The following is a 70,924-nucleotide window of genomic DNA, read 5'->3' as shown; positions in this document are numbered from 1 at the left end:
TGATTACCTACATATTCTGGGATGTAAGGCGAATGATACGAAGCAGTGTGCATGACCTGCTTCGGCTGACCCTATTGTGTTGCAGCTTCGGCTATCTCCTTTTGCTTTTGGATGGTAACATGACACATCCTGGTTGTATGGCCCTTGTTTTCTCCACAAAACAAACAAAATATTCTCCTGGGTTGATCCCCAAATCTTCCGCCGAAGCCCCTGGCGCCTCTGCCTCTTGGAGCTGGCGGTCGGAAGGAGCTTTGCTGTTGCCCCGAAGCCTGTGAGGAGTACTGTGGCCTTTGCTACTGACTCCCCTTATCATCATTTTGAGTAGAGTTGTGAATTGACCTGACATGCCTTGGATAGAATCTTCCTCCGAAGCCCCTGGTCATTTCAGAAAACCTGAAAGCCTCCACCCTTCTTTGACGAAAATCATTGTCAGCTCGAATGTATTCGTCCATCTTCTGGAGCAGCTTCTCCAGCGTTTGTGGTGGCTTCCTGGCAAAATACTGCGCTGATGGCCCCGGCCGAAGCCCCTTGATCATGGCCTCAATGACAATCTCATTGGGCACTGTCGGCGCCTGTGCCCTCAGACGCAGAAACCTTCGGACATACGCCTGAAGGTACTCTTCATGGTCTTGGGTACACTGGAAGAGAGCCTGAGCGGTGACCGGCTTCGTCTGAAACCCTTGAAAGCTAGTTATCAGCATATCCTTCAATTTCTGCCAAGAAGTGATTGTCCTTGGCCGAAGAGAAGAGTACCAAGTCTGAGCAACACTCCTGACGGCCATGACAAAGGATTTTGCCATGACTGTCGTATTGCCACCGTACGAAGATATAGTTGCTTCATAGCTCATTAGGAATTGCTTAGGGTCTTAGTGACCGTCATATATGGGAAGCTGAGGTGGCTTGTAAGTCTGTGGCCAAGGTGTAGCCTGCAATTCTGTTGAGAGAGGAGAAGCATCATCAAAAGCAAAGTTTCCATGATGGAAATCTTCATACCAGTCATCCTCATTGTGGAAGCCTTCCTGATGAAGCTCTCTGCGTGGAGGTCTTCGGCTTTGATCATCTTGAACAAGATGACGAACCTCTTTAGAAGCTTCATCTATCTGTCTCTGAAGATCAGCTAGACGAGCCATCTTCTCCTTCTTGCGTTGGACCTGCTGCTGAAGGATCTCCAGATTTTGAATTTCCTGATCTAGATCATCCTCCGGAGGTGTTGGACTGACAGCCTTCCTCTTCTGGCTTCGAGCCTCTCTAAGAGAAAGGACGTCTTGATTGGGGTCCAGCGGCTGCAGCGTGCCAGCCCCTGTTGCTGAAGCTTTTTTCGGCGGCATGACGAAGGTGATGCTTGCCGAAGGTGTTCAAAGCTCAAGAAATGGAAGTGAGTTCACCGGAGGTGGGCGCCAATGTTGGTGACTTGTTCTCAAATACTATGAATTAAGAACAAGGCAACACAAGATGTTAAATGTTAATACCCTTCGTCCTTCGAAGCATTATTTCCCTTAGGACATAATGATCTTCAGACGAAGGTCATGAAAGACATACCTTCATCATCGTAGTATATGTTAAATAAAAGAAGAAGCATATGAAATATGGAATATGAAGTAAAATGTAGGCAATTATATGTTGTTATCAATTCATTTCTGTATTATTATTATTGAAGAATAAAAACGACATCAAGTTACAGATGTACCTTCAGCTTGGAAGGAAGTAAAAGTACAAGCGTGACGCAAAAAGCAAATGCCAAGTCAGCGTGAACAGTACGGGGGTACTGTTCACCTATTTATAGGCACGGAACACAACCCATATAAAATTACATCCATGCCCTTTACATTTGGTAGTAGTTCTATAGTAATCCACCGAGGTTTAAATAGCCTTTTCATCTTTAAGTCGGTTTCCTTTTCTGCAGTCACGCCGAAGCTTTCCTGCTCACTCCTTCGGCGCTGTATCAACCTTCGTATTCTTTGAGCTTCTCCCAATGTGGTACCGATTCGGGTCCAAAGATACCTGTTCACACATTATACTCCAGAAACACTGTTAAATCCTGTTTTTGAGGACCTTCGGAGCCGAAGGCCCCCAACAGGTACGGGTTTGGGACGGCAAAACCCAGCGGGTTTGTACCCGTTGCCATCTCTACTCTTGAAAATGATTTGTTCGTATGCCAAATTTATGTTGATGATATTATATTTGGGTCTACTAACGAATCTACATGTGAAGAATTTAGTAGGATCATGACACAGAAATTCGAGATGTTAATGATGGGGGAGTTGAAGTACTTCTTGGGATTTCAAGTGAAGCAACTCCAAGAAGGCACCTTCATTAGCCAAACGAAGTATATTCAAGACATTCTAAACAAGTTTGGGATGAAGGATGCCAAACCCATCAAGACACCCATGGGAACCAATGGGCATCTCGACCTCGACACGGGAGGTAAATCCGTAGATCAAAAGGTATATCGGTCGATGATAGGCTCTTTGCTATATCTATGTGCATCTCGACCGGATATAATGCTTTCTGTATGCATGTGTGCAAGATTCCAAGCCGACCCTAAGGAAGCTCACCTTACGACCGTAAAACGAATCTTGAGATATTTAGTTCATACTCCTAAGTTTGGGCTCTGGTATCCTAGGGGATCCACATTTGATTTAATTGGTTATTCGGATGCCGATTGGGCGGGGTGTAAGATTAATAGAAAGAGCACATCGGGGACTTGCCAGTTCTTGGGAAGATCCTTGGTGTCTTGGGCTTCAAAGAAGCAAAATTCCGTAGCTCTTTCTACCGCCGAAGCCGAGTATATTGCCACAGGTCATTGTTGCGCACAACTACTTTGGATGAGGGAAACCCTTAGGGACTATGGTTACAAATTAACCAAAGTTCCTCTTCTATGTGATAATGAGAGTGCAATCTGCATGGCGGATAATCCCGTTGAGCATAGCCGCACTAAACACATAGCCATTCGGTATCATTTCTTAAGGGATCACCAACAAAAGGGAGATATCGAGATTGCATATATTAACACCAAGGAACAATTAGCCGATATCTTTACCAAGCCACTAGATGAACAAACCTTTAATAAACTTAGGCATGAGCTAAATATTCTTGATTCTCGGAATTTCTTTTGATGTTTTTGCACACACAGCTCATGAATATACCTTTGATCATGTCTCTTTTATATGCTATGACTAATGTGTTTTTCAAGTGAATTTCAAAACAAGTCATAGGTGTATTGAAAGGGAATTGGAGTCTTCGGCGAAGACAAAGGCTTCCACTCCACTCCATAACTCATCCTTCGCCGTCACTCCGAGCAACTCTCCGTCTTCGGTATAATCTTCACTCATATTTTATTTTGCCAAAGGGGAGAAAGTAGTTAGGAAAGGGCTTATATTTCACTCAAAGTATCTGTTTTTGGCGATTCATGCCAAAGGGGGAGAAAGTATTAGCCCAAAGCAAAAGGACCGCACCACCACCAATTTTCAAAAATTTAAAAGGTCTTGAAATGATGAATTTTTTAATCGGTATCTTATTTTCTCAATTGGTATCTTATTTTCGAGAAAATAGCACCTTCAAAAATTGGTATCTTAAAACCCTCTTGAATACTAAGAGGAGAATTTATTGAGGGGGAGTTTTGTTTAAGTCAAAGGAAAAGCATTTGAAACAGGGGGAGAAAATTTCAAATATTGAAAATGCTTCTCAAAATCCTATTCATTTACCTTTGACTATTGGCAAAAGAACTTTGAAAAGAATTTACAAAAGAATTTACAAAAACAAAACATGTGGTGCAAGCGTGGTCCAAAATGTTAAAAATAAAGAAACAATCCAAGCATATCTTATGAGTATTTATATTGGCTCAATTCTAAGTAACCTTTGCACTTACAATTATGCAAAATAGTTCAATTATGCACTTCTATACTTGCTTTGGTTTGTGTTGGCATCAATCACCAAAAAAGGGGAGATTGAAAGGGAATTAGGCTTACACCTATTTCCTAATTGATTTTGGTGGTTGAATTGCCCAACACAAATAATTGGACTAACTAGTTTGCTCTAGTCTATAAGTTCTACAGGTGCCAAAGGTTCACACTGAGCCAATAAAAAGACCAAGAAAAGGTTCAAACAAAGAGAGCAAAAGACAACCCAAAGGCAGCCCTGGTCTGGCGCACCGGACTGTCTGGTGCACCACCGGACAGTGTCCGGTGCACCAGGGCACTCGACGCTGAACTTGCTACCTTCGGGAATTTCCAAGGGCGCTCCGCTATAATTCACCGGACTGTCCGGTGAGTCACCGGACAGTGTCCGGTGCACACCGCACTGTCCAGTGTGCCAACGGAGCAACGACTACTTCGTGCGCAACGGTCGACTGCAACGCATTAAATGCGCGCCTGCGCGCGCAGAGGTCAGAGGACGCACAGTTGGCGCACCGGACAGTCTACAGGACCTGTCCAGTGCACCACCGGACAGCCCAGAGGCCCCACAAGTCAGAGCTCCAACAGTCGAACCCCAACGGTCTGCTGACGTGGCTGGCGCACCGGACAGTGTCCGGTGGCGCACCGGACTGTCCGGTGCGCCATGCGACAGAACACTTCCAACGGTCATTTTTGGTGGTTGGGGCTATAAATACCCCCAACCACCCCACATTCAATGGCATCCAAGTTTCTACACTTCTACACCTTACAAGAGCTCTAGCATTCAATTCAAGACACACCAAAGAGATCAAATCCTCTCCCAACTCCACACAAAGCTTTAGTGATTAGAGAGAGTGATTTGTTGTGTTCATTTGAGCTCTTGCGCTTGGATTGCTTCTTTTCTTTCTCATTCTTATTGCGATCAACTCAATTGTAACAGAGGCAAGAGACACCAATTGTGTGGTGGTCCTTGCGGGAACTTAGTGTTCCGTTTGATTGAGAAGAGAAGCTCACTCGGTCCAAGGGACCATTTGAGAGAGGGAAAGGGTTGAAAGAGACCCGGTCTTTGTGACCACCTCAACGGGGAGTAGGTTTGCAAGAACCGAACCTCGGTAAAACAAATCATTGTGTCTCACTCTTTATTCGCTCACGATTTGTTTTGCGCCCTCTCTCTCGGACTCGTTTATATTTCTAATGCTAACCCGGCTTGTAGTTGTGCTTAAGTTTGTAAATTTCAGATTCGCCCTATTCACCCCCCTCTAGGCGACTTTCAGAGATGAAGCCCTGGGGTAAAGAGCAGTATCACAACAACTTTGGCTGCTACAGCTTCGTTGCCCGCTCTGGGTCAAGCTGCCCTGTGCCGACCTTCCGGAAACGATGGCCTGGGGATTGGATGAAGGAATGGTTCTATGTTAAAAATGATTTAAAGGCACGAGAGGATATTAAGGAGAATATCATGCGCCATATCTGGCAACGCTTCGGCCTCCGAAAACTGAAGGTGGAAATTGATGAAGCAGCCGAATAATGCCGAAAGGCCTTCGGCATAGTTTGCTCCTTCATCGGGACAAGGGACCTAGTTCAAGAGCATGTGGCCTACAGGATATGGCTATTGGTAGCCAACTGGGAGATGCCAAAGGAAACTATCAACAATCACCACGAAGGTGGTTTGGTTCGAGTAAAATACACCTTCAGATTTGGTGACCAGTTTGACGAGCCAGACGATGATTGGCTGAAGAGTGTCGAAGCTACAAGTGATGAATTGCTTGGGTCGTACTCCAAAACAGACGATAATGCACTATCAGCGACCTTCAGAAGCCGGAAAAAGAAGAGACTCAACAGAGTTTTCGATGTTATTGGGTTCATGTACCCTGACTACCGCTACCCATTACGGGGGCAAAAAAGAAAAGGTGCAACTTCCGGTAAAGATGATGCTTCAGCTGCTCCAAGCGAGCCTGCGCCAAAGAGGAAAAAGGTGAAGGTCCTTACTCACCGACCGCGCTTTATTGAACCGGCCATAGTGCCCAAGTTTGTCGGTGAGACCTCTTCGGCCACTGAAGCCAAAGAACCTACGCTTGCGCAGAAAACTGAAGAGCTGACTGCAACGCCGAAGGTTGAAAAAATTGAAGAGCCGAGAGCTGAAGAGACAAGAACATCAGAAATTTTAAGTCCTTCGGCAGGAGTTGAAGTGCCAAAAACCCAGAAAGGTCTAGCAGTGACCCCCAAAAGAAAAAGGATGGTTAATGTTCTAGATGTATTGGAAACAATAAAGTCTTCAAGCTCTACTCCGAGGAAAATTGTCGAAGCTCCAAAAACGCAAATTGAGACAACAGCCTCTGAAGCCGAAGCTACAAAGCGCCAGGCTGAGACCGAAGCTGGGCCTTCAGAGCCTGCCAAGGAGAAATCCTTGGAAACCAGAGAAAAAGAAACAGAAGCAGCAGAGCAAATATTGGCTGAAAAAAACTGCCACTACCACCCCCGAAGCATTTTCTGAAGCTGTCAATTATATTTTACGACATGCTTCGGGGAAAAAATTGACTGAAAAAGAAAAGCGAGAAGCTCAGTTCTATGCCCAAAAATTGAAATATCCAAAGGGGGCATTGATTTTCAATGGCAGCGAAGAAGAAGACTTTTTGTATTGTCTCCCAGACAGCAAGGAGATTTCTGTCTGCCGGGAGATGAGCAAAAGCTTCGGATTCCCGACACTAGAGGACGGGCTCTCGGTGCTATCAAAAGATGAATTGGCCGACAGCTTAGCATACAATAGCTTAAAGGTGAGAAAATGAATTTTATTGAAAAGCAAGATTTTTCCATTTTGCTTATACTTAATACCGTATTTGTTTTTCAGGGCCTTATTCTTAGCAATGCCCTCAGGGCGCAAAAAAGCGCTGAAGACGAGGGATGTACCATGACCTTGAACAATCTTCATTCCGAAGTAATCGAAGTAAGGAACGAAGGTCTTGAGAAAGATAAAATATTAAACTCATTGCTAAATAAAATAAAAGAAGACGAAGCTACTTCCAAAGCCCAAGCTGAAGCCCAGAAGTGCAAAATTGAAGATCTTCAGAAACAGCTAGCTGAAGCGAAGCTAAAGTGTGCAATTGCCGAAGCTAACCGAGACGCCAGTAACTATTGGAAAAATTATTGGGAGAAGACAGTTGTAGAACTTCGGTCTTCAAAAGAGAAATGCTACGAAAAATCCATAGAATGTGTGCAAAAGATAAAATCTAGCTTCGCCAAAGTTGGCGCATTCTCTAGCGAGGACAACTTCGTAAGGGGTGATCCTGAAGGCCCAATTGATTGGATCAGCAACAAAGTTGAAGCCTTTGAAGAAGTTTTGAGTGGTCGCGGGGATGTCTGCGCCTTCTCAGGTGCCAGGGGAATCGTGGCTATTTTGGAGAAATTAGGCTGTGATCACGTGAAAGCTTTGGCCCAAACCGAAGCTACCTTATCTATTGAAGATACAAAAGACCCCTCGGCCGAAGCAAGCTTAGTTGGCGGGAAATTCTTTACTAACATCTGGGAGAATGGCGGCCGAGAGATGGCGCACGAGATAATAAAAAAGAGTGAAAAAGATTCTCATGATGCAAAAGAAGCGACGAAGGCAGCTGAGAAAGCTGCGAAACTTGAAAGGCGGATAGGTATTACTTAATTACTTTTGACTTTGTGTTTTATTTCTGTGACTTCGAACTTATTTATGTTTTGTATCACAGCTGAACTATATCCTCCCCCGGAGCCTTTCGAGGCAACGGCCGACCCAGAAGCAAAGAGAGGAAGAAATCACTAAAATGGCCAAAGCTATTTTGGATGAAGCTGTTTCTCGACTGTTAAACGAAGCTGCGGAAGCAGTTTTAAAAGAAGAATAGCTATTATTGTAAAAACATTTGGAATGTAATATTTGCTGAACAAAGTGTGTAGTATTTTTATAATTTTGAATGTAATATATAAGGTGCTTGTAACTCAATTCTTTACGATGCATGAAACTTTACATACGTACCGTTTTTGAGCCTTCGGCGAAAAAACACCTTCACTTCTTTTCATGCTTCGTGAAGGATATCCATATTTCGTAAAAACATCCAATCTCCGTAAAAACATTATGCTTCGTAAGCAATAGATCTCCTTTTCATATTAGAGTTGACGAAGCGGTAATTCTTCAAAACTTATTTTGTGCCTTGGCACTGCTTCTTCGAAACAATCTCCGAAGATCAACATTGTATCCCCTTCTTGTGCCATCGATGCAATATGATGTATGATGTTATGCCATGCAAATGATGTGATGATGTTATGCTATGCAAAATGATATTTGTACCGAAGATACACACACATTCCCACAGTAGAGCACACAATCTTTTTGACGTTTATTTTTCGGTTTCATCGCTTATTTTTCGGTGTATCAGCGCTGACTTTTCGCTGTAAGCCTCCCTTAGGAGCTTCTTCGCCTTTTACTTCGGCGGTATTCGCGTTGACTTTTCGCGCTTCGCCTTACACTTCGGCGGAATCTGCGTTTATTTTTCGCTTTAAGCTCTGCATTCCCTTTGCAACGACTTTTGAGCAGAAAACTTACGCTGCGCTCCCTTAGGAACGACTTTTGTAACTTCAGCAAACTTACGCTGCGTTCCGTAGAACGACTTTTTTTGTAGCTTCGGAGATACTTTCTGTAGCCACGAGCTCTTAAGAACGAGTTTTCATGCTTCAGCAACTTTTTGGATTCCGTAAGTCTGTGTATAAGATATATTTTCACTATGGCAAGAACGAAGCTGTTCAAGAAATTGAAAGCGACAAGAAAAACTTAGGTTTTCAATGATTGTTCCTTACTAAAAAGAAAAATGATAACAAATACAAGAACTATTTCAGCAGTAGGATATCTTCTAGTAGATGTGCTTCGACTCTGGTACAGTACTGTTAACTGTGCGAGCTTCAGACTCCTCTCTGAAGTCTCGTTGCTGATAGGTGTGCTGGCTCCCTTTTGGCTGCTGGCCTCGTTGTATTGGTGGTGGAGGTGGAAGTTGTTGCCAAGATGCCTAAGATTGGCTTGCCGAAGCAACAGAAGCTGCAGAATGGTTACCCACATACTCTGGAATGTACGGTGAGTGATACGAAGCAGTATGCATAACTTGCTTCGGCTGGCTCTGTTGGGCTGCAGCTTCTGCTATCTCTTTCTGTTTCTAGATGGTGACATGGCACATCCTGGTAGTATGGCCCTTGTCCTCACCGCAGAATAGACAATAAATTTTCCTGGGCTGATCTCCAAACCTTCCTCTAAAGCCCCTGGCGCCTCTGCCCCTTGGAGCTGGGGGCCGGGGATAGCTCTGTTGCTGCCCTGAAGCCTGAGAAGAATATTGCAGCCTCTGTAGCTGACTTCCCCTGTCGTCATTCTGAGTGGAATGAATTGATCTGACGTGCCTAGGGTGGACTCTCCCTCCGAAGCCCCTGGTCATTTCGGAGAACCTGTAAGCTTCCTCCTTTCTTTGACGAAAGTCATTATCAGCGCGGATGTATTCATCCATCTTCTGAAGCAATTTTTCCAAGGTCTGAGGGGGTTTCCTGGCGAAGTATTGGGTCGAAGGTTCTGGCCGAAGCCCCTTGATCATGGCCTCAATGACAATCTCATTGGGCACTGTTGGCGCTTGTGCCCTCAAACGCAAGAACCTTCGGACATATGCCTGAAGGTATTCCTCGTGATCCTGCGTGCACTGGAACAAAGCTTAAGCAGTAACCGGCTTCGTATGAAACCCTTGGAAACTAGTGATCAGCATGTCCTTCAGCTTCTGCCATGATGTGATTGTTCCTGGCCGAAGAGAGGAGTACCAGGTTTGTGCAACATTTTTGACTGCCATGACGAAGGATTTCGCCATGACTGCAGTATTGCCACCATATGAAGATATGGTTGCTTCGTAGCTCATCAGAAATTACTTCGGATCTGAGTGTCCATCATACATGGGGAGCTTAGGTGGTTTGTAAGACGGGGGCCAAGGTGTAGCCTGCAGTTCTGCTGACAGAGGAGAAGCATCATCAAAGGCAAAATTTCCATGATGGAAATCCTCATACGAGTCATCTTTGTTGACGAGGCCCTCTTGGTGAAGCTCTCTGTGCTGGGGCCTTCGGTTTTGCTCATCTTGAGCAAGATGACGAACTTCTTCAGAGGCTTTGTCTATCTGCCTTTGCAGGTCAGCTAGCCGAGCCATCTTTTCCTTCTTCCTTTGCACTTGCTGATGAAGCATCTCCATATTCCTGATCTCTTGGTCCAAGTCGTTCTCCTGAGGCGTTGGACTGGTGGCTTTCCTCTTCTGGCTTCGGGCCTCCCGAAGAGAAAGGGTCTCCTGGTTTGGGTCCAGCGGCTACAGAGCGGCAACCCCTATTGCTGAAGCTTTCTTTGGCGGCATGACAAAGGTTGATGCTTGCCGAAAGTGGTCGAAAAGGGTTCACCGGAGGTGGGCGCCAAAGTTGGGGACTTGTTCTCAAATGCTATGAGTCAAGAACAAGGCAACACAGAGAATGTTAAACGTTAAAGTCCTTCGTCCTTCGAAGCATTATTTCCCTTGAGACATAATGATTTTCGGACGAAGGTTGTGAAGGACGTACCTTCGTCAAAGCAACATATAAACAAGGAAAGAAACATATGAAATATAAGAGATAATACAAACAACTATTTATTATCATCAACTCATTTCTACTTTATTATTAAGGAAAAATATAAATGAAAACAAGTTACAAAAGTACCTTCGGCTTGAAAGAAGGTAAAAGTACAAGCGTAACGCAAAAGCAAATGCCAAGTCAGCGTGAACAGTACAAGAGCATTGTTCATCTATTTATAGGCACGAGACGCAGCCCATGTAAAATTACACCCATGCCCTTTACATTCACTAATAACTCTATAATAATCCATCGGGGTCTAAACAACCTTTTCCCCTTTAAGTCGGTTCCATTTTCTGTTATCACGCCGAAGCTCCCCTGCGCATAGCTTCGGCTCTGCGCCATCCTTTGTATTCTTTTGTGCTTCTTCACACTGTAGTTTTGACCTAAGTCTGAAGGTACCTGTTCATGTATCATACTCCAGAAACATTGTTAAATCATATTTTTGAGGATCTTCGGAAGCCGAAGGCCCCCAACATCGGGCAAACTAGTTAGTCCAATATTTGTGTTAGGCATTCAACCACCAAAATTATTTATAGGAAAAGGTTAAACCCTATTTCCCTTTCAATCTTCCATATGAGGCTAAGGTCGGTGGTCCTGTTCAGTACAGGTGGATGTTTCATATAGAAAGAGCATTAAAGAAGCTTAGAGCAATGGTGGGCAATAAGGCAAGAGTTGAAGGATGTATTGTGGAACAATTTAAACTGAAGGAGGTAGCACACATCACAAGTTGTTACTTTGCAGAAGGACATAATGTATTTGCTCTAAAGAAGAGCTACCATGATGATGAACGAGAGATGCCTCCGTGTAGTGATCTTTCGATTTTTAGACAAACGGCAAAGTCGTTGGTCCACCCAAGGCCTATCACCTCACTATGGAAGAACAGAAGTCTGTGTTTACTGTACATGTTCACGAATATGCCTAAGGTGGAGAAATACTTTGTGTAAGATTTATTACCTTAAATTGTTCATATGTGAATTAGTTTATGTTATCAAATATCTAATGTCATACAATAATATTTGACAACGAGTTTGATGAACAAAACATGAGGTGTCTCGGTAGGCCAACAACGAGAGACATAGACAAATTGCGACGTGATGGAATGCATGAGCGACCTAATTTCATTATGTGGCATCGGGACCCTATAAGTCTCAATTATGTGGCTCCGAGACCTAATTTTAGTTAAATAATATTACAGATTTTGCTAATGCTTTGTGGCATACTTGACAGTTTGGGGGAGGAAATGAATTTGAATGATGACTTACGTCAGTTATCTATTAAAAGCGTAACTGCCAAAAGCTATGGACGTTACGACGTCAATGGATATCGCTTTCGTTCAAGCATTTTCGAATCTAGTCATCCTATGGCTGCCACTCAAAATAGTGGAGTCGTCACTAGGGCAACCGACATGGAAGGACACGAAGCCTGCTATTACGGGAAAATCAAAAATATAATTGAGATTACATTTGCTGGAAATAAGCCTTTAGCGCTAGTTTTCTTTGAGTGTAAATGGTATGACACGAAGTATTATAGGACCGAATTTGGGATGGCACAGATCCAACCTGAAAAATTGCTTCAAGGACACGACACGTATATCCTTGCCCATCAAGCAGACCAAGTTTATTTCTCGACATATCCATGCAAAAAGTTGTCTACATGGAGGGTTATGTACAATGTAAATCCCCACGAACGTCTATACACTCCTCGTGAGGATGAATATCAATTTGGTCACCTTGAGCAGGTTGATGAGGTGTTTCAAGAAGAAGAGTTGCCAACTAATTTTCATATTGATCCTGCACCGGCATTAGATTCACTAGTTGCAGACGTTAACGACTTAACTTCTCCCGAGAGACGGAGAAGACAAGCTGTTAGGAGAAAAGTTACATGGCGACCTCTGCATAGAAGAGAACAAATAGATCCTGATTTTGATGATATTTAACAGGTAAAGTTATTTTGTTCTTTCATTTGTTTTGAATTATTTTGATACTTAACAAGTAAATTATTTTGTTCTTTAATTTGTTTCTAATTTTAAGGATTATGTCATTTTTGATGCACTAATGAATAATTTCTTATTTTTGATGCAGGATGCTGCTAAAGTCAAAGAAGTCAGCGAAGGGACTGTTCAAGGGCCTGGGCCTATTTTAGGGTAGTTCTTCGAGCAGCAGCAGACGTCGAGAGCTGTTGAGCGTTGTACATGGAGATGAGGTAACATATCTTGTACAAATAAATTTGTTTACATATTTACCTGTATCTAAGTCTTGAGTTGTATGTACCAGGATGAGCAGCACATTGAGGAGCAGCACAATGAGGACGAGCAGCGCAAAGAGGATGAGCAGCATAATGAGGAGGTGCAGCACAATGAGGAGATGCAGCACATGACATGGGACCAGGCCGCGCAGCAACACCAGCCATGGGACCAGTGGGACCACTAGAGAGTAGCAACAGGTGTGGGACCAGTGGGGCCAACAGGCACAACCGATTGACAACCCGATGGATGATGGCTCAGGAGGCTCTTCAGCGACACGCACACGTCGCTCAAGGAAAAGCCACTCGATAAAGCCTCGTCACACGATAGAACGAGAGGCTGATAGGATCTTAATCATGCGTCATGGAGATCGGTGAGTGTAATATATTAACTTGTCTCATATAACTATTATGTGTATTGTTAATGTTTTTGTGTAATGCAGGAATTGGGAGGATCTGTCCTTTGACGGCAAGGGACACCACACTCAGATTAACCTTACGTTGGGTTCTCTTTGCCGCCTTCACTACCCTGGTATAGTGAAGGTGTCAGACGAAGATAGCGTCGATGAGGTGCTCGTCAGTACCTGGGATGAGTACAAGTTAAAAAAGGAACGAAACCACACCGACAGACAGGGACTTGTGCATCATGACTTTTGGGTATGAATTCTTTATTGTTTTTGTTATGTTTCTTAATATTGTAATTCTATGACTTATACCATTGTATTTGTATTCTTTATGTTGTAGCTTCGATATCGGTTGCCTGACGAAGATTTACATGGGGCACGTTGAACGTGTGTTCCAAAACAATGCAAAGAAGCTAGTGAAGTATGCCATATACTATGCGAGAATTCAGACTACAAACCTGTATTTTCAAAATCATCCGGAAGAAGCAGGCCCCTTGAAAAAAAGGAAGGGTCCTCAAAGATATATTTGGCTGAGGATCAATATCGTGAGGTTAGTATTCAATTTGTTTTACCCTTTTCATTGATAGCTGTGATTGATATAATATGTAACATTGTGTGTGCAGGTGATGGTTCCATGGATGGCGCCCGTGCCTGATGCGTACTATGCTCGGTGTCGATATTGGGCTTCCGAAGCCTTCCAGAAAGCGTCAGCGCATCACAGGCAATGTCGAGGAACCAATCCTAACCACAAGTTTGGCGGTGACGCCATGCTCCGAAAAGCAAAAAAGAATGGTAAGTTTGATCTAGCTATGTCGATCACCAAATAGTACGATTGCTTATGGGTGTTTTTTGTTTATACAGGAAGCTACGCGTGGCCAAAAGCCTAGTGACATTGAGTGAGAGCACCTAGAGGGGGGGTGAATAGGTGATCCTGTAAAAACTTGAAACTTAAAGCCACAAACTTGATTAAGTGTTAGCACAATGAAATCAAGTGGCTAAGGAGAGCTCTTGTGAACCACAATTGACACAGTGAGAACAAGCACAAGAGACACAGAGATTTATCCCGTGGTTCGGCCAAGTACAATACTTGCCTAGTCCACGTTGTGGCGTCCCAATGGACGAGAGTTGCACTCAACTCCTTTCAAGTGATTCAATGATCAACTTGAATACCACGGTGTTCTTTTTTCTTTACTCTTTCCAGTTTGCGAGGAATCTCCACAACTTGGAGCCTCTCGCCCTTACAATGAGATGATCACAAAGAAGCATAGATGTAAGAGTGGGAAGAGCAACACACACAAGCCTCAAAACACGAGCACAAACATGCACACAAGTCACAACTTGAGCTCTAAGATCGCACATGGAGTTCTCAACTCAAGAGGAGCTCAAATTGCTATCACAACGAATCAAATGCGCTAGAGAGGTGCCTTGGTGCTAAGAGATGATCAAAGAATGCTTGGTGTTCTCCTCCATGCGCCTAGGGGTCCCTTTTATAGCCCCAAGGCAGCTAGGAGCCGTTGAGAGCAATCCAGGAAGGCAATTCTTGCCTTCTGTCGGCTGGTGCACCCACCGGACACTGCCCGGTGCAGATTTCTTTCCTATTCTGGCGCAGCCGACCGTTGAAGATTTGGAGCCGTTGGCGCACCGAACACTGTCCGATGCACACCGGACAGTCCGGTGCCCCCTTCAGACCGTTGGCCCGGCCACGCGTCACGCACGGATTGCACGGCCGACCGTTGGCTTGGTTGACCGTTGGCTCACCGGACAGTCCGGTGATTTTTAGTCGTACGCCGCCGTCGAGTTCCCGAGAGCGGCCAGTTGACCAGCACCAGCCTGGCGCACCGGACAGTCCGATGCACCCAGACTGAGCAGAGTCTTGGCTGCTCGAGCCAAGTCTTTTCCATTTGTTTTTCTCTGATTCTAGCACTTAGACAAATATGTTAGTACACAAAAACCAATGTACTAAGTCTAGAATCATACCTTTGTATTGATTTGCACTTTGTCCACCATTTGTCATAGTTTAACACATAACCATTTGTGTTGGACACTTAATCACCAAAATACTTAGAAATGGCCCAAGGGCACATTTCCCTTTCAATCTCCCCATTTTTGGTGATTTATGCCAACACAACAAAAAGCAACATATAGAAGTGCAACATCAATGCAAATTAGAACAAGAATTTGTTTTGATTCAAATTTGGCATATTTGGATCATTCTTTGCCACCACTTGGTTTGTTTTTGCAAATCAAACTCAAGTTCCTATCTCTAAGTCAAATTCACTTGTTGAGGCATAGAGAAAGGTATTCCAAGAGAAATTGGTCAAAGATTCAAAAACTCCCCCCTTTTTCCCATAATCAAACATTCTCCCCACAAGAGACCAACTTTTGACAAGAAGAGACATTAAGAGAATTTTGCCAAAACAAAAACTCTAACTGTACTATTTTCAAAATTCTCAAGTGGTAGCTGATCCAATTCTTGCTTTGGACTTATTTTCTCCCCCTTTGGCATCAAACACCAAAACAGGATCAATCTTGGACCTTTTTAACCTCATTGCCTCACCAAAATTGTCAATTAAGAGCAAAAGGCAATAAGAGACATGGAGATGAACTCGGAGTAAGTTACCCCCTCATCGGAGTGCAGTGGAAGTCTTTCATGGTCTAAGTCCACCTTTCCCTTTCAATCCACCTTTGAGACTAAATCAAGCAAGCTCAAACACATGGTTAGTATCAAAGGGTCAAGTTGTAGCACATCTCCCCCTAAATATGTGCATCACTTGTAAATGGACTTGTGAGGTCCGGGGAGTGCTTGTACAACTTGAGCACCATAAATAAACAACAAAATGCATAGAAGGAACATGATCAAAGCATAAAACACATGTATGCTATAAATCAATCCAAGTTCCGCGAATCTAAGATATTTAGCTCACTACGCAGCCTGCAAAAGGTTGACTCATCTAGAGGCTTGGTAAAGATATCGGCTAGCTGGTTCTCGGTGCTAACATAAAACACTTCGATATCTCCCTTTTGCTGGTGGTCTCTCAAAAAGTGATGCCAGATGTATATGTGCTTAGTGCGGCTGTGTTCAACAGGATTATCCGCCATGCGGATAGCACTCTCATTATCACATAGGAGTGGGACTTTGCTCAGATTGTAGCCAAAGTCCCGGAGGGTTTGCCTCATCCAAAGTAGTTGCGCGCAACACTGTCCTGCGGCAACATACTCGGCCTCAGCGGTGGATAGGGCAACAGAAGTTTGTTTCTTAGAACTCCAAGACACCAGGGACCTTCCTAAGAATTGGCACGTCCCTGATGTACTCTTCCTATCAACCTTACATCCAGCACAATCGGAGTCTGAATATCCAATTAAGTCAAAGCTAGACCCTTTTGGATATCGGATCCCGAAGCAAGGCGTAGCGACTAAATATCTAAGAATTCGCTTCACGACCACTAAGTGAAACTCCCTTGGATCGGATTGAAATCTAGCACACATGCATACACTAAGCATAATATCCGGTCTACTAGCACATAAATAAAGTAAAGACCCTATCATAGACCGATATGCCTTTTGATCAACGGACTTACCTCCTTTGTTGAGGTCGACATGTCCATCGGTTCCCATCGTAGTCTTTGCGGGCTTGGCGTCCTTCATCCCAAATAGCTTGATCAAGTCTTGCGTGTATTTCGTTTGGGAGATGAAGGTACCATCCTTGAGTTGCTTCACTTGGAACCCAAGGAAGTAGTTCAACTCGCCCATCATCGACATTTCAAACTTTTGAGTCATCACCCTGCTAAACTCTTCATAAGACTTTTGGTTAGTAGAACCAAATATTATGTCATCGACATAAATTTGGCACACAAATAAGTCACCATCACAAGTCTTAGTGAATAAAGTTGGATCAGCTTTCCCAACCTTGAAAGCATTAGCAATTTAAAAGTCTCTAAGGCATTCATACCATGCTCTTGGGGCTTGCTTAAGTCCATAGAGCACCTAGAGAGCTTACACACATGGTCAGGGTACCGTTCATCCTCAAAGCCAGGGGGTTGCTCTACGTACACCTCCTCCTTGATTGGCCCGTTGAGGAAAGCGCTCTTCACATCCATTTGGAACAACCTAAAAGAATGGTGAGCAGCATAGGCTAACAATATGCGAATTGACTCTAGCCTAGCCACAGGAGCAAAAGTCTCCTCAAAGTCCAAACCTGTGACTTGGGCATAATCTTTTGCCACAAGTCGTGCCTTGTTCCTTGTCACCACTCCGTGCTCATCCTGTTTGTTGCGGAACACCCACTTGGTTCCCACAACGTTTTGCTTGGGACGTGGCACCAGTGTCCAAACTTCATTTCTCTTGAAATTGTTGAGCTCCTCCTGCATGGCCAACAGCCAGTCCGGATCTAGCAAGGCCTCTTCTACCCTGAAAGGCTCAATAGAAGAGACAAAAGAGTAATGCTCACGAAAATTAACTAATCTAGAGCGAGTAGTTACTCCCTTGCTAATATCTCCCAATATCTGGTCGACGGGATGATTCCTTTGAATCGTCGCTTGAACTTGAGTTGGAGGGGCATGTTGTGATTCTTCCTCCATAACATGATCATCTTGTGCTCCCCCTTGATCACACGCCTCTTCTTGATGAACCTGTTCATCATCTTAAGTTGGGGGTTGCACCTTTGTTGAGGAAGAAGGTTGACCTTGCTCTTGGCGTTCCTGTGGTCGCACATCTCCAATCGCCATGGTGCATATTGCGACCGTTGGAACATCTTCTTCATCTACATCATCAAGATCAACTTGCTCTCTTGGAGAGCCATTAGTCTCATCAAATACAACGTCTCTAGAGACTTCAACCAAACCCGATGATTTGTTGAAGACCCTATACGCCTTTGTATTTGAGTCATAACCTAACAAAAACCCTTCTACAACTTTGGGAGCTTAGAATTTCTACCTTTCTTCACTAGAATATAACATTTGCTCCCAAAACACGAAAGTATGACACATTGGGTTTGTTACCGGTTAGAAGATCATACGAAGTCTTCTTGAGGAGGCGATGAAGGTAGACCCGGTTTATGGCGTGGCAAGCCATGTTCACGGCTTCCGACCAAAACCGCTCGGGGGTCTTGAACTCTCCAAGCATTGTCCTCGCCATGTCAATGAGCGTCCTGTTCTTCCTCTCTACTACACCATTTTGTTGTGGTGTGTAGGGAGCGGAGAACTCGTGCTTGATTCCTTCCTCCTCAAGGTACTCCTCCACTTGAAGGTTCTTGAACTCGGACCCGTTGTCGCTCCTTATCTTCTTCACCTTGAGCTCAAACTCATTTTGAGCTCTCCTTAGGAAGCCTTGAGGGTCCCTTGGGTTTCTGTTTTATCCTGCAAAAAGAATACCCAAGTGAAGCGGGAAAAATCATCAACTATAACAAGACCATACTTACTTCCTCCTATGGTTAGGTAGGCGACGGGTCCGAAGAGGTCCATATGAAGTAACTCTAGCGGTCTTGATGTGGTCATCACGTTCTTGCTGTGATGAGCATTTCCCACTTGTTTACCTGCTTGACAAGCTGCACAAGGTCTATCTTTTTCGAAAGTCACATTTGTTAGACCTAACACATGTTCTCCCTTTAGAAGTTTGTGAAGGTTCTTCATCCCCACATGTGCTAAACGGCGATGCCACAACCAGCCCATGCTAGTCTTAGCAATTAAGCATGCATCTAGACCGGCCTCCTCTTTTGCAAAATCAACTAAATAAAGTTTGTCGTCTAGTACACCCTTAAAAGTTAATGAACCATCACTTCTTCTAAAGACAGACACATCTATATTTTTGAATAAGCAATTATAACCCATATTGCAAAGTTGACTAACGGACAACAAGTTATACCCGAGCGACTCAACTAAAAACACATTAGAAATGGAGTGCTCAGATGAAATAGAAATCTTTCCTAGTCCTTTAACCTTGCCTTGATTCCCGTCACCGAATATGATTGAATCTTGGGAATCTTTGTTCTTGACGTAGGAGGTGAACATCTTCTTCTCCCCCGTCATGTGGTTTGTGCATCCGCTGTCGATAATCTAGCTTGAGCCCCCGGATGCATAAACCTCCAAGGCAATTTAGGCTTGGGTCTTAGGTACCCAACTCTTGTTGGGTCCTACAAGTTTAGTGACAATAGCCTTAGGGACCCAAGTGCAAGTTTTATCTCCCTTGCATTTTGCCCCTAATTTCCTAGCAACCACTTTCTTATCCTTTCTACAAATTGCAAAGGAAGCATTGCAAGCATGATAAATTGTAGAAGGTTCATTACTTGCTTTCCTAGGTACATGAACAACATTTCTCCTAGGCAAATGATGCACAATAGAAGAACTAGAAGCAGGCATAACATATGAATCATAAGAATAATTCCTATAAGCATTTCTAGAGAGTTTTCTATCACTATAAATGAAAGCATGATTCTTTTGAACACTATTAGCCATAGGGGCCTTCCCTTTCTCCTTGGCGGAGATGGGAGCCTTATGACTTGTTAAGTTCTTGGCTTCCCTCTTAAAGCCAAGCCCATCCTTAATTGAGGGGTGTCTACCAACAGTGTAGGCATCCCTTGCAAATTTTAGTTTATCAAATTCATTTTTGCTAGTCTTAAGTTGGGCATTAAGACTAGCCACTTCACTATTTAGTTTTGCAATAGAAGTAAGGTGCTCAACACATGCATCAACATTAAAGTCCTTACACCTATTGCAAATCACTACATGTTCTACACAAGAACTAGATTTATTTGCTACTTCTAGCTTAGCATTTAAATCATCATTAGCACTTTTTAAACTAGAAATAGTCTCATGGTAAGTAGATAATTCACAAGAAAGCATTTCATTCCTTTTAACTTCTAAAGCAAGAGATTTTTGGACATCTACAAACTTATCATGCTCTTCATACAAAAGATCCTCTTGCTTTTCTAACAATCTATTCTTGTCATTCAAGGCATCAATTAATTCATTGATTTTATCAATTTTAGTTCTATCTAAACCTTTGAATAAACTTGCATAGTCTATTTCATCATCGCTAGATTCATCATCACTTGAAGAAGCATATGTAATAGTATTCCTAGTGCATACCTTCTTTTCCTTTGCCATGAGGCAGGTGTGATGCTCGTTGGGGAAGAGGGATGATTTGTTGAAGGCCGAGGCGACAAGTCCTTCGTCGTCGGATGAAGAGCAATCCGAATCCCACTCTTTGCCAAGGTGTGCCTCGCCCTTCGCTTTCTTGTAAGTCTTCTTCCTTTCCCTCTTCTTTTCTTGATCCTGGTCACTATCATTATCAGGACAGTTAGCAATAAAGTGACCAACCTTACCACACTTGAAGCAGGAGCGCTTCCCCTTCGTCTTGCTCTTGTTGGGATGCTCCTTGCGACCTTCGAGCGCCGTCTTGAAGCGCTTGATGATGAGGGCCATTTCATCTTCATTTAGTCCGGCCGCCTCAACTTGCGCCACCTTGCTAGGTAGCGTCTCCCTGCTACTTGTTGCTTTGAGAGCAACGGTTTGAGGCTCGTAGATTGGGCCATTCAACGCCTCATCAACGTATCTCGCCTCCTTGATCATCATTCGCCCGCTTACAAACTTCTCGAGTATTTCCTCGGGCGTCATCTTGATGTACATAGGATTCTCACGAATAGAGTTTACAAGATGAGGATCAAGGACAGTGAAGGACCTTAGCATAAGTCGGATGACGTCGTGGTCCGTCCATCTCGTGCTTCCATAGCTTCTAATCTTGTTGACCAGGGTCTTGAGCCTATTGTACGTTTGAGTTGGCTCCTCTCCCCTGATCATTGCGAACCTTCCTAGTTCGCCTTCCACCAACTCCATCTTGGTGAGCATGGTGACGTCGTTCCCCTCATGCGATATCTTGAGGGTGTCCCAAATCTGCTTGGCGTTGTCCAAGCCGCTCACCTTATTGTACTCTTCCCTGCACAAGGATGCTAAAAGAACAGTAGTAGCTTGTGCATTTTTATGGATTTGTTCATTGATAAACATGGAGTTATCCAAACTATCAAATCGCATCCCATTTTCTACTATCTCCCATATACTTGGATGAAGAGAAAACAAGTGGCTATGCATTTTGTGACTCCAAAATCCGTAGTCCTCTCCATCAAAGTGGGGAGGTTTACCAAGTGGAATGGAAAGCAAATGAGCATTGGAATTATGCGGAATACGAGAATAATCGAAAGAAAAGTTCGAGTTAACCGTTTTCTTTTTCTCCTCGTATTCGTCGTCCTTTTGAGAAGAGGAAGATTCGTCGCTGTCGTAGTAGACAATCTTCTTGATCCGCCTCTTCTTCTTCCCGTCCTTCTTCTTTTGACTCGAGCCAGAGTCAGTGGCTTTGTCATCCCTCGGCTTGTTGAAGATGGACTCCTCCCTATCGTTGACCACCATCCCCTTTCCCTTAGGATCCATCTCTTCGGGCGATTAGTCCCTTTCGTGAAGAGAACAGCTCTGATACCAATTGAGAGCACCTAGAGGGGGGTGAATAGGTGATCCTGTAAAAACTTGAAACTTAAAGCCACAAACTTGATTAAGTGTTAGCACAATGAAATCAAGTGGCTAAGGAGAGCTCTTGTGAACCACAATTGACACAGTGAGAACAAGCACAAGAGACACAGAGATTTATCCCGTGGTTCGGCCAAGTACAATACTTGCCTAGTCCACATCGTGGCATTCCAATGGATGATGATCAACTTGAATACCACGGTGTTCTTTTTTCTTTACTCTTTCTCGTTTGCGAGGAATCTCCACAACTTGGAGCCTCTCGCCCTTACAATGAGATGATCACAAAGAAGCATAGATGTAAGAGTGGGAAGAGCAACACACACAAGCCTCAAAACACGAGCACAAACACACACACAAGTCACAACTTGAGCTCTAAGATCGCACACGGAGTTCTCAACTCAAGAGGAGCTCAAATTGCTATCACAACGAATCAAATGCGCTAGAGAGGTGCCTTGGTGCTAAGAGATGATCAAAGAATGCTTGGCGTTCTCCTCCATGCGCCTAGGGTCCCTTTTATAGCCCCAAGGCAGCTAGGAGCCGTTGAGAGCAATCCAGGAAGGCAATTCTTGCCTTCTCTCGACTGGTGCACCGGACAGTCCGGTGCACCACCAGACACTGTCCGATGCAGATTTCTTTCCTATTCTGGCGCAACCGACCGTTGACGATTTGGAGCCGTTGGCACACTGGACACTGTCCGGTGCACACCAGACAGTCCGGTCCCCCTTCAGACCGTTGGCCCGGCCACACGTCACGCGCGGATTGCGCGGCCGACCGTTGGCTCAGCTGACCGTTGGCTCACCGGACAGTCCGGTGATTTTTAGCCGTATGCCGCCGTCGAGTTCCCGAGAGCGGCCAGTTGACCAGCGCCAGCCTGGCGCACCGGACACTGTCCGGTGCACCACCAGACAGTCCGGTGCACCCAGACTGAGCAGAGTCTTGGCTGCTCGAGCCAAGTCTTTTCCATTTGTTTTTTCTCTGATTCTAGCACTTAGACAAATATGTTAGTACACAAAAAACCAATGTACTAAGTCTAGAATCATACCTTTGTATTGATTTGCACTTTGTCCACTATTTGTCATAGTTTAACACATAACCATTTGTGTTGGACACTTGATCACCAAAATACTTAGAAATGGCCCAAGGGCACATTACCCTTTCATTGAGGTCTACGAAGAGGGCCACAAAGGACCAGACCCTAACAACCTTGACCAGCTCTACAGCCAGACAACCACGGATCGGTTGGTGGGTTTTGGCCCAAAATTACAAACATTCAAAGTATAGAAATTCCTGCATTTGTAAGGTTATGAATGATGTATAGGCGTCATATGGGGAGGAGATGGTTCGTCGCCATGGCCCTGACTTCGACTGGCGACATGAACCGATGGATCCCTCGGTGGTGTACGCAAGTGGTGGTGGAAAAGCGCATAGACGATAAGCTCTAACTTATGAAATTACATGGTTGACACTAAATTGATAATGCAGTAATCATAATTTTTGAATCACTTATAGATACACACTCTTCGACGGATTCATTGACTCGTCGTCGGCAGAGGACGGGTTCGTCTTCCCGTAGCTCATGCTCTCGTCGACCGAACGAGTAGGAGTTGGAGATTATGAGGATACGTGAGAAGATGAGACAGCAACGAGAATTTATGGAGGCTTGCAATGCACGTAACCAAGCGATGTATCAAGTGAGTATACATAATCCGAACTCTAAATTATTATATTTCAATACAACATCTTCAATAGTAACACATATGTTTAACAGTTAATGCAGCAACAGGGCATGACACCAAATATTCCACCGCCACCACAATGGAACCGGTTTGCATCCACACCAGCTCTGATACGTTAATCTTAACAAATTCGGTTAATAACATTGTCTAAACAAGCAATTCATCTAGTTAGCAAAACATGAACCATATACTTAACTTGTTGAATATTCATTAAATAGGGATTGGGGACTCAACAGTTCAACACCCCTCCGACACATATACCTGCACCTGGAGATAGGGTACGTTTGGTAACTCTCGATGAATTTATACACTTGTATACTTGTTGATATATGCATTTAACATGTTGATATATGCATTAAAAATGTTGATATTTGCTAACTTGAATAGGTTATGCCTAAAGCGGGTGGTAGTGGGTCTGATCCCACAATAGGGTCTGGATTTGTTGAGTCCCTCTTCACGTTCCCTCCTCCTGGTGGCGGCAGCGGTCAAAGTTCTAACTATCCAAGTGGTGGCCATCCCTAAATATGGTGTTTTGTCGTATTTGTTTTTTAACTCGTGCACACTTTGTTTTCGTGAACTAAACAATTTAAATTAACTCGTTGTTCCTATTTAAAATGTTTGTGTAAACTATGTTGGTGATGTGAAGTTTGTGATGTGTGAATTGATTATCAATGTATGTGTTTGTAATGTGTCTGTTCTGTATATATATGTTATGTGTGCAATTGTGGAGAAATAATGACCTCATCTGGTGCTGGTTTTGCAGCAGTATAGGTTAATCCCCGTCGGCTATGGTCAAACCGATGGGAATTAACAATTAATGCACGTCGGCCCAGTAACTCCCGTCGGCCAGACAGGGCCGACATGCATTAATTTGTAATCCCCGTCGGCCAGCGGTAGCCGACGGGAGTTACTCGGCCGATGTGCATTAATTGGTAATCCCCGTCGGCCAGCCGTAGCCGACAGGAATTACTAATTCCCGTCAGTGCCCGACGAGAATAAGCATATCCCCAACATCTGATGCCCGTCGGCTTAGGGTCGACGGGAATTAACCATATACCGACGAGAATTAGTAATCCCTATCGGTTTAGTGCTTATTCCCGTCGGTTCTGAGTCGGCGGGAATTAATTGGATTCTTGTAGTGATGCACTGAGTTTTTACTATAATTTTAACAAGTAAAATGACTAACTTGGATAAAAAAATGTTTCGTGGGGCGGGTACATGGGGAACGTGGACGGTCCTCGTGAACTACGGGGATTAAATTTTCTCCATTTAAATCCCCGCGGGGACTAAATTAGTCTCATACCCATCCCCTAATAGGGGAATTTTCCGCGGGGAATTGGGGATCGAGTCCCCATTGTCATCTCTACTCTGCGCACGTCTGGATGGTCGCGCCTGGGGCCCGAACGGTTCACGATGGCGCAGAGGGTCTTATTTTTCACAGCAGACCTAGATCTTGCCTCTCGGGAGGGATCCCGTCGGGGAGGAGAGATCCTAGGGTGTGTCTTGGTGTCAGCAGGCCACCCAAGACGCTTCTAATCGATGTAGAACCGAAGAAATGCGAAGATTTAAGGTAGAGGAAGGCTAAACTAGAGCTACTCCTAATACAAAATGTAAAAACGATAAGTAAATTTGATCTGATCGAATGTGGGGGTTCAATCGGCCGTAGCCCTTTATATATATAAATGAGAGATCTGAACCCGTTACATGTCGTTTACCGAGTTAATCTCGTAGATTTAGCTAACAAATCCCACAAGAAAATCGAAATCCTAACCGATTCTACACACAAGCGGACCATCCATGCCATCACCGCGGATCATCCGGCCTAGCGTCCCCTGCCCAAAAGTGGGCTCAACAAGCCTAAATACATATAATTTATACCACGTGCAACACATTTATTCATCCATATCACATGTCATGCAAGGCATAAGCATCATGTTAACTTAGTTATACTGACATACATTTATGAGTTGAGATGTCCAGGATGTGAGCGCATGAGCCCATTGTCCATTCAGGACCAAGACAGGCTACTAAGCACTTTCTACATAACTTGTATGTGCTAACTATAGCATGCTTATATGGCTCTCTCCAAAGTTCAAAGCTAGCTCAAATCTTTTGATTTAATAAAACTTAAATTTGTTTGATTTCAGATAAACTGATAATTTTTATAATATTTAGAGTGAGTTGAAAACAGAAACTGGCCGCAAATCCACCTCAAGCCTTTTGATTTGACCTAAAAAAAAGAAGCCCCCACAAACACCACTCCACACTAGTGCACTGTCTCTCTCCAAAGGCAGCTGCATTGGCCTCCAGCCTTTTCCCTACTGTGCCGCGCGCCCTCCCTTCTCTCTAATGATAGCATAGGGAGAGAAGGCATACTCCGAGGCATCCTTCTCCTTTCCCTCTCCTTCCCCAAACCCTTTTCCTCTTTCCCTCGCCCCAAGAACTTCATCTCATCTCCAGGCGCCCCTTTTGCGCTTGCGCAGGAGGAGCTCACGGGGACAGTGGGCGGAGAGCTCGATCGCTGCACCACTACTTCACTGGAGGTCCGCCCACTCCCATGGAGGAGATCACCCAACACTTTGGAGTTGGCGCAAGCAGCCACGGCCATGGCCACGGCCAGCACCACCATCATCACCACCACCACCACCCGTGGGCATCCTCCCTCAGCGCCGTCGTAGCGCCGCTGCCGCCGCAACCGCCAAGCGCAGGCCTGCCGCTGACCCTGAACACGGTGGCGGCCACTGGGAACAGCGGCGGTAGCGGCAACCCGGTGCTGCAGCTTGCCAACGGTGGCGGCCTCCTCGACGCATGCGTCAAGGCGAAGGAGCCCTCGTCGTCGTCTCCCTACGCAGGCGACGTCGAGGCCATCAAGGCCAAGATCATCTCGCACCCACACTACTACTCGCTCCTCACTGCCTACCTCGAGTGCAACAAGGCAAGCAAGACTAGTAGCCGCAGTCTAACAATAGCTCTCCTGCTTCCGGTTCAGCTACTGCTGCTAGCGAAGTTTGGCCACATCTGATGTCAAGAGCATGGCGCATGCACATACTTTCTGCTTGCTTTTACATAGCATACTATAGTTTATGCATGCTGCTCATGTAGACATGTGCATCTGGTGTTCGGAACTTTCTCAAACGGCCGTGGGTGTTTGCAGGTGGGGGCACCACCGGAGGTGTCGGCGAGGCTGACGGAGATAGCGCAGGAGGTGGAGGCGCGGCAGCGCACGGCGCTCGGCGGCCTGGCCGCTGCGACGGAGCCGGAGCTGGACCAGTTCATGGTGAGGCATCTTTAGGTTTATTTCACGCGCGCGCAGCGCACCATTATTAGTCGTTTTCAGCTCGGGCTCGGATTTAATTTGCGTGTATATATGGTAGGAGGCGTACCACGAGATGCTGGTGAAGTTCAGGGAGGAGCTGACGAGGCCGCTGCAGGAGGCGATGGAGTTCATGCGAAGGGTGGAGTCGCAGCTGAACTCGCTTTCCATCTCCGGAAGGTCGCTGCGCAACATCCTTTCATCTGGTACTGAAGTTGCTGCGGCCCATGCCCCTCTTATTTTATATTAGATGATTTCTTGGATCGGTTGTCGCCTCATGCAGCGATGCATGCCCTCCCTCTTGTTAAAATCTTCCTGTCCTCTCCTTCGTCTTGCTGTCCTCTTTCTTGGTTGAGCATATGTTGATGGGTTTTTTTTTTTGCATTTCAAAAGGGTTAAATTTTTCCTTGATGTGGTTTCTCAGCAATTAATTTTGGCATCTGTGTAGTTCCCTTTTTAAGAGCATCTTGCTATGCATGCATATTTTGAGTATAGATAGCTGCGGAACGCAGATGAATGTCTTGTCTGCGCTTCATGTTTTTTAATGCGCGGCAGCATTCCTAATCAGGGGTTTCGAAAGAGAATCTTCTCCCTGCTTGCTTTTCCTGGCCATGCATCTGTGAGATTCTTCTCTCTGGCTTCCGTCGATCTTTGCTTCTGCTGGAAAGGAAATAGTCCTCAGTCACACATGTGCAGGAGCGCAGCTTCAATCTAGCATGGCTGAAAGCTCTCTGGTTCTTTCCATACACTCCATCCTGCACATTCCTTGCATATATTCTGCTGTTAAACTGCTTAGCGACGAGGATGAATGAAAACACCTGTCTTTTTTACTAGTGGGAGTACTAATTTGGCTGCTGTTGCCATGGATGCGTTGTTCATCGTCCTCCATTATATTGATCGATTCCATTTGGAATGGAACATGTGCATGTGTTCTGCGAGTAGTTCCTGGCTCAGCGCAGCCATCTTTTCCCATGATGGGAACCCCAGGGAGTTCCCTTGTTCTAGGGTTTGGGAAAGGGCCACAGTGTACTGGGTGCTGTGGCATTGTGCAAGCACAGTCTATAGCCGAGGAGTCTCACTGGCGTATGTCAGTGAAACATAGTAGTATACACGTTGTAGTAGTGGGAGATCAGAGAGAGAGAGAGATGGGGAGTCATCCCCCATCTGTCACGCAAGCTTGTGGCCAGAACATTCTTGTCATCTTTCTCCCCCTCAAGAGATGTAGCTACCTGTTGTCCTAGAATCTATAGTGTTGTGGTGTGGTCTTCCAGGTGCGCACACAGATCTGGCCACTGCTGGCCTTAGTATTTGCTAATTTTAAAATGAACACATCAGGTAGATCGAGACGATCCATGGCAAGCGTCTTTCTAATGACCTATCACAAGGCTATAGTAACAACTCGTACCACCACAGTTACGCACAGCCCAGAGTTTTTCACTTCTCGGTTCTGTTCTTCTTAGAGCACTGGCTATGGCTAGTATATATGCATGGCAGCAACACACACACACACACACAATCACTTCATTACTGGAGCAAGTTAGCGAAGAAGCTGCCATCTGATGTCGTAGAATGCTGCAAAAATGAAAGGTTCAGAGGCAGGCATACGGGTTGAAATGGAGCACCGTATGCGGCGGCCCAGTTTTTTGTGTTCTGACCGGCGCAGTGGACAAAATGGCCTGTGTGCCTCGAGAACCATAGAGACAGTTGCCTAGCGCATGAGCGCTGAGCGGCCCCTATTATTTGATGTGAGATCTCTCTATCAATGGATGTGTGATCTGCTAGGTTTATATTATATATGCGTCTACTATATCCCTACCAGTCCCTGTATTTTCTGACAGATAGACTTCTCCCCCGCGCGTTCTCTCATAAATAAATGACGGTCAAGGAACATTGGATGCTTTCCGAGGCGAGCTAGTACAAGTTTCATCTGCGTTTGCGTTTGTATTTTTCAGCTGTCAACTCAGATTTCTCCTCAGCTCCAACTGTTCTTTGACCTTCTTGGTACTGTTTTCTTGGAAGAAACTATTTGTTGACCATTTTTGGTTATAATAAGGCCACAGACAAACTGTTGAATTTAATCACAAAACAACACTACTGCGTTTTTTCTTTTCTTTTCTGACTGATGTTGCACATGTACTCCAAGATTCTTGGTTGCATGCACTCTTTCAAGGTCATGCAAAAGCAGGGACACCGGGTGTCACGAGTTTCCGTTTGTCTCGAGGTAAGACCAAAAAAGATACCGGAAGCAAACAACATAAAACAAAGGGTAGGATGGAAAAGAGCTGATGGATTTTACAATGTATCGCCAGAGTGGAAAAGACAACGCGACTAGAGGAAAGGAACGATCTGGCACTTCCAACTGTGTGAATTCTTCCATTTGATGTGCGTCTCGTGCATGTTTATTTTCTTGGTTACTGGAAATCGGGTGCATCCATTTTTATTCAGGATTCAATTATTGGTTACTGGAGCCAGGTCCGTTCGTTTTTATTTTCCTTTTGAGATTGACTGGATCGATTCTCTGGTTCTAGTCACTTATGCTGTTGGTTTTATCGTTTTCATGGATTTCTATTCTATCTCTCCCAATATTCAGTATCACATAAAATCCTGTGACTAGATTTCTTTATCACATACAATCTTGTTTTTTTATTTTCTTTAATTTAACACTGGATTTGTTTGATAATATGTTCTGAAAAACGTTAATAAATTTAAGCACAACAGCCTTTTAAAAATATGTATAATTATTTACCTTGAAACCCAGCATCGGCCGGGAACAAGGAAAAGAACTCAAGGTTTTAAATGCATTGAAATGAAACATTAATGGAGTGTTTGGTTTGAATAATGATGTAGTCCATCATCTTCTCACTCCTCACTTTTTTGTTTGGTTTATGGAATGGAGTGAGTTAATCCATCAACACCTCATTCCTCATAGTTAGTTGTTTAGTACTAATATGTGGAATGAAGTCATCCCACCAAATTTGAAGAATGGACTCATGATGCACCACTTCATTTTAGATAGAGTGATTCATCAAACCAAACACCTCATAAGGGCATGTTTGGATCCTAGGAGCTAAAAGAAAAGTGACTAAAGTTTAGTCACTTTAGGAGCTAAAGATCTACTAAATAGGAAACTAAAAGTGACTAGAATAGTAAAAGGTATCTTTTTAGTCATTTTTAGCTCCTAAGAAGGAGCTAAATTTTAGTTAGTTTGGTTTAGCTCTTGGATCCAAACAGGCCCTAAGAAAATGTTTCGACAACATTTGGGACAATAAAACAGTTCCTAAGGATTTCTTTGGCAAGATTAGGCCTTCTTTGGAACAAAGAAAAATGAAGGAATCTTGAAGGATTGAAATCCTATAGGAAGCTTTCATATGCAAAGAATTGTGTTCCTAGGATGATTTCTAACAAGAGGCTCATCCCCTTGAAAATTGTTCTTTGTGTCTATCTCTCTCCTCTAATTCATGTGTTCTTATGTTGCATTGAAACACTATTAGAAAATTTTCATGTGTTTTAATTTATGTATGATTGTAAGTGTCAAGCAGCACTATTCCTACATTTTTTCTATTCCTGTGTTTTATCGATACTGCATCCCAATGAAGGCCTAAGCGTATCATGCAATCTTTTCCAGAAGTTTTTTAGATTGCTGTATAATGACAAGGTGCAATGCTCTTCGTTTTCTTTTTTGGTTTTCCTCATTTTCAGCAAGGCCACCAAATTTTTCCATGATGTTCTTGTCTTATTCCTGTAGTATCCCTCGAAAAAATTTCATAGCTTTCTACATCCATGTTATCTAATGATGTTCTTCATTTCAAAGACAGACACATTTGGCATAAGTTCTGATTGGTCACTAAAACTTTGTGGTACGGTCATTTACTTTTACTATACACATGTACTGTATTCATGCGTACATTGTACTTTGTCCATTGGGGCCTTTCCTCTTTTTAATACAACGGGCATCGTTTCAAAAAAAATGTGTCAGTCGTAACTGCACACTTCTTTAGTTTTCCCCAGTTAACAGCATGACGGAATAGAGTTACAGAGTCTCATGTCAAGTCACATATATCCTCAAGTCGTTTCTAAAATTAAAGTAATATTTTCATTGTTGCTTCCGTAAGAATGCACCACAAACACAAAATATCATTTCCTTTATGCAAATATATATATATGAATGTTTGTTTCTGGCAGTGGTGAGAAGCTTCTCACTGAGCCAAAGGTTTTAGGGATGCCATGTGCTCTTTTTCTTTTTTAAGTGTAGATTAAGCAAACCTTTATAATTTTTAAACTCCAACCAGATACCTTTTCTAAATTCATAAATGCTCTGGACTATCTTCACGAAAAAGGCTTTGGTAATATGTTCACAAGCCTCCTTTATCTGTTATCCTGGGCTAGACATAGGATGTGTTGAAGCAATACAAGCGGAGTTGTTTCGTTAAAGCAAAAAAAAAACTGTAACTTTATATTGGAGAATATACATCGTTCTCCCATATTTGTTACAGTGCTCATAAATAGACAAAGTTTTTTTTTTGAAATCTTAAGCCCTGTGTTTCTTTGGTTATCTTATCTCTATATTGCTTCCAAATATGTTGTCATCAAGATGGATATAGATAATTGTCAAAACGAAAAGTGTGCATGGTTCATTTATGCCAATTCTGAAAAGCATAAGTTAAATATTAAGATACCAATAAAGAAAAACATATGCAGTGTTGACTGTTGGGAAAAGAACAAGGTCTGCACATACACTTGCAATATAAATCTTTTTACCCAGCAATAAAAAAACGATCAAATATCACGCAAACAAAGTAATACGTCCAGAAACACCCATACTTTTGAAATTCGTCTTTGAAATGCAGTAGGTTCACAAAATAAAATGGTGCAACTGCACATGTCCTTTATATCTGTACTCAATGGGTTTTCTGGAGATGTTAGATTGATTGGTGGGACAATATCCTAATGCAACTCGCAAATTCCCAAGGCCGAACTCAAGTGGGAGTTTGGATGATTTTTTTTGTAAAGAAGCAGATGGCTGCGCTAGTTTACATAGACCATCACACTTCACAATTCACATTCATGAAGTCATAACTTTGTTCACTTCTTGTTTAACTATGGCATATAAAAACATACTGTGTGTTGTTTTGCTTGTATGGAACATGTATTTTAGTTTTTTAGTAAATAAGTTCAGTAAATGTCTTTGCCGGACAAATTTCACCAATCTGGCTACGAATGATGCTTGATCACTTCTTTTGTTTTATCTAAAAGTTCCATGTCTTATGCTTGAAGGCTCTTCTGAGGAGGATCAAGAAGGTAGCGGAGGAGAGACCGAGCTCCCTGAAGTTGATGCACATGGTGTGGACCAAGAGCTGAAGCACCATCTCCTGAAGAAATACAGTGGCTATCTAAGCTCGCTCAAGCAAGAACTGTCAAAGAAGAAGAAGAAAGGGAAGCTCCCCAAGGAGGCTCGCCAGCAGCTCCTTAGCTGGTGGGATCAGCACTACAAATGGCCTTACCCCTCAGTACGTCTTCTTTTTATTCTTCCATTTTAACTATTGTTGGTGACACATGATTTAGACGATGCCAATTCTTCATGAACTTTTCATAGCCAGCTACCCAATGTTAGTACTGACTGCACATTGTAATTCAAGGGTAAGTATATATATACATAAATCACATTTGGCAAATCTAAGCTACATATGGGTCTTTGATCTTCCATGACGGTCTGTTGATCTCTGATTTGCATATCGGCATATAAAAAGTGAGCCAAAATATGTCAGAGTCTAATAATATTGATCAGGGAGTGGCAGGTGATTATTGGTATTAATTTAACCTTATTTAAGGTATTTTGAAACTTCTGTAGCGTTCTTACTAAATACCATTGATTTTAATTTAAGCAACTATATATTTATCTGGTGAAAAATGAAGCCTTTTCTGATATACAAATTGAAGAGTCTACAATGGTTTCACTTACATGGCTGAAACAGAAAATCATAGTGCCCTGAATTGTGTGTTGATACTCATAAGCGCAGATTCAAATTTGTAATTTTCAAGTTTAGGGTTCTAAGTGAAAAAAAAACATTGAGTCCAGGAGCATACACTGAACTTTTTTTTTATCATATCTTCATTTTGTTGGATGTTTTGTATACGGCATATAGCCTGTGCTTCCCTACTGGATATGAATTAACCAACTCTTCCCATCGGTGAGCAGGAGACTCAGAAGGTGGCACTGGCTGAGTCTACCGGGCTTGACCTGAAGCAGATCAACAACTGGTTCATCAACCAGCGGAAGCGGCACTGGAAGCCATCCGAGGAGATGCACCACCTGATGATGGACGGGTACCACACCACCAATGCCTTCTACATGGACGGCCACTTCATCAACGACGGCGGGCTGTACCGGCTCGGCTAGCCACCGGTATCTCGCTTCCATTTCACACCCCACGGCCTAGCTATAAAGACTAATGGTTCCAGGTGTCTGAAGTACTGAAGACAGGGGGGCTAGCTATCTAATGTTTGTGCCGCACGCATGAGCTGTAAGGAGGCCATGCTTAATTATTCTGTTGCCGTTGCTACTCTATCTATATGCGCCTATGCCTCCGTGCATGAACTATGCTTTAGGTGGTTGCTGCTCCACACTGTGGTGGTGTGCTTTTGCTTTTGTGTGGTCGTATTGTATGCGTAACCTGACAGATGGATCCCTGATTGCTACATGTTTGAATAATTTGCATGATCTAGCTAGTTTCTGCCTAATCTAATGGTACGGCTCATGTCTTGTCAGGTGGATTTGTTATGTGTTTTTTTTTTCAAATTGAGGCTTGTTTGTTTTGCTCTCAATCCATCCATGTGAATTGGGTGGAATTAAATGAGTTTAAATTCCAAAGTCAGTCAAAATCTGTTATAATTCTTCCAATCCATAACCGAAGATCATAGGCCCTGTTTGGAATCCCTAGAACTAATAGTTAGCTAGCTAATATATTATTAGTCGGTATGAGCCGGCTCTAATAAACTAATTGTTATTTGTGAGATAACTAACAATTACTAATAGTTAGCTAGCTAATATATTATTAGCTGGTTTGAGCCAGCTCTAATACACTAATTGTTATTTGTGAGATAACTAACAATTAATTATGATATTAGCTGATGATGTTTGGAACCTAACAACTAATTTTTAATTTTATTTCTATAGGTTCTAAACAGGACCTTAGTGGCTAGTTTGGATACACTAAAGTGTCGTTCGGTTGTTTGAGATCGATGGATCGAAACGATTACTAATCAGATTACTTCTCTAATTTATATAAACTTTGATTAGCTAAAATAATTTCGGGCGCAATCTGGTACAAACGAACAAGCCCTAATCAGGATGGCATGCCAATTTGGATTGGTGTGGGGTCACGCATGGTGAATTATGAATCATCCTGGGATTGTTTGGATGCGTGTGTATTTACATCAATAGTTTGGCGTGGATTTGAAATTTCACTTGTCGTCCACCTCAGACATCAGGAGAACTCGAGTGAATAGGGAGATTAATATTTGGGTAACTAGGCGAGACGAGCCAACGAGTCCACTACCAATGTACTTTTCAAAAAAAAAACTACGAAGGGTGAGTACCATTCTGCACGCACCAGCACGCCAGCACCAGCATCTACTCGACAAGGAGACGAGACGAGGCTGGGTTTGCAGGAGAGGCTTTACGAGTTTACGCGATCGGGAGCGGTGCCGCAGTCCGGCCGGCCGGCCAGGAGGGGAAGTGAAAGTGACTCCTCTCCCCGTTACTCCGGAGAGGGGGTCACGCATGTACGGACTGGCGGCGTGACTTGAGTTGAGTTTCTGGGCGGCGGCGGCGGCGGCGTCGCGATCCTGTCTGGTGGACTGGGCCGTGCATATACGCTCGCCATCTGGGCCGTTTGACTCGGACTGTCTTAAGCCAAGGGAAATCTGGGCCTTTAATCGGATGGTCCTCACGCAATTTCCGCCGTCGGTATCGCATTGGAGTGGAACAACTTCCATCCTTGGCCACCCACGTTGGGGCTGTTTGGTTCAGCTTTTTTCTGACCAGCTTTTCTGAAAATCTGGCTGTGGAGAGAATCTGGCTGTGGCAAGAATCTGAGTATTGTGTGGATTACGTGCGGAGGAAGATGAAGTGGTCCAAAGGGTTCAGGATCTAGAAACCAACAGATTCCTACTATTATGACGATTCGACCGATTTTATGTTCATGTTGATTTTGGACGGTTTTTACCAAAGTGATTCTTATAGAAGCTGGCTGAAAAGCTGGGGCGTTTGGCGATCTGCAGCAGCTTTTGGTGGTCAGAAGCTGGAAAAAGCCCAAACAAACAGGGCCGTTCTCTCACGCTCTCTCACGCGCCAGCGAGACCGCAAACGCGGGCGGGCGGGCGGGCGAGGAGGCTTATACGAATTCGCAGGCGGAGGCGGGGCCACCTCCCCGTTGGCCACCCACGTTCTACAGCTCCGTGTTCGCGCAGGTACGCCAGCCGCTCGACGAAATGCCTGCGCCGACTGACGCCGCATAAATCGGTCAGGGCTAGTTTGGAAGCCAAAGGGTAATTAACCCAGAGAAAAGTACCAAAGGGGGAGATTTCCTTGTCACTTTACTTCCCTGTCAGAAAATACCTCCATGAGAGAATTACCCGGGTTTGTTTGGTCACCGGACATTCCGTGGGATAATTAACCGAGAACCTGGCAACAGCGCCTCACACCGCTATCAGCATACAAAGAAATATATTGCACAAGGGACATGCAGGGAGCTGTCTGCTCCATTACAGCATGGAATCAAAAATGTTTGTCACCAAATCATTCATATTAACTAGAGAAAAACAAGGAAAATTCAAAAAAAAGTATGATCATAATCAAGAAAAAACTCCATCTCCATTTATGTATCCAGATAGATAATTTTTCATGTTCCAACTAATACCGATCAAGCTAATTTAGTACTCCAAATCACAAAAAAAATCATCTTCATACATGAATCAAGATAGATAACTTAAAGCGCCATAATTTAATTCTCCAAATCATAAAAAATCATCTCCATTCATGCATCTAAATTACAAAAAAATCATCATATTCATTCTGGTGCAACCCAAGGTCTTGGTCTTGCCTTCCCCTTCCTCTAGACTTGCATGTTCCATGAGACGCAACAAAAAAAAATCATCAACATTATGAAAGCACTATACTTTAGATTACATAAGACCTCAATGACAGAAAAATATTCCTTCTTTGCTCATTTTCCCCATCAAACTCTGGAAGACCGGCCATAGACACAGAAAGCTAGCAAACATGATTACTCTTCCGTAGCATCACCGATGGTAACATCAGTTTTCGGTCTCAATGGAGTGATCTTCGTTGACAATACCTCTGCAAACAATAGCACTCCCAACCTTGTATATCTTTGCACTTAGACGCTACTGCTGGATACAATTGGTACATGTTAATGGCTCTATAAGGGAATTGTGTCCATTCATGATTAACGACTAGAATATCAGGAACCCTGTTGCACGCTTCGGGAACTATGTCCATTCATAATCAACTGCAACTATGCAGTAAGGGCATGTACAGTGGTGTTTAATGTGGAGTCTCTTAAGGTGTTTAAGGGGGTTATTTGCAAAAAAAATCTTAGAGCCGTCTCTCCGTGATGCTATACAAATACCAAGTAGCAACAGACGCCTCACTTCCCACTGTACGAATTTGTCGTCTGTTCTATCGATCTGATGCTATACAAATACATTTAATTCTGTATTTATTAATAGACTACGTTTATAGACACTCCATTGTACAATAAAGTCTCTTAGTTGTCTCCTGTGCTTGGAGAACCGTTTTGGTGGCTCTCCACTGTACATGCCCTAAGGGTACCAAAATGGGTTCCAGCCAAAAAACAATAGAAAACACTCCAACTAATCCACATTTCACATCTTCTTCTAAACTGAGTAACTCTAGTCTTCAGGAAGAACAACAAAAATTTCAGCATCCAGCCAAAAGAATATTTCTCAGCTGCTACAGCTAACAGAAAAATTTGCCACTGTGCGGAGAGTCTTTGGTTTTTATTTTTTGTACTTTATTCGTCATGACCATCCTCTTTTTAATAGGACATGCAACTCTCCTACAGTTCAGTTTTTTAGAAAGAATCTAATAAACAACATCATCCTTTTATCTAGTGGAGCATATCAGAGTGGACTGAAATGGTATGGAGGTAGAGCTCCATCGGACCAACAGCTATTGGGTGAGGTTCATCGATGGTAGGAAAGTAAAAAAGAAGTTCCACACAGAAGAAACAATAGTGGGAGAGAAATGATTGTTTTTTGTAGTCAACACTTCTCAAATTAGTAGGAAAGTAAAAAGAAGTAAAAACTTCGTATGCATTAACTTCCATCGAACAACAAAAACATAAGCATATGTTGGCAACAGCTGACATGAACAGGCAAGAAACTAGCCTTTGAATAATTAAGCACAGCCATTTGCTTTCCCCTCACTTTGAATTTTTCTACTAGTCTTGGATAAACATCAGAAAGCCAATTTAACAGAAACATAGGAACCAAATTAGGCTAACTGAGGAAAGGGGACAAGAGAAAGAAACAGGATCTGCCCATACGCACACCAGCCTTGCCGAGATCTGTCTGCCCGCTTGCTGCCTACTTCTCATCCATGCATGGTGCTGCCGGCATTGCCCAACGCCCATACAGTCCTCCTCCTCTTCGCCTCCATGGCGTGGTCCCAGGAGGAGGCGTCTAGCCGCATAGCCGAGCCCCACGCATCCTCGTACATGACGGCTCGAACGAGTGTGGGTTTGGTGAGGCCGAGCAACCCATACATGACGACGATGAACACCATGGACAGTCCAAGCGTGACGCCGAACTTCTTGTTCGCCGCCTCTTTCCCCACTCAAATCGGACTCTAGTCTCTTGTCCAAATCGCAAGAAGAAACCCTAGCAAGAAGGTGCGGGAAGAGTCGAACTTACCCAGCAAGGTGTGAGAAGAAGTGAGCTTACCCCAGGAAGGAGGCTGGTTGAGGCATGGCGACGACGGAGATCGCACACGGTGGCAGCGCCGGCGACCGCACGAGAGAGGACATGAGTCGGGGATAGGTGCCCGACGTTCGGAGGCCGGGCGCGTTTCCACGCGGAAGCTGCGCTAAGACCGGGCCGATCCCCCCACGGAGCTAACTCCCAAACATGCCGGAGCCATAACCCGTGGTAGATTCTCGCGTGGGCCGCTGGCACAGGGAAAAAGGTAAATTCCCTGCGTGGAAATGGACTGCCAAACTAGCCCTCAGAGTTTATTGGGTTCCTTTTTTCCCCCATCTGTGCGGTTGGGTGACATTGCGCCCATTTTCTGTTTGGACGTTTGCGTGTGCAGATCGAAGAGACCGGGTGGGAGCAGAGCAGCTGGTGAGAGCCACAGGAGATGATGGAGCGTTCTGTGTCACCTTCTGCATCGTGTAAGGATTCCTTCATGTGCTGACACTGACAATCGGCGCTAACTCTTTATATATATATCTATACTGTGGTACTGTACGATTGTTTGGAGAAAAGCTACTGCCATTGAGGCGGCTGAGCAAGGCTAGCGGATGTATTACATATTGGAGTTTGTCAGTTTGATAGTTGTTCAAAGAGATTGTTTCAGAAACCAGCCTGAACATTGTAATGCATATGGACATCAATCGCAAGTGTGGCAGCGTTTTTTTAGCATCTCTCTAATTCTATTCTATTGTCTGAAATTATGGCTTTATGTATCTGCCAGGGATGAACTAGGAATCCAGGGTGGATTCATTTACTGGAGATCACACTGCCCCAAGGGCTATCCTGAAAGTGCTCCTTCAATCTCTGCGGTTAGGCTCTATTCTGACATTTCCATAAACTAGGCCTGTTTTTTATTATATCCTACAGTTGCATGAAATTTCAGAACCGTAGCCATATGTGTCATATGGTTGAACTTGTCTCATTAACAGGACATACCATATCTCCCAAAAATACAGTGGTCAAAAAGCTCAAGATCAAAACATGTTCTTTGGCGACTCCAAGCGGTAGGTGAACCTCTTTTTTTATTGCTTGAATCATATGGTTGACCTATCCATGAATTGTTATGTTGGGTCGTGCTATGTTATTGGATTCACGCAATCGGCACCTGAAGATCTTACAAGAGTTGTGGTCTACGATGAATGCGATTGGTAAGGTCCTTTGGACCGTTGATCCAACAAAGCCCTCCTATGCTATTTTGTCTCATCGCCATATATCTTTAGGTGATTCCCTTACTCATCTGGAAGTAATAGTTGTACTCCTTTTATTTATGTCTGCTTAAATTGCTATCTGTGCCTGAAATCACCAGGTGACGGTTGCTGCATCCTGTTGCATATTGACGCATGCCAGCCCGACTCCTTACCAGAGTAAGCTCAGATTTCAGGGCTCTGTTTGAAGCCAACCGTGGTTGTTCCCACGCATCACAATTTTTACGCAGGGGGGGCAGCCGGCGCACCCCCTAAGCGCCGCTTGTCCAGTTGTCCTAGGTACCCCACGTAACAAAAATATTTAGAAGCCTTGATGACTGATTGCGAAATAGAGTTTCAGATGAGTGGGTCAGTGCCTTGATATGCTATACCGAGCGAGAGATACTTATAAGCCTTGATGACTACATGATCATCGTGCCCCCCAAACGTAGAATGTCTACTACTCGAAACTCGTGATGTTTTATTACTATTCATGTGCTACATATACTACTGAGCGGGTGCGTGACGGACTGCAGGTGCGAGAACACCCCAGCTGCAGCGGAGCCTTCCATTCCGTGTGCCTCAGAGACTGGCTGCGCTTCGTCACCACGACCAGGCAGTACGGTTGGACCAACCGAAGTGTACCAAAATCCTCCTCATAGTGATGCTGTTGCTGTGTTGATCCTATGGTTATTTGTTCACGGGCCTGGTGTCTGTCTGTCTTCCTCGTGTTGGCAGGCCGTTCGATGCCCCTGTTCGGGAACTCTGCCCCTTACCGCAGCGTTCCCGTGGCCGTCAAGATCACCGGCCACTAACACCAAACTTCCAAGTTTTGGTCGGCGTTTACAAGGTCAGGCAGGCGATCGTAACCACCCATTTTAAGGTCACCTTCGATTTTGTTCCATGTCACAGAGAAGGGAAAAAGAAAGAGGAGACTAGCAGCCAGGTGTTACCTTCGGACACGTTGTCCATCATTACTCTGACAGTTTCTTTCTACGCTCTAGGTGGTGGATGCGTTCGCCGGGTTTAGCGGAGCTGGTTGAAAATTGCCGCCGGCTTCTAGAGAATCACATCTCTAGAAGAGACAGAGAGAGGTTAGCTCCCTCCCCAGTCCTCCCCATAGCCTAATCGGTCAGACCATTTAGCGTTCTGGAACATGCCCTTCCAGATTTGGATTTGTAACGCCGTTCTGACCAACGCTGGTGCCTGAAAGCCTTAGGGGCGGTCGCGACTCTGACTAATGGCTGGTGCCTGTAAGCCGTAGGGACGGTCGTGACCAAGGTAGCTTTTACCACTACCAACTACTAACCCCGGTGGACAGATGCTCCTTGATTCTGACGGTGGTGATACTGGCCATTGAATTCAGAGGACGACACGAACGCCTGGTGAGTCACTGCGTAGTGTGTAGGGTTTAGCGACCTTGCGTGGCGTGGCGCATGGTCTGCCCTTGGAGTTGGAATAGGTGACGATGCATTTGGATCGCGTCTTGTGGCCTCACACAGCTAGGATGTGCCGTGCCCGTGCGTGAAAATGCAGCAGGCATGGAAAGCCAGCAGGCGGATGACTCTGACTCACATGGATCTAGGGCGCCTAGCATACATACTTTAGTAAGTACACGTAACATCATAAGGGGAAAAAACACAAACCATATACGGTCGAGTGATCGACGCGTCACTAACTATGGAGGAAAAGGAAAGCACAGGCACATGGAAGGGAAAGCTTCGGAGCGGTCGAGTGGCCTCTGGAGGCACACACCACGGCAGGGCAGCCTAGCCTAGCCGGTAGCCGCAGTGGGAGTACAATTCTCCGCGCCACGCCTCGGCAGCCATGCTCGCTCTCGCGGAGTCGCGGATCGCGACTGCAGCTGCAGGACCGCAGAGCGCTGAATAGAAGCACCTGCTGCGCAAGCGCAAGTCCAAAAGACTCCCTTGCAAGTCTTGGTCTGGACCGTGGACGGCTTCCAGAATCCAGACTCCCTGCACGGCGTGCACGCGCCTACATAAGAAAAAAGATCCGTGGCCCCAGCACCCGCGGCCGAGTCAGAGCCCCAGTCCCAGAGGGAGGGGGAAATGGCGAGCGGGGACGGGAAGAAGCAGAGCAGACGGCAGCGGCGGCGGCGGCAGCTGTGGGCGGCGTGCCTCCCGCGGCCGGGGTGCTTCACGGTGTCCGCCGCCGACGAGGGCCCGTCGGCTCACGGTGCCGGCGAGGGGGAGAGCAAGCCCAAGCCCACGCATCTGGTCGTCACGGTCAATGGGATCGTCGGAAGGTGATTTACTTCTGGGGTTCTTTCTGCCTTTATCCTGTTTTATTTGTCCTACTTTCCCTGCTTATCAACGAGCTGGAGCTCAATTCGCCAAGCCAGGTTAGCTCCTGTAACTTTGAGCCGTCACCAAGAATTATACGTAGATACTACGACAGTGTTCTGGTTACAGACTAGTTTGCGAAGTTGAATTTACCATTTTTTATCCTCCTATGCCGATGACTGATGGTCCTCGTGACTGTAGTTAAACCTCACAAGACTGTCTTCAGAACTGTCAGAAATAGTAGCGGCCAGTAGAGTCTCCTGCGCATCATTGGCTCTGTTTACACTCACATTCCTGAAACTCTGCTTTGGGTCTACTCAGAGCTTCAGTTGTATCAGTAGTGAACATCTGCATCCACAGTTTAGTCTACCAAATCATGTTGCCTTGCAGTTTGGGAAAAAGGCACGGCACGATGATCGTGGGACTAACTGGTGGGCAGTAGCCCTGAATCCAGTAGGACACGACGCATCACTGTTAAGTAATATGAACACAGCAGCTGTAGCCTAAAACGCTCATTCTAAGATTGTGATCCATGTACAATATTGTTTTCTTCTTCTTTTATTCAAGTAAAAACATTAAACACTGTTATATGCCATCCTTTTACAATCTGACGAGTGTAATGTTGGCACATCCCTCGGAGCATCCAAAGTTCCAAACAGCCTGCCAGAGTGCTAGTGAGGTCCATTGCGTTCATACACAATGCCCTCAAGCAGTAGGGTTGTCAGCACGGAGGGGCTGCGGTAGCAGCAGCCATGGGCCCTCCAAGGGGGATTAGATAAGGATAGTTAGAGATAAGATTAGAAGATTAGTTGAGATTATTTAGGAGATTGGTTGAGATTATCTAGAAAGGTTATCAGTTAGTAGTTTGTTGAGAGTTTTTAGGAGAGTTTCAAGGAGATAAGGATCTCTAGCTAGATAGGGACAACCAGCTGGCCTATTTATGTAATCAATGGATGAGAAATAAACTAGGCAAGAATTAGAAGGGACAAACCCTCCTCTTGCTCGGCCGTGGGCAGAGGCCCCCGACCGACGTTCCTGCCCATCGATACCCCTCTCCAATCCTTCACTGATCTAGCGACCATAACATCTTGTATCGGAGAGCTTGGGTTTCGATCTGATCACATGGCTTCTGCTGCCAATTTCGCGGCGTCATCCTGGCAATCGACGTCCCCATCTCCATGGACTGCGCCGCATGTCACCTTCGCCACACCGTCCTGGCAACCGACGTCCCCATCTCCATGGGCTGCGCCGCATGCTACCTTCGTCACGCCATCCTGGCAACCAACGTCCCCATCTCCATGGGCAGCATCGCCGACCAATTTTGTCACCACATCCTGGACACTGGCGTGCCCATCTCCAGGGACAATGCCAAATTTCGTCACATCATCTTCGTTGACGGCATCTCCGTCTCCATGGGCGACGCCACTAGGGACAGCCACGACTCAGCAATCACCAGCTCCATCGATGGGGGGCTTGTGGACCAACATAAGGGTTGATCTCGCAAAGATGCAAGCCACGCTTCAGAAGGTTGAGCAAGGGCTCATGCAAATCAAGGCAGCAGTGCAACATGAGCAGCATCAGCTGGCGTTGTCCGCACGGCTCCAGTCGTCAGCGACTGTGGGCATACAAGCTGCTGCTCGTGGCTTCCTTGCACGACAGAGAGTGCGAGAGATGCGCCGACAGATGCTCGAGGCAGCCTTAGTGACGGTTGACCTCGACACACGGGAGCGCGACCTTGCCCTGTCGAACGGCCATCAGCAGCAGCACCGGGCCGCTATCTCCAAGTGTGAGTGAGAGCACCTAGAGGGGGGGGGGTGAATAGGTGATCCTGTAAAAACTTAAACTTAAGCCACAAAAACTTGTTAAGGGTTAGTACAAGTATGGCCAAGTGGCTAGAGTGAAGTCTCAACAAAACACAGTACCACAAGAGAATCAAGCACAGAGTGACACAGTGGTTTTATCCCGTGGTTCGGCCAAGACCAACGCTTGCCTACTCCACGTTGTGGCGTCCCAACGGACGAGGGTTGCAATCAACCCCTCTCAAGCGGTCCAAAGACCCACTTGAATACCACGGTGTTTTGTTTTCCTTTCACTATCCCGTTTGCAAGGAATCTCCACAAATTGGAGTCTCTTGCCCTTACAAGTATATGATCACAAATGAAACACAGAGTAAGGGAGGGAAGCAACACACACAAATCCACAGCAAAAGCGCACACACACGGCCAAGAATCGAGCTCACAAGACTATCTCAGAGTTCTCACTTAGAACAGAGTTCGAATCACTTAGAAACACAAACGAATGCGCAGAGACTTAGTGTGGATGATCAAGAATGCTCAAAGGTTGCTTGTGTGTCTCCTCCATGCGCCTAGGGGCTCCTTTTATAGCCCCAAGGCAGCTAGGAGCCGTTGAGAGCAAATCCGGAAGGCCATCCTTGCCTTCTGTCGTCGGGGGCACCGGACAGTCCGGTGCACACCGGACACTGTCCGGTGCCCGATTTGTTTCCTTAAACGGTGAAGACGACCGTTGCAGACCGTTGGCAGATCTGGCGCTGTTGGCGCACCGGACATGTCCGGTGCACACCGGACAGTCCGGTGTCGTCTTCCGACCGTTGGCTCGGCCACGTGTCCCGCGCGGATTGCGCGGCCGACCGTTGGCCCTGGCCGACCGTTGGCTCACCGGACAGTCCGGTGCACACCGGACAGTCCGGTGAATTTTAGCCGTACGCCGCCGGCCAATTTCCCGAGAGCGACCAGTTCGAGTCGCGCCAGCCTGGCGCACCGGACACTGTCCGGTGCACACCGGACAGTCCGGTGCTCCAGACCGAGCTGGGTCTTGGCAGCACACAGCCAAGTCCCTTCTCCTTTTCTCTATTCTTCTTCTTTCTGTTTCTAACACTTAGACAAATATATTAGTACTTAAAACCAATGTACTAAGGCTTAGAAACATACCTTTACTTCATGATTTTCACCTTGTTCATCCATGTACATAAATTCCCAATTAAGCACATGTGTTGGCACTCAATCACCAAAATACATAGAAATGGCCCAAGGGCACATTTCCCTTTCAATCTCCCCCTTTTTGGTGATTTATGCCAACACAACATAAAGCAACTAGAACAAGTGCAAAATCTCTTTAAATAAAAACTCAAATTGGTTTTATTCAATTTTGGCATATATGGATCATCCTTTGCCACCACTTGGTTTGTTTTTGCAAATCAAACTCAAATCTCTATCTCTAAGTCAAACACACATGTTGAAGTATAAAGAGAGTCATTCCAAAAGAGATTGATCAAAGATTTCAAAAACTCCCCCTATTTCCCATAATCAATACTTCTCCCAACAAGAAGCCAACTTTTGACAAGAGAGACAATAAGAGACAATAAAAGCTTTTGACAAAACAAAAACTCTATTCTACTATTTTCAAAATCTCTCAAGTGGTAGCTGATCCATTTATCATTTTGGCCTTTATTTTCTCCCCCTTTGGCATCAAGCACCAAAACGGGATCAATCTTGGCCTGTTAACCCCATTGCCTCACCAAAGTCTTCAATTAAGAGCAAATGGCAATAAGATTTCATGAGATAAACTTGGAATTAGTTACCCTCTCATCGGAGTGCAGTGGAAGTCTTTCATGGTCCAAGTCCACCTTTTCCCTTTCAATCCTCCTTCGAGACTAAATTATCAAACTCAAACACATGGTTAGTCTCAAAGGGTCAAGTTGTAACACATCTCCCCCTAAACATGTGCATCACTTTGCAACGGACTTGTGAGGTCCAGGGAGTGTTTGTACAACTTGAGCACCACAATAAGCAACAAAATGCAAAAAGGAACATGATCAAAAGCATAACTACATGTATGCTACAATTCAATCCAGGTTCCGCGAATCTAAGACATTTAGCTCACTACGCAACCTGCAAAAGGTCTTCTCATCTAGAGGCTTAGTGAAGATATCGGCTAGCTGGTTCTCGGTGCTAACATGAAACACTTCGATATCTCCCTTTTGCTGGTGGTCTCTCAAAAAGTGATGCCGGATGTCTATGTGCTTTGTGCGGCTGTGTTCAACAGGATTCTCCGCCATGCGGATAGCACTCTCATTGTCACATAGGAGTGGGACTTTGCTCAGATTGTAGCCAAAGTCCCTGAGGGTTTGCCTCATCCAAAGTAGTTGCGCGCAACACTGTCCTGCGGCAACATACTCGGCCTCAGCGGTGGATAGGGCAACGGAGGTTTGTTTCTTAGAGTTCCATGACACCAGGGACCTTCCTAAGAATTGGCACGTCCCCGATGTACTCTTCCTATCGACCTTACATCCAGCATAGTCGGAGTCAAAGTATCCAACTAAGTCAAAGGTAGACCCCTTTGGATACCAGAGCCCGAAGCAAGGCGTAGCAACCAAATATCTAAGAATTCGCTTCACCGCCACTAAGTGACACTCCTTAGGATCGGATTGAAATCTAGCACACATGCATACGCTAAGCATAATATCCGGTCTACTAGCACATAAGTAAAGCAAAGAACCTATCATTGACCGGTATGCTTTTTGATCAACGGACTTACCTCCTTTGTTGAGGTCGGTGTGTCCGTCGGTCCCCATCGGAGTCTTTGCGGGCTTGGCGTCCTTCATCCCAAACCGCTTTAGCAGATCTTGCGTGTACTTCGTTTGGGAGATGAAGGTGCCGTCCTTGAGTTGCTTCACTTGGAACCCAAGGAAGTAGTTCAACTCGCCCATCATCGACATCTCGAATTTCTGCGTCATCACCCTGCTAAACTCTTCACAAGACTTTTGGTTAGTAGAACCAAATATTATGTCATCGACATAAATTTGGCACACAAACAAATCACCATTACAAGTCTTAGTAAAAAGAGTTGGATCGGCTTTCCCAACCTTGAAAGCATTAGCAATTAAGAAATCTCTAAGGCATTCATACCATGCTCTTGGGGCTTGCTTAAGTCCATAGAGCGCCTTAGAGAGCTTACACACATGGTCGGGGTACCGTTCATCCTCGAAGCCAGGGGGTTGCTCCACGTACACCTCCTCCTTGATTGGCCCGTTGAGGAAAGCGCTCTTCACATCCATTTGAAACAACCTGAAAGAATGGTGAGCGGCATATGCTAGCAAGATACGAATTGATTCTAGCCTAGCCACAGGAGCAAAAGTCTCCTCGAAATCCAAACCTGCGACTTGGGCATAGCCTTTTGCCACAAGTCGAGCCTTGTTTCTCGTCACCACCCCGTGCTCGTCCTGTTTGTTGCGGAACACCCACTTGGTTCCCACAACATTTTGCTTCGGACGAGGCACCAGTGTCCAAACTTCATTGCGCTTGAAATTGTTTAACTCCTCTTGCATGGCCAACACCCAGTCCGGATCTAGCAAGGCCTCTTCTACCCTGAAGGGCTCAATAGAAGAGACAAAGGAGTAATGCTCACAAAAATTAACTAATCGAGATCGAGTAGTTACTCCCTTGCTAATGTCACCCAGAATTTGGTCGACGGGATGATCCCTTTGAATCATCGCTCGAACTTGGGTTGGAGGTGCCGGTTGCGCTTCTTCCTCCACCACAAGATCATCTTGTGCTCCCCCTTGATCACACGCCTCCTGTTGATGAACCTGTTCATCGTCTTGAGTTGGGGGTTTCACCATAGTTGAGGAAGAAGGTTGATCTTGCTCTTCTTGTTCCTGTGGTCGCACATCACCAATCGCCATGGTTCGTATAGCGGCCGTCGGAACATCTTCTTCATCTACATCATCAAGATCAACAACTTGCTCTCTTGGAGAGCCATTAGTCTCATCAAATACAACGTCGCTAGAGACTTCAACCAAACCCGATGATTTGTTGAAGACTCTATACGCCTTTGTATTTGAGTCATACCCTAATAAAAACCCTTCTACAGCTTTGGGAGCAAACTTAGAATTTCTACCCTTCTTCACTAGAATGTAGCATTTACTCCCAAATACACGAAAGTACGATACATTGGGTTTGTTACCGGTTAGTAGCTCATACGACGTCTTCTTGAGGAGGCGATGAAGGTAGACCCTGTTGATGGCGTGGCACGCCGTGTTCACGGCTTCCGTCCAAAAGCACTCGGGGGTCTTGAACTCTCCTAGCATCGTCCTCGCCATGTCGATGAGCGTCCTGTTCTTCCTCTCTACCACACCATTTTGCTGTGGTGTGTAGGGAGCGGAGAACTCGTGCTTGATCCCTTCCTCTTCAAGGAACTCCTCCACTTGAAGGTTCTTGAACTCGGACCCGTTGTCGCTTCTTATCTTTTTCACTTTGAGCTCAAACTCATTTTGAGCCCTCCTGAGGAAGCGCTTGAGGGTCCCTTGGGTTTCGGATTTTTCCTGCAAAAAGAACACCCAAGTGAAGCGGGAAAAGTCATCAACAATAACTAAACCATACTTACTTCCTCCTATGCTCAGATAGGCGACAGGTCCGAAGAGGTCCATATGCAGCAGCTCCAGGGGTCTTGACGTGGTCATCACATTCTTGCTGTGATGCGCTCCTCCCACCTGTTTACCTGCCTGACAAGCTGCACAAGGTCTATCTTTTTCGAAATGTACATTCGTTAGACCTATCACATGTTCTCCCTTTAGAAGCTTGTGGAGGTTCTTCATCCCCACATGTGCTAAGCGGCGATGCCATAGCCAGCCCATGCAAGTCTTAGCCATTAAGCATGCATCTAGACCGGCCTCTTCTTTTGCAAAATCAACTAAATAAAGTTTGCCGTCTAGTACACCCTTAAAAGCTAGTGAACCATCACATCTTCTAAAGACAGACACATCTACATTTGTAAATAAACAATTATATCCCATTTGACATAATTGACTGACAGATAGCAAATTATATCCAAGTCTCTCCACTAAGAATACGTTTGATATAGAATGCTCATTAGAAATTGCAATTTTACCTAGCCCTTTTACCTTGCCTTGATTCCCATCACCGAATATAATTGAATCTTGGGAATCCTTATTTTTGACGTAGGAGGTGAACATCTTCTTCTCCCCCGTCATATGGTTTGTGCATCCGCTGTCAATAATCCAGCTTGAACCTCCGGATGCATAAACCTTCTTCTCTCTTGCCATAAGGCATGTGTGACGCTCGTTGGGGAAGAGGGTTGATTTGTTGAAGGCGGTGGCGGCGAGTCCTTCATTGTCGGAGTCGGACGAGGAGCAATCCGAGTCCCACTCCTTGCCTAGATGCGCCTCGCCCTTTGCCTTCTTGTAATGCTTCTTCTTTTCCCTCTTGTTCCCCTTTTCCTGGTCACTATCATTATCAGGACAGTTAGCAATAAAATGACCAAGCTTACCGCATTTGAAGCATGATCGCTTCCCCTTGGTCTTAGTCTTGCTCGGCTGTCCATTGCGACCCTTTAGCACCGTCTTGAATCTCTTGATAATGAGGGCCATTTCTTCATCGTTGAGTCCAGCCGCCTCAATTTGTGCCACCTTGCTAGGTAGCGCCTCCTTGCTTCGTGTTGCCTTGAGAGCGAGAGGTTGCGGCTCGTTGATCGGACCATTCAAGGCGTCGTCCACATATCTCGCCTCCTTGATCATCATTCGCCCGCTAACAAATTTCCCAAGAACTTCTTCGGGCGACATCTTGGTGTACCTGGGATTTTCACGTATATTGTTCACCAAGTGAGGATCAAGAACGGTAAATGACCTTAGCATTAGGCGGACGACGTCGTGGTCCGTCCATCGCGTGCTCCCGTAGCTTCTTATCTTGTTGATAAGGGTCTTGAGCCGATTGTATGTTTGCGTTGGCTCCTCGCCCCTTATCATTGCGAACCGTCCAAGCTCGCCCTCCACCAACTCCATCTTGGTGAGTAAGGTGACGTCGTTCCCCTCATGAGAAATCTTGAGGGTGTCCCAGATTTGCTTGGCGTTATCCAAGCCGCTCACCTTATGGTATTCATTCCTGCACAAGGAAGCTAGAAGAACAGTAGTAGCTTGTGCATTCTTATGAATTTGTTCATTAATGAACATGGGACTATCCGAACTATCAAAATGCATTCCACTCTCTACAATTTCCCATATACTAGGATGGAGAGAGAATAGGTGACTACGCATTTTGTGGCTCCAAAATCCGTAGTCCTCTCCATCAAAGTGTGGGGGCTTGCCGAGTGGAATGGAGAGCAAATGAGAATGTGAACTTTGCGGAATACGAGAGTAATCAAAAGAAAAGTTTGAATTAACCGGTTTTCTTCTCTCGTAGTCGTTGTGGTCCTCGTCCTTTTGGGAAGAAGTAGACTCGTCGCTGTCGTAGTAGACGATCTCCTTGATGCGCCTGGTCTTCTTCTTCTTCCCTTCCTTCCGTCTTTGGCCCGAGCCGGAGTCGGTAGGCTTATCGTCCTTCGGCTCGTTGACGAAGGATTCCTTCTCTTTGTCGTTGATCACTATACCCTTCCCCTTAGGATCCATCTCTTCGGGCGGTTAGTCCCTTTGTGAAGAGAACGGCTCTGATACCAATTGAGAGCACCTAGAGGGGGGGGTGAATAGGTGATCCTGTAAAAACTTAAACTTAAGCCACAAAAACTTGTTAAGGGTTAGTACAAGTATGGCCAAGTGGCTAGAGTGAAGTCTCAACAAAACACAGTACCACAAGAGAATCAAGCACAGAGTGACACAGTGGTTTTATCCCGTGGTTCGGCCAAGACCAACGCTTGCCTACTCCACGTTGTGGCGTCCCAACGGACGAGGGTTGCAATCAACCCCTCTCAAGCGGTCCAAAGACCCACTTGAATACCACGGTGTTTTGTTTTCCTTTCACTATCCCGTTTGCAAGGAATCTCCACAAATTGGAGTCTCTTGCCCTTACAAGTATATGATCACAAATGAAACACAGAGTAAGGGAGGGAAGCAACACACACAAATCCACAGCAAAAGCGCACACACACGGCCAAGAATCGAGCTCACAAGACTATCTCAGAGTTCTCACTTAGAACAGAGTTCGAATCACTTAGAAACACAAACGAATGCGCAGAGACTTAGTGTGGATGATCAAGAATGCTCAAAGGTTGCTTGTGTGTCTCCTCCATGCGCCTAGGGGCTCCTTTTATAGCCCCAAGGCAGCTAGGAGCCGTTGAGAGCAAATCCGGAAGGCCATCCTTGCCTTCTGTCGTCGGGGGCACCGGACAGTCCGGTGCACACCGGACACTGTCCGGTGCCCGATTTGTTTCCTTAAACGGTGAAGACGACCGTTGCAGACCGTTGGCAGATCTGGCGCTGTTGGCGCACCGGACATGTCCGGTGCACACCGGACAGTCCGGTGCCGTCTTCCGACCGTTGGCTCGGCCACGTGTCCCGCGCGGATTGCGCGGCCGACCGTTGGCCCTGGCCGACCGTTGGCTCACCGGACAGTCCGGTGCACACCGGACAGTCCGGTGAATTTTAGCCGTACGCCGCCGGCCAATTTCCCGAGAGCGACCAGTTCGAGTCGCGCCAGCCTGGCGCACCGGACACTGTCCGGTGCACACCGGACAGTCCGGTGCTCCAGACCGAGCTGGGTCTTGGCAGCACACAGCCAAGTCCCTTCTCCTTTTCTCTATTCTTCTTCTTTCTGTTTCTAACACTTAGACAAATATATTAGTACTTAAAACCAATGTACTAAGGCTTAGAAACATACCTTTACTTCATGATTTTCACCTTGTTCATCCATGTACATAAATTCCCAATTAAGCACATGTGTTGGCACTCAATCACCAAAATACATAGAAATGGCCCAAGGGCACATTTCCCTTTCAGTGAGCATGGTGCGTGTCCCGCGGGCGACGAGCTTCAACTCTACGGCGGTAGGGAAGGCACTCCCCTCGTCATAGACAAGGGCACACTATTTAGCGCCACCACATTCGGCTACCGGCCGCCACGAGGGCGCCTCCGCTGGTTATTGTTGCGACCTATTCCAGGTGCCCGTCTATGTGCTCCACGTTCGTCCAGATGACATTCATGGGATCCAGGTGGCTGCACACGTGCAAGTCCAATACGCGGAGGGTGTCCTCCTTATCTTATGGGGTCAAAAAAATTAGATTCGAAATAATAAGATAAGCCGAGATATAAAAGGCTTGTCTTCTAGGTGTCTAGTTTTGGGTCAAGTAGACTCGTCTTTGAACATCCGTCATGCTGCAGCTCGAGGACGAGCTGCTTGTCCAGGAGGGGTGTAGTGTCAGGGCCTAAGCAGGCCCACGGAGGGGCTGCGGTAGCAGCAGCCATGGGCCCTCCAAGGGAGATTAGATAAGGATAGTTAGAGATAAGATTAGAAGATTAGTTGAGTTTATTTAGGAGATTGGTTGAGATTATCTAGGAAGGTTATCAGTTAGTAGTTTGTTGAGAGTTTTTAGGAGAGTTTCAAGGAGATAAGGATCTCTAGCTAGATAGGGACAACCAGCTGGTCTATTTATGTAATCAATGGATGAGAAATAAAGTAGGCAAGAATTAGAAGGAAGAAACCCTCCTTTTGCTTGGCCGTGGGCAGAGGCCCCCGGCCGGCGCCCTGTGAACAGTACCACACCACCTCCACCAGCAGCTCCAACCATCGAATTCCCTCTCCAATCTCTCACCGATCTAGCGACCATAACAAGGGTTATGCATGCAATTTGCATTGGTGAATGCATCTTCTAATAGATTAAAACCTTAACTTCAACTTATGATAGTTCTAACTGAACAAGTTAGCTTCGGCGATTTTTTACATGTCATTGATGGGTGACACTCATTTCCACCTTTTACAAGATGCGTCCCTTCAATTATGCAGTGCAGAAAATTGGCGTTTTGCGGCAAAGCACTTCATCAAGAAACACCCTGAAGACGTGGTTGTTCACTGTGAGTTAAACAACAATGGAAAAAACTCTACTTTTAATCCCAAAAACTTATCTAACGTCCGAACAAGCACCCTTCTATCTGTTTTTTTTTGTTCTGCTTAGCTTGGCTAATATAGTGGCAATTTTGATTGGGTGGCACAGGCAGTGGGTGCAACTCAGCAGCTCGAACCTTTGATGGAGTTGATGTGATGGGGAGAAGATTGGCAGACGAGGTAAGTGCCAATGAACTAACATTGAAAGAGTATTATGTTGAGAAGAATCAAGAATGAACATTTTATAATTTACATTAATGGACATTTTCTGCCTTTTCCTTCATTATTAAACCCTGCATTGGATATCAGCAGCAGCACTTTTTGCTTTTTGCACATGTTTCTTTGAATTAACTGTTGCTTTTCTGTATGAAGGTGGCTTCTATTGTTGACAGTAGACCGGAGCTTTGCAAGATTTCCTTTGTTGCGCATTCATTGGGTGGACTAATTGCAAGATATGCTATTGCATTATTATATGAGAGCGAGACACAAAAAGATTCTCATGAAAAGTTTGAGAACCATGCTGTTGACTATTCTAGTAACCAGCACAGCAAAGGGAAAATTGTTGGTTTGGAGCCTATTAACTTCATCACTTTTGCAACACCACACCTCGGTACAATATCACACAAACAGGTTAGGTTAAAAAATTTCAAGCACTTATAATTTGGAAGTTGGTGTTGAATTATTTTCTTTTGTAACCTGCGTATTGTGGTATAGTTGTGATATAATCCATGTTGAATTTGTAGGATTTTGTATAGTATTGTTGATCATATTTATACAGGGGAGTGGGTACTAATTATAAACTGAGTTCTATAAAGAAGGTAATCAGTTAGATGCTTCATTTTCCTCAATAAATTTGTTCCTATTGGTGCTACAACATAAGGTGTCCTTGTTTTCTTTTATTTGACTCACATGACATGATTGTTCTGGTGTACTAAATGCATGTACTTGTTTCCTCATATCAATACTAGTACCCCGTGTTACTTCTTCATAAATGTCACGTATTTACAATCCCAAATGCTATAGTTCAACCATGGCCTTTTATATCACTGAGCTAGTAAAGATAATGGCGTTTATTCTCTGTGACTTCAGAAAAAAATCTAAGATAACCCGTATGGTAACGGATCAAAGAGTATAAGTTTATAATGCTACAGGTCTCATGGCTGCATAGCCATGAAGAATCCACATATTTGACTGATTCGGTTTCTGTTATGCACTGGCAGATACCACTTCTTCGTGGTTCCAACAAATTAGAAAAGATGGCGTATCGTTTGTCTTGGATTGCTGGGAGAAGTGGAAAACATCTCTTCCTGAAAGATATGGAAGATGAGAAACCACCACTTCTTCTACAGATGGTTACTGATTATGGTGGTCTCCATTTCATGTATGCAATAAAAAATAATTCTACTTGTTTCACAGATGTGTAAGTTGGTGCTGATGTTCCAACATGCACTTTGCTTATGCTGCAGGTCAGCTCTCCGCTCTTTCAAGCGGCGTGTTGCTTACTCCAATGTTTGTAATGACTGTATCCTTATCCTTATAAATGCTTCCAGTTTTGACATCACATAAGCCTTTTGATTTATCTATTGAGTAACTATCAACTACCATTACTATGGCCTTGACTAATAAACTAGTTATCGTTGGCTGGAGGACATCATCAATTCGTCGTCAACACGAGCTTCCTGAGGTAGTATATTCACTATAACTCATTTTGGTATTTAAGCTGGGCTCCTGAATCTGAAAATTCATGTGCATCAGCCCCGAAGTTTTATAAACAACAATAGATATCCACACATTGTATATGTGGAAGGGCCAAAAGTTGAGGATGTTGATTTTTTGGATGCGATGATTTACGAGGCAAAAACGACTAGTGAAATGGAAGGTGTGGTGCAAAGTTCTCTTATTTTTGCTGGAATGAAGAAATTCCATATTCATACATCTTTTTGTATGTTAAGCCATTGATTCGTAACTATAAATTTGTTCTTCTTTTGTGTCTAATAAATTAGTTGTTCTTTCTTTATGATTACTGAAATTATTTTTCTCTTAATTGGATTACCTTTTAACTTCAGAGGTGATGCTCAAAGGTCTGAATAGAGTTTCATGGGAAAGGGTAGATGTTAGCTTCAAAAAAAGTAGACAAAGGATTTTCGCTCATAGCACTATTCAGGTATGTGATTAACCCCCCCTGGCAATCAGTTCATGAGTTTGAAAAACTGTTACGTTAAGCAGAAAATGTAAGTTAGTCCTGTCTGAGCATTGATCCATTCTTTCCATTTCCTCCTCTTGTATTTCAGGTCAAGACCTATTTCTTGAACTCCGATGGAGCTGACGTGATCAACCACATGATCGACCATTTTGTTTATTAAGATGGGTGTACTAAGTTGGTACCAAGTTCTCTTTGTCGATCGATTCTCGGCCAAAGAGGAACATGTGGGAAATGTTCTTGTTTTGAAGACAGGATTAGAGTTATACTGAAGGAGTAGAACCCACTGTAAAGTGTAAAGGGGTATCTTATCTCTACCCTTCTTGATAATTTTGGGCCGTTTAGGTTCTTTTCTTCCCTTTTCAGAATTCAGAATCTCAGTTGTTTTGTACCCATATACTGGACCAGAATTTGTTCTCCAAATACAAAGATATTTGCTGCGTATTTGCTTCTCCGAACGATGATCCCTTTGTCTTATACCAACTTATAACACAAATCCCTTGTTACTGTTGCCATAAATACATAACTATGTCTATAAATAACCGGTAATATAACAGTAGTTACCAGCTAACAGTTCAAAGTATATTTCGCTAGGCTCCACCAATGTTTTAAAGTCAGGCGATTAATCTTGACTAGTCAAGAAGTAGGTGCCCTAAGCAACTCGACCTTCTCTATTAGTCGCTCTACTAGTCGCTGACTAGCCACGATTAATCGTGGGAGTTAAGCCATCTGACTTATTTAGGCCTGGTAAAAATAAGCTGAATAACCCATCCAACCTTGTAACTGTAAAGAAGACTTAGGGTCTGTTTGGTTGGACTGTGGCGGTGAAAAAAGTTGCTGTGAAAAAAGCTGTTGTAGGCTGTAAGCTGTTAAAAAGCTAAAAACCGTTTGGTGGAAACCACTAAAAGTCGTTAAAAATTCTTCGATATATGTTTTCATAGTTTCATCCGAAAAGCCACTAAAAGCAGATCCAGTGGTGCTTTCAGATTTGCACTACGAGAAAATCGGCTTTTAGAAAAAGTTGTTTCTTGTATCTAGCCCTTTGATTGGCTTTTGGCTTTCAAAGCCAAAAGCCAAACCAAACACACCCTTAAACCTAGCCGCCAGCATGCACGAACAGAGCGTCGTCAGCACGCCAACCGTTGCATCGTCTCGTCGCTTGCCATCCAGTCGGAGAGCCGCCGCATCGTCGCTTGCCATCCAGTCAGAGAGCCGCCGCATCGTCGCTTGCCATCCAGTCAGAGAGCCGCCGCCCGCTAGAGCCATAGCAGCCAGCATGCACGAACGGTGTCGCCGGCACGCCAACCACTGCGTCGTCGTCTGCCATCTAGCCGGGGCGCCGCCACCCGCCGATGATAATGTTGCATTTCTTTGAAGCCATTGTCCATCCAACGTATTTGTGTATCAAGATGCCAAGTATTCAAGGCCCAATATCAGTATATGGCAGTCTCGAGGACCCTAGAAGGGCCAAAGGAACCCGGGTAATGTCAAAAGCTGTGCATAACATCAATGAAGTAGAAAAACCAGAGCAACAAAAGCAAGTCAAGGAAAAAGCATCATGGTCTTATTGGTTTCTTCATTCTTCTCCAAGCCACATGATCATAAACATAAATCAATACTTGACTTGATCTTTCTTGAATGATATAATCGACTTCATATCATCACATAGTCTTATTGGTTTTATCAATCATAATTTCGTTTGCTCTTCATCGTTGTCTTGGTCCATCGACACCAAGTCCTTGCTCAACCTTCACCGCAATGTGTGTCTGTCACTCCAAAGCTTCTGACTTAGCCCTTCACTTTTGCAACCTGATCCATCATAACCAAGTCATGTGTCTTAATCTTCTCCATCTAAACATATGACCTCATGTCATGCCTTTTATGCAATGAGCTCCTTCAATCAACATTAGTTGAGGGTTACAACAAAACCAAGGCACTTTACCATCATATCTCAAGTTGCTCACACTGGTGTATATGTGGACTAATTTTCTATGTATCTCAATAAACTATGGTCTTTTAGATGAGATCAAGTCTCTTTTGATATCTATGTCGATGACGGCGGCCCTATATGCATATAAGGAAGTAGAGAACCATACATGGTCATCGGAGTGGGAGATGTCTACTGGCACGCTAACGATCCCCTACCTGGCACGCCAACTGTCCTGGTGTTGGAAACCAAGGACAATAAGATTTGAGTTCGGTGGGGATGCTAGCACGGACTCACTCCGGATGGTGAATCACTAGGACTTAGACGTGGATGAAGATAGAGGGTTTATACTGGTTCAGGATCGTGCCCTAGTCTAATGTAGTGTTGATCGTAGCATTGCTTGGGAGCGTGTTACAATAAGAGTACCTCTGTTCAGAAGAAAGGTGTGTCCTCCCTTTTATACATCAAGGGAGAAGCCTTACAGTGGAGTCTTGCCTTTGATGAGAAGGAAATAGAGAGAGAGAGAGTTGTCTCCCCAGGTCGACGTGGTGGGTCTTCTTTCCTTTTGTGCCATGGTCGTACCCTCGGTATGGCACTGTCTATCGCGTTGGTCCATGTAGCGAGTCTGTTGCTGATGTCTTGGTGGTAGTGCATGGCGGGTCCCGTGAGTCTGTCCTAGGGCACGGTCATACGTGGCATGGCTTCACCTGTCGTTGTATGTCCTGCTCACCTTCCGCCATACGTGGTCACATATACGCTCGGTCTTGTGTGTTGTCTCATATTTTTCGATATGCGAGCCACTATTGAGACTCCTGTGCTGAGGTCTCATATAACTAACCGACCCTACGAGGCAACAGGGGCACGCATGAACCGTTCGCGAGGGCGTACAATCATGTTGATATGATTCCCTAGCGTCTGTCATGTATGGTGCGCACACGTCTAGGTGTGGCTAGGTGATTATGCATCTTGTCGTAGCTCGTGTGGGCTCGTACTACTGGATTCGGGTCTTCGCCCGCCTCGTAGACTTGCTCGGCGAGGACTTGGTCAGCCGCTTTGCCTCACAGACTTGCTCGGCGGGGACTCGGTCGTCGCTCCGCCTTGCATACTTGCTCGTCGGGGACTTGGTCGATCGCTCCACCTTGCAGACTTGCTCAGCGGGGGCTTTGGATTGGAAAGGAGGTTTATGGGCCTATTTAGGGTACCCTGTTCCTGGATACCCGACACATATGCTAGAGTATTTCTTTACCACAGTCTAATCACAGTATTGCTTAAAACTGAGATATGTTTGGTTACATTGGGAAACCAAAGTGTTAGTAGAGAGAACAGAAGAAACCTCAGAACTTGAGTGGAGTTTTCAAAACTCTAAAAATACCAAAATTTTATAATAGGCCATGTTATTTAAAACTATGTTTTGCCTGTAGCAACTAAGATCGTGTTTGGAAGTAAAGTTTTTTTAAAACCATGGGTTTTTAATACTACAGTAATCAAATGTCATGACAAAACTATGGTATTTTTTACCGCGTCCAAAACCACAGTATTATAACACGTGTTTGGAAACAATGTTTAAAACCATAGTATTCTAGTATAAGTCTACAAGGAGATAGTCAAGTGGCCAGAACTTTGACTTGGAGTGGAGTTTCAAATACTCTAAAAATATCATGGTATTCATAATACTACAGTTTTTAAAACAAAGTATTCTATAACACAAACAAACACTTCATTGTATAAAATATTGTGGTATCTTCATTCTTCAAAAACCACAGTATTCCCCAAAAACATCAAAAATACTACGTTGACCCTAAGGGTGTGTTTGGAAATGCAGTTTTGAAGTATTTTAGTTTTGAGATACCATAGTCTACAATTGTACATGACATAAACACTACGATATTACTTTACCACAGTAAAACCACAGTGTTGTTTAAAACCGAGATCTGTTTGGTTCCATTGGAAAAACAAAGTATATGTAGAGAGAAAAGAAGAAAACTGAGGTCTTGAGTGTAGTTTCGAAAACTCTAAAAATATCACGGTTTTAGGTTAAACCATGGTATTTAAGAACTGTGTTTTGTCTGTACAAACCAAACACATTTTGAGTTCCAAAGTTATAGTATCATCAAATATCATAGTATTTTTTTCAAAACTACAAAAAATACTACACTTTCAAATAGGGCCTAAATGGTTTCCATATGACCAAATACCTGGTGTTGTTTTAAAGTCGTAAAAATACTAAGCTTCTAAACCGGACCTAAATGGCCTAAGCGGTTAAGCATAAGCAGTATAGGAGGGCTTGTTACTTGTGCAACATATTACATTTAGGCTGCAGCATGTTTATTCTTCGATCAGATTGTTTTGTTTGGACAGCGGCAGCGACAATCTCGGACGAGTGCTACACACACACCCAATGAATGGATCAAGATGCGATGAAGTCGTCCATGAACTAGCTTGGCAAGCTTTTCGCACCAAATATATTTTGGGTGGATACTACACTCTAGTTTTTTTGCGACTCAGGCCCTCTTTGGAACAAATAAAAAAAATCTAAATCCTACATTTTTCTATGTTTTTAAACTAATTTCTAAAAATTCTTATATCATTTCTATAAAATTCAGGTATTTCAAAGGAGCCCTCAATAAAGGACTAGTGCTTTGGAATGCCATCGGCTGTCTGTCGTGCAGAGAACCCATGCATCGCGGGAATTACGACTATTGACTTCCTGTCGAGTGAAATATCATATGACGCTGCTGCTCTAGTGCCGTGTATGTAGCAGGTTTCACAGCTTGACCAGAACCTCCTTTCCCCCCCCCCCCCCCCCCCCCCCCCAACGATATTATTGCTAGCTAGGACTAGGACGGAGGATCCAAAAGCGTAGTAGTAAAACCGAAGAAGAAGAAAAAACATGTCTTTTTACAAGTATCGAAAGAAAGAAAAAACTTTGTGAAAAACATGTTTTTGCAGCCGGCAGGTGTGAAGGACTACACTACACTACTACTCTGCTCCTACTCTACTACTAGCGCCATTCAGCTGTCCATTGAAATCCTTGGACCTCTCCTCTCTCTGCGCTCGCTTTCGGCAGGGGTGGGGGAGAGAATCTGCACAGGACACGCCCCCGTGGCCCGCTTCGTTTGGCTGGCACTGGCAGCAAGGATCGTTCCTTCCATGCAATGCGATGCGATGCGATGCAAAGCCGCCTCGCCCTCGCTTGCGTCTCCGGTTTCCCCTGCCTCGCTTCCTCCCTCAGACCCACCACACTGCTTCAGTGCTTCAGCTCATCGTGTGCCGAGAATCGCAAAGTTGTTTTTCCTTTCTCATGGAGCGGCGGCCGGGCGCTTGCTCCGTCGAAGGACCACAGCAATCCGTGCCCACTGCCCCCCTCCCCTGATCGTGCAAGGCTCATGTCGTTTTCGCAATGCCAGCTCTCGTGTCTGCGGCACCACCAGTCCACCACCTCAGCTTTCGCTCCGGCCGGCTTCTCTCTCACTCTCTCTCTCTCAACTTCAGCTTTTGAGCTCGCTGCTGGCTGCTGCCGAAGCAATGGCCGGCGGGGGGGGCCTTTATGGCCTCAGCGCATTCAATGACCTGATCCACGGTTGTACACTGCTGTACATCACCTCCTGCCCGGCTGCCCCCCCCTCTATCTCTCTCCCTCGCTTTCTTCTCTGAACCGACACTCTCTCTCTCGTGGTCGCGGAGTACGTACGTACAGTACGTGCTCTACTCGTATTGATTCTGAACAACCACAGGCACAAGGAACCCCTGCCCATGTGAACAGTGACCATGTTGGTGGCGCTGCTGTCCGTCCATCCTCTGTGATCGATATAAACCGGGCACCCTACCTACTGTTGCCGACCTCATTTCAGACAGTGGCTAGCTAGCTAGGCGACGTTCAGTGAAGCTCCGAGCCGAGCTCTCATGGAACTCCAGCTCTACCACTCCACCACAACCCTCCTCCTGCCGCTGCTGCTGCTTCTTCTTCTCCTGCTACCCTCTTCTTCTTCCTCCTCCTCTCACGGCCTGCGCTCTGCCGACGGTAAAAAAAAACATCTTTCGTTCGCCTGCCTAAAAACCTCTAGTAGTCCCACTCCTATCCCCTCACCTCTATGCCTTCGATTCGTAGACGTTGTTTACGCAAGTGCGCCGCTTTCTTCTTGATTATTGCAGGTAGTAGAGCGCCGCATTACCGGCTCAAGGATCCGCGTCCACCAAAGGTCAGTGCCGTCATCTCGAGTCCATCTCCATCTCTCTCTCTCTCTGTCTCTGTCTCTGTCTCTGTCTCTGTCTCTGTCTCTGTCTCTCAACCCCGCCAACCAATTGCAATTGCTTGTGCTGTTGGGCAAATGCCGGGTGCAGCAGATCGGCGACGGCGAGGGGGCGGCGACGGCGGAGTCGCTGATCGGGTCGAGGCCGCCGCGGTGCGACGGCAAGTGCGCGCCGTGCGGGCGGTGCGAGGCGGTGCAGGTGCCGGTGGCGCCGCGGGCCGACAGCCGCGGGGGCGAGCCCCGGCGCCGCGGAGGGCTGTTCGGCAGCGCCGAGGAGAGCTACACCGACTACAAGCCTCTCAACTGGAGGTGCCGCTGCGCGGACCGGCGAGCACTGGACCCGTGATCGATCCGGATGCTGCGATTGCGATCCCCTCGTCAGGTCTCCAGCTGCTGCTGCTGATGAGCCCATTGGTGTACTGTACTTACGTGTTTTTTCTTTTCTTTGGAGGAACTGTTGCTGGTGAATGGTCGATCGATCCATGGCCAGGAGGATTGTTTGGCAAACGTTCTCGTCTCTATTCTGTAGCTAGGCTTTTGGATTTTTGGTAGTGGTAGGCAGCTAGGCATAGGCTTCGGCAATTTGTCTGGTGATCGATAATCACTTGAAAAACCTGCTGCTTAGACTGCTTGCTTTGACATTAATCTGGGTGTGGCTATAGGTTCTACAGTATTTCAGGTCAACCGAATATGTTACTCTCTGTCTCACTCACTATTTTAAAATACACTTTATAAATAATATACGGTGCAAAACAGTAATTTGTATTGCCGTTTACACGACATGGTGGTGGAGAGAGTTCGAGTTCTTATTATTGAACGGATATTTTGCTGGCCATGCAGAAATGTCCAAGGTTAGTTGACTACTGATGTGCATGACGAGTTGAACTCGTGTACTAGCAACAGGCTGCCAATTCGCAGTAGTAACCCCCCGTGAGCCAGGAGTTTTTTTACATCACCTGCCGTATCCTTGCTGCCACAGCAAGGGTGGGGAGAATTGTTGGAAGGAGAAAAGAAAAGGGTCTGAAACAGTAGGACAAACAAAACACCTTTTGGAGCTTGGAGGTACGTGCATCATTGCTCGCCCTGTCCTTTTTTTTTCTCTTGATGAAGAACCTGTACTACCGTAGAAAGCATTTGAATATTTGATACACGGACCAGTGGCAGCAGATATCGTGGCCAGACAGAAACATATAGTGCAGCGATCTCGTTGTTGCATGCATAAACACTGTACAAATGCTTCTGCGCCGCACGTTTTCAGGTTGTTGTAGACTTGTAGTAGTACTAGGCATGCTTATACAGCAGTACAGGCTTAGGCCTGACAAGTGTTTGCTTCTATTCTCGCCAGCCTCGTTGAAAATAAGAAAAATGCAGTGTATGCCAATGCAAGCACCGGCATTGCACGAAACAAGCTAGGCGCAATTAAGAAACCAAGCGTTCCATATAATTTGATAGTAGTCTCAGCTCTGAATCTGAATTAGGCAGGCAGCCATGCAGTAATGCTCAAGATGGTGATCATAATTTGACACGAATCTTTCTTTGCCTTGCCCTTGCCCTTGCCCACCTGGGCAAAAAGAAAGCGACACTGCTGAGCCACCATGAATTCACTCTCGAGTCATCAAGTCAGCTCTCGGCTCCTACTCCCTCTAGACCTAGCAAGAGGACATGTCACTTCCGCCTCCTACTACTCAACAACAACACGCAGCAGCGAGCAGTCGGCGTGGACTGGAGTTGAAGCGCCTGTCTCCTTTGTTTGTTTGTTTGTTCTCCTCCGTTTCACTTAGAACTAGCCGAGCCAGTGCCAGGCTGCACCAATCCACACGAGACGACAATCATGAGGCAGGCACGCACAAGGCCTCAGCCGAACGGATGCAGTAGCCACCCCCACATCCACCTCCGTCCAAGTTTATTTAGCGTTTAAAGTTCAAATAAATAAATAAATAATAATGTTTATGGCACTCGATAAAATATTCTAAAAATATATCTCATAACAAATTTAATAATATCCTTTCAAAATCAAAGATACTTCAAATTCATTATGTTAGAATTTTTTTTCTGGACTAAAGTATGCAATACAACAACAGGCTAAATGACACTATTTTTACGAGGTGATAGATCTGTCTGTTAGTACTTTTTGTTGGATCTTTTATGTGCCTTGCCCATTTATTGGATAAACTTTATGGTGTGTAGTGGTGGAGAATACAAATAGTACCATATTAGAAGTCCAAGGGTCTTTTGTCTTGACTTATATGGTGGGAATTATCACCTAATTTGAGAAGTCAAGAAACGGACAAGGGCGTGCCACACGCGCGCGCGTAAACCTAATTTTTAGCACTCACTATCAGCGTAAACCTCTCAATTGCATGTCTCTTCGTCAGCGTCCCTTGGCGTGCAGCACGCGACCCTTCTCCTTCAGCTTCCCTCTGCGAGAGGTTAAATAGAGGAGAACCCCTGGCACTTGGTACAAGAGAATAGAACCATTTCAGTGTCACAATCCAGCCGCAAGTGAGAGTGTTCACATCTCATGACTCTGCGCGCACAGAGAAGCGAGAGGGCACGTGCCTCCGGAGCCCTTGTCGTTCGAGACCTTGCACGGAGGATCGACAATTAGGTTTTTGGGGAGCGTCTACGCGACTGCCCAAAACGTCTTCTTCCTGGCGACATGACAAGGGAAGCTGGACAAGGATCCAGATCATCAGAGCGTATAGGAGGGTATGATCAGTTTATTTCCCTACTGTTTTGCGTTCTGCAGATTACATATGTTTCATATGTAGTCATGTATTTATCTCATCTATTCTGTCATTTTATAATATGTTATATCTGTTTGTTTTAGTTTTACAGTCATGCTGTTTATATTGCTATCTACTTATTTTTGGTTGTTCCGTAATAATTCATGAACCATGTTTATATACTTATTATATTTATATGATTCATATGCTCTATGTTCTCTTGATCCATATTGGTATGGATCAATTTGAAATCACGATTTCTATGGTTAATTATTTGTTATATGTCATCATCATAATGTTATTTTATGGAATTAAAATAATACGGAAAATGCCTATAATTCTAACAATCCAAAAACCTAATGTTAGACATTTTTCTGTCAGAGGTTTTGCTGCTGTGTTTGTCGGCGTTTCGAGACCGGAGGGTCCCTGGGCCGACGAGTGAAATGTCGCTGCGTACCCCAGCCCAGATGGGTCGGCGCGAGGCCGAGCGCGAAGGGGGGAAGTGAGGCGGCCGGAGACGGGCGTGAGAGAGGTGGAAATCCCGCGGCCTTCGTGTTCGTCCTGCGCCCAGGTCGGGTGCGCTTGCAGTAGGGGTTACAAGCGTCCACGCGGGAGAGGGAGCGAGCGGCCTCACGCGAGCGCCTGTCCCGTCCTCGTCCCCGCGCGACCAAGCCCCTCTAAGAGGGCCCTGGTCCTTCCTTTTATAGGCGTAAGGAGAGGATCCAGGTGTACAATGAAGGGTGTAGCAGAGTGCTACGTGTCTAGCGGAGGAGAGCTAGCGCCCTAAGTACATGTCGTCGTGGCAGCCGGAGAGGTTGTGGCACCCGGTTCGTGTGGTGTCGTGGCCGTCGGAGGAGCGCCGGAGCCTGGCGGAAGGACAGCTGTCGGGGCTATCGAGTCCTTGCTGACGTCCTCTTGCTTCCGTAAGGAGGCTGAGAGCCGCCGTCGTCACAGAGCGTGCAGGGCGCCATCATTGCCTATCTGGTGGAGCGAGCCAGATGGGACGCTGGTCTTGTTCCCCGTAGCCTGAGTCAGCTTGGGGTAGGGTAATGATGGCGCCTCCCATTGACGTGGCCGGCCCGCGCCCTAGGTTGGGTGATGTGGAGGCTCCTCCGAGGTCGAGGTCGAGTCTGTCTTCCGTGGCCGTGGTCGAGTCCGAGCCCCTGGGTCGGGCGATGCAGAGACCGTCGGCTGAGGCCAGGGCTGAGTCCGAGCCCTGGGGTCGGGCGAAGCGGAGTTCGTCGTCTTCTGGGGCTGAGCCCAAGTCCGAGCCCTGGGTCGGGCGGAGCGGAGTTCGTCGTCTTCTGGGGCTGAGCCCAAGTCCGAGCCCTGGGTCGGGCGGAGCGGAGTTCGCCGTCTTCCGGGGCTTAGCCCGAGTTCGAGCCCTGGGACGGGCGGAGCGGAGTTCGCCGTCTTCAGGGGCTGAGCCCGAGTCCGAGCCCTGGGTCGGGCGGAGTGGAGTTCGTCGTCTTCTGGGGCTGAGCCCAAGTCCGAGCCCTGGGTCGGGCGGAGCGGAGTTCACCGTCTTCCGGGGCTTAGCCCGAGTCCGAGCCCTGGGTCGGGCGGAGCGGAGTTCGCCGTCTTCAGGGGCTGAGCCCGAGTTCGAGCCCTGGGTCGGGCGGAGCGGAGTTCGTCGTCTTCTGGGCTGAGCCCAAGTCTGAGCCCTGGGTCGGGCGGAGCGGAGCTTCCTATGGTGCCTGAGGTCGAGCCTGACTACCTGTCAGTCTCATTCTGTCGAGCGACACAGCAGTCGGAGCGGCGCAGGCGGCGCTGTCCTTCTGTCAGGCCGGTCAGTGGAGCGGCGAAGTGACTGCGGTCACTTCGGCTCTGTCGACTGGAGGACGCGTGTCAGGATAAAGGTGTCAGGCCACCTTTGCATTAAATACTCCTGCGATCTGGTCGGTTGGCGAGGCGATTTGGTCAGGGTTGCTTCTTGGCGAAGACAGGGCCTCGGGCGAGCCAGAAGTATGTTCGTCGCTGGAGGGGGGCCTCGGGCGATACGGAGATCCTCCAGGGTCGGCTGCCCTTGTCCGAGGCTAGGCTCGGGCGAGGCGTGATCGAGTCCCTCGAATGGACCGATCCCTGACTTAATCGCACCCATCAGGCCTTTGCAGCTTTGTGCTGATGGGGGTTACCAGCTGAGAATTAGGAGCCTTGAGGGTACCCCTAATTATGGTCCCCGACAGTAGTCCCCGAGCCTCGAAGGGAGTGTTAGCACTCGCTTGGAGGCTTTTGTCGCACTTTTTTGCAAGGGGACCAGCCTTTCTCGGTTGCGTTTTGTTCCGGTGGGTGCGCACGAGCGCACCCTCCGGGTGTAGCCCCCGAGGCCTTGGAGGAGTGGTTTGACTCCTCCGAGGTCTTAATGCCTCGCGTAATACTTCGGCTGGTCTGGTCGTTCCCTCATGCGAGCTGGCCGTAGCCCGGGTGCACGGTCGGGTTCCAAGTTCTCGGGCTGGTATGTTGACGCTGTCAACGGTTTGGCCGGAGCCGGGTTTGCGAGAGCAACCCCCGAGCCTCTGCACAGGGCGAGAGGACGATCAGGGACAGACTCGACTTTTTTACATACCCCCCTGCGTCGCCTTTCCGCAAGGAGGAGGAGGGGAAAGCGCCATGTTGCCCTCGGTGGGCGCCGAACATGGTGTCTCCGGTGAGGTGCTGGCGGGTAATCCGAGCGGACGTCCGTGCCCCATTTGCTAGGGGTCGGCTAGAGGCCCAGAGGCGCGCCCAAAAGTACCTGCGGGTGATCTGCCGGACCCGGTCCCCTGTCGACGGGGTCCGAGGGCTCGATGCCTCCCTCTGATGGGATTCCGTTACAAGATCGTTCCCGCTGGTCTCGGAAATGTCCTAGGGTACCTCGGGAGCGCAGCCCGAGCCTTGGTTATGTATCGAACGTACTCATGGTCATCCCTCGCTCTGTGTCTGAGGCGGCTGTGAACCCTTCGAGGGCCAGCCTTCGAACCCCTGATCAGTAGTGGGCGCGGAGCCCGAGTAGCCTGAGGCGGTCGTTGAACCCTTCCGAGGGGCCGGCCTTCGAACCTCTGACCAGTAGTGGGTGTGGAGCCCACGCGCTCTGAGGCGGCTGTTGAACCCCTCCGAGAGGCCGGCCTTCGAACCTCTGATCAGTAGGGAGGCTCGGAGCCTGGTTCCTTCACGGAGAAGGATCCTTTTCGGGGTATCCCCCTTTCTCGGTCCCTGTTGTAAGAGAGAAAGAGGAAAAGGAAAAGGATACGAAATTGAACGACGCGGCGTACCTTTTTTGACGCGGTCGTTATGGCGAAGGCGAAGCGTCGCTTGCTTCTCCTGCCAGAGGCGCCGCCTTTCCCGCCGCGGAGTTAATGCGACGGGGCGTGCGGTTCGCGGGGCAGCCGCTGCGCGTGCGCGAGTCGTTCGAGGAACGGCCGTTTCGCTTTGGGTTTTTTGAATCCCGCGGCGGGTCCGGACGAAATGTTGAACGGGTCTCGTCTTGGCCTTTATATACTCGGAGGAGGGTCTGGCGACGGTTCTTTGCTCCGCTGCTCGCCTCCCCCTTAGGTTTTCGCAACCCGAGAGGTTTAGCCAGAGAAAAGGAAACCGCTTACCCAGTCCTTTCCGCCGCCACCCCTTTTGCTCGGTGATGGCCGACCGGGTGACCATCATCTCGCCGCGCGATCCATGGCCTTTCTCCACGGTCACGGCGGGTGACCTGGAGGATCTTGTTGCTGAGGGTTTACTTCGCCCTCTCTCTGATGAGAAGCGGCCGGAGTGGATTCCCCCTGCGAGCGGAGCTGCTCCGTCCCCGCCGCCGGGGTACGTCGTGAGCTTTGTCTCCTTTCATGAGCGGGGATTCGGTGTGCCGGCGAGCCGCTTTATGCGGGCGATCCTGCACAACTATGGGGTGGAGTTGCACAACCTCAGCCCCAACTCCATCTCGCAAGCCGCCATCTTCGTAGCGGTGTGCGAAGGGTATTTGGGGATCGCCCCCACTAGGACTTGTGGACTCATCTCTTTTCCGCGGAGCTTTTTGCTTCGCCGACGGGGGAGAGAAGGGTCCGCGCGGCAGTGCGGGCCGGAGGCTGCATCCTCCAGCTGAGGCAGTCGCGAGCGTTGCTGTACATTCATCCTTGCGTCCTCGAATAAAGGGTGGCAGCGCAGGTGGTTCTACCTCCGCAACGACGGCGAGATGCTCCCGCCGTTTTCCCAGCGAGTGGTTACCGTCGCCGCCGATGCTTGGCGCCACGGGACCCCGCACGACAGATAGAAGAACCTCGAGCCCCTTCTCAAGGCCCTGGAGGCGCTGCGGAAAGGGGGACTCACCGCTGCGGGAGTGATTGCCGCCATCCACCGCCGGAGGGTGCTTCCCTTGGCAGAGCGGCGGTTGCCGCTTTGGGAGATGACGCCGGAGGCTGACTTGGAGGGCTCGCGGATGTCCTCGGATCCTCTTCCCGTCGACGTTCTCCACGGGCGGGTGGCCGTCGCGTTGGGGAAACCGGACACTAGCGCCCTTTCCCAGCCCTTGATGCGCCCCGACCAAGGGTGCGTGACTCTGGTGAGTGTCCGCTCCTTCCTTCTTCTTGTGTCGGGTTGCCCCTGGTTCTTACGGTCGGGATTTCCATCCGTCTCCAGGAGGTAGGGTGGCACAAGCCTTCCCTGCCACGGGTCCCGGAGGATGCGGTGGACCGAGCAGCGCGGCGGGTTGCCGCGGAGGAGAAGAAGAAAAAGAAGGACGCGGAGAAGGCTCGGGCCCGCGAGCGGATGCGGGCTCGAGACGCCTTGGAAAAGCTCCATCGTTGGCAGGAGAGGGAGGGGCTCCCGAGGGAGCCGTCGCCGGAAACGCCTGATGACGACGACGATGATGAAGATGATGACGAGGATGACGACATGGCTGCCCGCCTCGGCTTCAGCCCGGGCTTGAGGTTAGGCCAGGAGCCGTCAAGCCAGCCCCCGAGTGGGCTGGCGCCGTCAGTCCCCGGAGTCGGGACGCCGAGGTCCCAGCCCGAAGAGCGGGGGCAGACCGAGAGGGTACTTGACCCCTCAGCCGGGGGAGTTGAGGTGACCTCGGGGAGTCAGGCCGAGGCGTCTGTTCCCCGAGAGTCGTCGCCCACGCCGGCAGCGCAGGAGAGCGACCCTCAGGTCGCCGTGGCAGTGCCTGGGCAGTCCGTCTCCCGGGCGTCCAAGGCACCTAAAGCAAGGGTGGTGCCGAAGCTGCCGGCGAGGCGGACCTCGGCGGCGCCTTCGGGGGTCGAGATCCGAAAGACCTCCCCTCAGGCACGGTTGATCATGGCCCGGAGCGGGTAAGTATCTTGGAACGTCTTCGTCCTGGCTTTTCATTCGTATGTCCCGACCACGATTTTTCTTTCCTCCTCAGCAAGCGAAGCCATGGCCTGACCGATCTGGCTCCCCGAAAGGCCCTTAAGACAGTGTCGGCTTCCGCAGCCGGCGCCGCTCCGGGCCTTGCCGTTCAGCTGACCTTCTCGCAAGGCGCTCCACAGCAGGGGGCTCAGGCGGCACCAGTCGCCGTGGAGCGAGTTCCCGAGGCCGGCTCTTCTGCCGAGGCGATCATCGTGCTAGAGGAGGCGGCTGACGCGAACGTGGCCCTGGCCCCACCGGACGTGCCGGCGGTGCTGGCACCTATTGCTACTGAAGCCGCTGCCATCCCAGTCGGGGAGCGACCTGTTGCTGCCGACGCTGAGATGGCCGAGGCGTCGGCGCTCGGTGCCTCGGAGGAGGGGGGCGTGGAAACGCAATCCGTCCCGCCGAGCGGCAGCCTTGTCGCTGTGCGGCGGAGCTCCGAGGGTCGGCGCCAGTTGCTCCGGTTCCGGACCCGTGAGGCCTCGGATCCCTTCTTCGTTCTTGACGATGAACGGGAGGAGCAGTCTTGGGACGAGCTCCGCAAGTGTGCCGAAGCGACGGTGGGGTCGCTCCGGTCGTCGCTGGAGGTTTTCTGCAGGGACGTCCCCAAAATCCTCCAGGTAATGGTTTCAGGCATACCTTTTTTTGTGACCAAGGCGTCTTTTGTGACGCCCCGCTTCCTTCCCTCAGGATCTGACGGATCTGAGCGTCGCCAAGTCGTCGTTCATCCGCCACGAGGTCGACGTCTGGGGCTCGCTGCGATCCCTGAGGACCTCGCTCGCCGGGGCTACTGCGCGCCTCTCTCAGCAGGGCGCCGAGGTGGCGGACCTTCGGTTGCTCTGCACCGATCTGAGAGCCGAGGCGGCAGCGGCACGCGCAGAGGCGGCAGCGGCACGCGCAGAGGTGCCACGACAGTAGTCGGAGTTCGACCAGGTCGTCAATGAGCGAGACCAATCTCGGGGCCGGGCTGCCGAGGCCGAAGCCGGGCTAGAGCCCTTGCAGCCGACCTAGCCGTAGCCCAGGTCGCAGCCTCGGAGCAGCGTGCCCGAGCCGGAGGTACGCCCTGGCCATTTTTGGTTTTCGTTTCAGCTTGTTTCCTCCGCTTGTGTTTGAGATCTTTCGTTCTGACTGTTCGCAGAGCTCGAGTCCGCCCTCGATGAGTCCGCCAAGGCGCTTGCCGAGGCGCTTGCCGGGGCGGCCGAGTAGAGGGAGGCCGACCATGCGGCCATGTCTGAGGCCGTCTCGGACTTCTGCCGGGTCCTTGGCTTCGGCGACGTCCCCTCAGGAAGCTCCCCTCAAAGTCGCCTGCAGGCCTTGGGCGATCATGTGCGCGGCAGACTCCGCGAGGCGCTACACCACGGCGTCAGGCGGGCCTTCGCCGTGCTCGCTTCCCACTACGTCGTGGACCTAGAGCGGGTCAGCGAGGGGTATTGCCTTCCTGACGAAGATGAAGCCGCCCTGGCAGAAGTCTAGAGGCTCGACGCGGTCGCCGTGGGTCCGAGCGCAGTGCTGGCGACCACCTTCGAGGCAGAGATCCTCCCGCCTGCGCCGTCGTCCGAAGACGGGATGGACTTTGCCGAGGGCGGGGACGAGGCCGAAGGCGCGGCTCCTTCCCCGAGCGACGCCTAACTCTATCGGGGCAGTTTCTGTTGGATGCACGTGTGTCTTTTTGCGGCCGCTGAGGCCTGAACACTTTATTATCGTTGCATAAAGTTGTGCCCCTTTTCCTTTCATTTTGCGTGTCCGGCCCCGCCCGTCAGTAGCAGGGTGGCTTCCTCAAGTAGGAGTCATTTTTCGTGGTGGGTGACGAGTGAGGTGTCCGTAACCCAGAGGCGTAGGAGTCCCTCGGCTCAGTCAGCCTTGCCACTTACACGCACCCGCGTTCGCTCCTTGGGGTCCTGCTTCCGACATAGCCAGGGGAACGCAAAAGCCTTTTCGATTGAAAATTTTGACGCAGAGGGGTTCCCCCCTTTTTAGCCCCTGAGGGAGGGTCGGGCTCTTGAGAGCACCTAGAGGGGGGGTGAATAGGTGATCCTGTAAAACTTAAGCTTATAGCCACAAAAACTTGTTAAGTGTTAGCACAATAAATGCCAAGTGGCTAGAAAGGAGTCTCAACAAAACACAATACCACAAGAGATCAATCACAGAGATGACACAGTGGTTTATCCCGTGGTTCGGCCAAGACCAACGCTTGCCTACTCCACGTTGTGGCGTCCCAACGGACGAGGGTTGCAATCAACCCCTCTCAAGCGGTCCAAAGACCCACTTGAATACCACGGTGTTTTGCTTGCTTTTTCTCAATCCCGTTTGCGAGGAATCTCCACAACTTGGAGCCTCTCGCCCTTACAATTGAAGTTCACAAAGAACACAGAGCAAAGGGGGAATGAGCAACGCACACAAGACTTCAAAAGATCAG

The 70,924-nt window shown here is 46.9% G+C and overlaps 3 protein-coding genes and 1 pseudogene across 4 annotated transcripts; all 4 read left to right on the top strand.

Annotated features, from left to right (window-relative positions):
* The first annotated feature begins 25,729 nt into the window (after positions 1–25,729).
* LOC542391 (knotted 1) lies at positions 25,730–33,473 on the top strand. Its single transcript, NM_001279733.2, has 5 exons — positions 25,730–26,352; positions 26,572–26,694; positions 26,792–26,936; positions 32,005–32,237; positions 32,927–33,473. Exons 1-5 carry the CDS (start codon positions 25,975–25,977, stop codon positions 33,125–33,127), a joined length of 1,080 nt encoding a protein of 359 aa, NP_001266662.2. The 5' UTR covers positions 25,730–25,974; the 3' UTR covers positions 33,128–33,473.
* A 1,196-nt stretch (positions 33,474–34,669) lies between these two features.
* Positions 34,670–39,114, top strand: LOC103628232 (uncharacterized; annotated as a pseudogene).
* A 1,516-nt stretch (positions 39,115–40,630) lies between these two features.
* Positions 40,631–54,733, top strand: LOC100502271 (uncharacterized). Its single transcript, NM_001363252.1, has 10 exons — positions 40,631–41,196; positions 51,979–52,046; positions 52,187–52,257; positions 52,450–52,707; positions 53,298–53,458; positions 53,544–53,599; positions 53,709–53,761; positions 53,833–53,956; positions 54,144–54,241; positions 54,369–54,733. Exons 1-10 carry the CDS (start codon positions 41,000–41,002, stop codon positions 54,438–54,440), a joined length of 1,158 nt encoding a protein of 385 aa, NP_001350181.1. The 5' UTR covers positions 40,631–40,999; the 3' UTR covers positions 54,441–54,733.
* Positions 54,734–59,347: 4,614 nt separating this feature from the next.
* On the top strand, positions 59,348–61,234 carry LOC100276967 (uncharacterized). 2 transcript variants are annotated; one of them, XM_020549422.3, is made up of 3 exons: positions 59,348–60,225; positions 60,357–60,403; positions 60,546–61,234. In XM_020549422.3, the coding sequence occupies exons 1-3, from the start codon at positions 60,108–60,110 to the stop codon at positions 60,798–60,800; spliced, it is 420 nt and encodes a 139-aa protein (XP_020405011.1). In that variant the 5' UTR covers positions 59,348–60,107; the 3' UTR covers positions 60,801–61,234. The 2 variants fall into 2 exon arrangements, with proteins under 2 accessions (XP_020405011.1, NP_001144124.2); NM_001150652.2 differs by having other exon boundaries at positions 59,888–60,225; positions 60,549–61,093.
* The last annotated feature ends 9,690 nt before the right edge of the window (positions 61,235–70,924 follow it).

Source organism: Zea mays, chromosome 1 (assembly GCF_902167145.1).
Source record: "Zea mays cultivar B73 chromosome 1, Zm-B73-REFERENCE-NAM-5.0, whole genome shotgun sequence".
Lineage (NCBI taxonomy): Eukaryota > Viridiplantae > Streptophyta > Magnoliopsida > Poales > Poaceae > Zea > Zea mays.
The sequence above is the reverse complement of the archived record's forward strand: the minus strand, read 5'-3'. Positions and strand labels throughout refer to the sequence as shown.

Bases quoted from the DNA above. Each gene is read 5' to 3' on its own strand.
- LOC542391 (NM_001279733.2), top strand. From the start codon at position 25,975: ATGGAGGAGATCACCCAACACTTTGGAGTTGGCGCAAGCAGCCACGGC. The intron at 26,353-26,571 runs GCAAGCAAGACT...GGGTGTTTGCAG, and splicing joins CCTACCTCGAGTGCAACAAG to GTGGGGGCACCACCGGAGGT. The intron at 26,695-26,791 runs GTGAGGCATCTT...TATATATGGTAG, and splicing joins CGGAGCTGGACCAGTTCATG to GAGGCGTACCACGAGATGCT.
- LOC100502271 (NM_001363252.1), top strand. From the start codon at position 41,000: ATGGCGAGCGGGGACGGGAAGAAGCAGAGCAGACGGCAGCGGCGGCGG. The intron at 41,197-51,978 runs GTGATTTACTTC...TCAATTATGCAG, and splicing joins GTCAATGGGATCGTCGGAAG to TGCAGAAAATTGGCGTTTTG. The intron at 53,459-53,543 runs GTATGCAATAAA...CTTATGCTGCAG, and splicing joins TATGGTGGTCTCCATTTCAT to GTCAGCTCTCCGCTCTTTCA.
- LOC100276967 (XM_020549422.3), top strand. From the start codon at position 60,108: ATGGAACTCCAGCTCTACCACTCCACCACAACCCTCCTCCTGCCGCTG. The intron at 60,226-60,356 runs GTAAAAAAAAAC...TGATTATTGCAG, and splicing joins CGGCCTGCGCTCTGCCGACG to GTAGTAGAGCGCCGCATTAC. The intron at 60,404-60,545 runs GTCAGTGCCGTC...TGCCGGGTGCAG, and splicing joins AGGATCCGCGTCCACCAAAG to CAGATCGGCGACGGCGAGGG.